Below are 72089 nucleotides of genomic sequence, written 5' to 3'. Positions count from 1 at the left end.
AACTTGGTAGATGGCTATGACACTTGCATTCTCCTATTCCATATCAGGGAACACTACAGCTCCATCTGGTGACCACCAGTTCTGTCAAAGTCAACTAACCCATCCTTCAGTTAAGAATCTTCTCTAATTGTTATTATGGTCAGCCAGGACATTAGAACCAAGATATGTACCTATAAAACCCCTGTGTGCCATTTTCAGCTACCAAGCAATGGTCAGTGGAAGTAGGAATATCCCCTTCATGATGCCTCATGAAGGAAGCCCAACCTCCATTCAAGGAGGATTTCACACTCATTTCAAACCTAAAGATGAGCAAATACTCCTGATTTTGTTCCTGGAATATAAGAAGCACAACAAGAAACTATGACCCTCTTTTTGAGAAGCAGTGTGACCCTGAGGAAACAGGGGTTCACCATCGTTGACTCTCCCTTAGCTAGGTTCAGTAGGAATAAAACTGTAGCCCTTACAATGCCAGACAACATTTTTTATCCTCACTTCTATCTCCTCTCCAATTGAGTGCTCCTTACTGGTATTGAGAGCAAGTCTCAAGACCCTGCTTTAAAATTCTCTTAAACTGTGCGATATATGATCATCTGATTATCTTTTCATTCATTCCTGTCTCATCCTTCCAAGATGTCCTATTCTCCTGCTGTACATATGCAACTTTCAGACCCCCAAAGAAAAACAAATATTAGCAACTGAACCCTGAGTGCTTGGATCTTGTCACCAGTGATTTGTGATGCCTTACACGGACACTCAGTACCTAATTCCTCAAGGTCAATGGCACTTTACCCCAATTGGTCATTCTCAAGATACACAATCAGTGCTATAATGTTTCTTACTCATCAAGATAGAAGGTTGTCTACTTATCTAGCTATATGTGGATTCACAGAAACAGCTAGTTGGTGGATTTGTTCTTTCTGGAGCATATTTCTGTGACGACTCTTTTTAACATCTGTTATAATCTAGCAAATGCCTTTATCTATTTTACCTTCAGCTTGTCAGGGACTAAGATGGAATTTAGGCTTTTACTTCTGGTCTTTTTGTTTCGACATTTTCCCAGTGACAGATCAGCAAAGTCAAATTGTAATCAAGGAATACAGGTCATTTTTCTGGAGCTTTATCAAATAGCTCCTGACTCTTAGGTAGAGCATAGTCATTCCAAATCATGTGACTTCTGTTTCCACTAAGACCCAGAGATGTCTTCCTTCTTTCACTGCATACCCTTGAATGTTACATCTTTGCAGGGCAAGGAGATTGAAGACAATACGTAGCTTTGGTTGTCTTTGAACTCTCTATGCAGACCAGGCTGACCTAGAAATCAGAGAGATCCATCTGTCTCTGCCTCTTGAGTGCTGAGATTAAAGGCATGCGCTACCATATCCAGTTTGGAACACTACATTTTTGTGACAGAGAGAAGCACATCGATGGTGAAGTTGCATTTTGTCCTTAAATGCTAAGATATAAGCATGTAGCAGGAGCCATCCAAAGAAGAGCCAGATAACCACTGTCACACAAAAGACATTCTTTTAGATTCACCTTGCAGGGGTCTTCCCTAGCACTCGCTACTCTGGCACCATTTCCCTTCTGTCAGCATACCAGGCATCTGTCTCTTCAGGCCCTCTGTACCCATCGATCACTCTGCATTCAGTACTGCCCCACATACAACCACTGCTACCTATTCCTCCCTGCAAGTACTTATTTACTTAGTTATTCATAGGACTCTCCTAGAGGCCCCAACCAACATCAGTCTATCACTGTCCTCCAGACACCCCTCTCTGGAGCCTCTGGCCCTTTGGCTCTCTTCATACTAATCACACCATGAAGGATGTTCTTCATTACCATATACTGTCCATGGGGTGCTGTTCATTTTTACATAACTTCCCCGGCAGCAAGGATTTTTGTCATTTTATTCAATGTCATGTTTCAAGCTCAAAGCATAAGCAGAGTATTGGGTGACTCATAAAGCAAATTAAACAAAGCAATTTATATCGTGGCAGTGTCCTTGAGTGAAATCTCTGTGTGTGCCTCTCTCTGTGTTTAAATCATTTGAAAAGTGCATCCTCAGTGAAGTTCTTTTGAAGTCTTTTTCATCAGTGTGCACAAAGAGACTGCTGTGCTTTTATGATTCCTCTACTTCTTATTTGATATTAGTTGGGTACTTATCATCACTAATGCTTTTTAGTATTAAGTGACAAGTTTTATGCATTTCTTCTCCAAGCAGAATATCAAGAATGACTTTCAATAGAAAATACTTTCACTAAGCTTGGCCTGTCCTACAAAGAAGAGGACAATGAGTGGGAGTGAGGATGGATTTTCACCTTCTCTGGGACTGTGAGTTTATGCCATAATCCAACAGCTCTTTTCTTTTCCAAATCTTAGTGACTGGCGTATCAAGAGGATAGAATATGCAATCTTACAGCCTTTGTGATAAACAAACTGCAATATAAAATGTCTATGTTAATAGACTGGAGAGATAGGTCAGGGGTTAAGAGCAGTGACTGCCCTTCCAGAGGACCCATGCGGGTTGTTTTCCAGCACTCATATGGAAGCTCAAACATTTCTGTAGCTCTAGCTTCAGAGAATGTGATGCCCCCTTCTGACCTCATTGAACACTGCATATGGTGTTAGACATGCTTGTATGTAAAACATCCAAAATGTATAATAAATAAAATATCAAAAAATAAAGACTCTTTGAGAAGAATTTTAGCTGGAAGAAATGAGAAAGATTTTCAGAATTTTCATTTCTTCCTTTTGTTATTTCATAGCATGTTGTAGGCAGTTTTATATATCAATGGAATCATTTTTAATAACTCCCTCTACTATGCCTCTGCTGTTAGATAACTTGATTGATTTTTATATTTGGTGATAAATATATGGGGAGTAGGTGATTCTACACAAGTTTATATGGTATTTAAAAAAGTACAAAGCCGTCATTCCTCAGCCAAAGTGACTGGTCTTTTGATGGTCCTCGTTGTGCTGGTAAATTCCCTCCAGAAATGCTGCACCAGGTGGGACAAAACACAGCAGTGGGCTCCTTAATCAATGCTGCACAGTCTTTCAAACTTTGGGCAATTTTGGTAAATATATAGCAATTTTCATTTTGTTGTTTCAATTTAGTCTTCAGATACTTAGTAAAGCTGTTTTCTCTCTAGCATTAAAAGACATTTTGTGAGATTTACAATATATTTCACTTTTAGTATTGCTTTTAATATATGAAACTCAAAACCTTCTTAGTCACATCTTCTCATCTTTGTTTTCTTAGCAATTTGTCTTTTAAATTTGCTTCTAGGATGTGGACACGTGTTTAATGTTTGACTAGATGGAAATTGTTTCTTTTGAAATTCACTTTCATTTGTGAGGAAGCTAAAATATGTATGCATACATGCACATACACACACAGGCATACCTGTCTCCTGTGTGTGTGTGTGTGTGTATGAGTGTGTTTATTGCAGTTAAGCAAATTTCCAAAGCATCTTACATGATTCATCTTTACCTCATTGCACATTTCATGTTATCTGCATCATGTACTAAAAGCTAATACTTAGACAACTTCCATCATTAAAATGTTTCTTAAATATTTCATTAATTGTTTTCCTGCAGAATCACATCACACTTTGAGTCCATTCCTTCATGGTAATCATATTACTAAGTGGAATTGTTCTGTGTGGTGCTTTTCTATATGGCAATCCCTGCACATTCTTTGGGACATATGACACTCAGTGGATATGTTCATTTAATAAATTAGGAATTACAAATCCTGGAACCTCAAACTGAACTCTATTCCCTTATAAACCTGAAGGTTGATTATCCGTGTTAAAAAAAATACAGTTCAGTTTTCTTAGATAGGAGCAACTGCTGCTTGCCTTCTGTTTAAAATGGTTCTACTTTTCAACACTGATGCATGTAATAAACATTCACTAAATTTAGCCAGTACAGGAAACCTCACACTGGTATTTTTACCCATAAAGGGAGATTTTTTTCAAACCTTCAAATTATGGGTAATAAGAGAAAGATATTTTGAAGAATCTATGGCACAAGCATGGAAGTCAGAGGACAACTTTTAGAAATCAATCAAAGTAGAACCTGGGAATCAAACTCAGGTCATCAGGTCTGAAGACACCCTTACCTGCTGAGATGTCTCACTTCTCTGTTCCTGTTTAGCATTTTAGAATTATTTTATCTTCTCTTTTTAAATGTCTATCTTATGTATGAAATTTATTCTTATTAGCAATGATCACTGGTTTTATTCATTGCTTCAGAAATAATTGTGAAATTACTGGATAAGCAATATCTTTTCATTTTTAATAGTCATATCAATGGATGTTGGGTACATCTTACTATGGATCTAATTTATATTTCTTTGATGGTTGACCACATTGACCATTTTTCATGCAATATTATCATGTGGACATTTGGTTTTCAGACATGTCTAATAATGCCCTTGACCATATTTAAATTTATTTATTTTTGCTATTGAATTGTAGGAATTCTTAGTGTATTTTGGTTGTTAACCCCATAACCAAAATCATGTAAAATATTTCCCAGTACAGGTGTTCAATCTGCACACTTGGTGGCTTGCTGTTACTTTAATGAGGTCAATTTGTCTGATTTCACTTTTGCTGCTAAGTAACTGTACCTAATATTAGCGCACTCATTTTAAAACATGTCTATAAGAACAAAAATAAATAAATCCTAAAATTCATATGGGGGCCTCCAAAGACCCCAAATGTAAGGAAAAGACTAAAGTTACAGCTGTCAATTTTGTTAATTTGAAAATATATTAAAAATCAACAGCAATAAAATCAGTGTGGCTTAAAAGCAGATATACAGACAAACATAATAGAGACTTCAGAAACAGGTATGCTCAATAATTGAAATAATTTTACTAATTCTTGGAGAAATTCATGCAATATATTTGATCATATTCTCCTCCCTTAACTCCTCTCATTTCTATACCATGTCTATCTCCTACTTTCTGTCCTTTTTCTGTTTTTGGAATAACCCATTGAGTCCAGTTTGTGGGATCATCTACTGGAGAGTTGTTGACCTACCAAAGGCAACTGACTTAAGGAAAACTGTCTTCTCTCCCAGAAGCCATAAGCTGTACACAGATGCTCTTCAGTTAAGGGTGAGAGCTTGTGAGTCCCGTACACCCCACTCCGTAGTAGAAGGTTGACTGGCTTGAACTTGTGCAGACAACCACAGTTGCTGTGAGTTCATGAGTGAAGAGGTTCTATCACATCCAGGAGACACTTTTGCACCACAATCCTCCTGACCACTGGTTCTTATGATCTTTCTGCCCTCTCTTCTGTAATGGTCTCTAATGCTCCAGGAGGAGGGAAATAGAGATATATCTTTTGTCATTGTCTATTCCATAGACACTTATTTTTTCTTAAAAATAATAGTAATTGATATATCAAACGTACTAAATGGATATAATGTATAATGGACAAATCACACCAATGAATATTTCCATTTCCACATTTATCCCCTCTGTATAGATCAGTATTCTTATCTTTTAGGTAATACATATTCTTTCAACATAATAAAAATATGTATTTACCTTGCCTCAAGTATAGATTTTAGATCAATTAATTTACCAAATGATTACTGAATATGTGGTTTTCACTAGGCATGTCAAGGTTCAGATGGCACATGAAACTGAGAAACATAGTAAGAAGAACACACTAGTGAAAATCCTTAAAACTCAGGACAGGCCAAATAAAAAGTAGAAGGAAATTACCTAATGATGAGTTCTGAATCACCACACTTGGTCTGCAGAGGACATCACCGTTAAAGGCAGAAAAGGGTAAAATGAAAAGAAATGCAGTTGAAATCTTTTCAGTAAAGAAGGAGAAAAGACACATCAGTGTGTACAGAGGGGAAGGGAGGTAGAGGAGTACCAGAAAAAAATCACACACAAACGCATGATCTCATGTGAGTACAAACACACACACATGCACACACACATGCACTCACATACACATACACACACACACCTGTGTAACACAACTGTCTTTCTCCTCAGTCCATTTAGGCGGCTGCATTGCACTATTTTGACAGAAGAGGATGCTCTTGGCAAAGGAATCCAACAAAGTTCCCCAGGTATCCTTGGGCATTAAAGGAATTTTTTTATGAATTTGAAGTGACTATGAGAATGGAGGAAATAGGAATCAAAACTATTTTATTCATTTATCTATTTGTTATTATACAGGATCACATAAAACAATTTCACACAAGTGTATAATATATTTTGAACACATTTGTCTTCTACCCAACTCAAAACATTGATGATAATTCTTACACAAACACGCATGCAGGGATGTGCACACAACCCCTCCCAAAAAAACTGCTAAAACCTAAGAAACAAAAAATAAATGTAGCATAATACTACAAACTTCCTTAAGTATCCCCCCAAAGTAAAAAACACACAGAACAAAATTTCACAAGGATCAAAGTGTATAAAGAAACATGACTCTTTCTACCCCCTTTCCCACCTACTACAGAGATTCTTTTTCATCCAAATAATAGATTTTGTGGCTTCAGCTTTCTTTCTAAAAATGTATTTCAGTCCTTTTCAGCATCGGCCTTTCTCACATAAATTTTTATTAAATACATGTTCATCATCAAACAAAAATTTCTGATTATATAAACATTAAATAATTTCCTATCTCAATAAGCTCTTAATTCATGAGCTTTAGTTACGTTCATCATGTCACATGGCATACCTAAGTCCATCTAAACAGCATCATTTTCCGGTTTGCTCTTTCTGTCTGTGTGATCACAGTGTCCGTGGCATCAGTACACCCCACCCTATAATCCACAAAGTTAACATTTTCTAAGTTATTTCAGTTCTGATTGTCTGACAACTATAGACCAATAAAAGCTGCAAAAATGAAACAGATAGACAAGTCTGAAAATGTTCATAATCAAACGGCCAAGATTGTATATGACCTAGCTGAGCACAGTAGTACATGCTATGATCCCGGATCTCAGGAATTGGAGGCTGGAGGATTGTGTGCTTGTGACCCTCCTGTAGTACATAGTGAAGAGATGTCACAAGCAATAACATCGCTCCCATACAACTTGATAAACAAAAGTGGAAACTGAGAATGTGGCACTGAGAGGTGAGGAAATGCTTCTAGTGTAGGGTTTCAAACAGAAGAGCAACACAGTTCCACAAGCTCCTTGTCCTTGTCATTTACTTTGACAATAACAGCACATTACTGCAGCATTGTCATCTTTCCTTTATAAAATCACAATTCTCAGTTTATGAAACACCTTGTCCTCATCACAATTAGCCTCCTCCAAAAGATGGCATGTATTTAGATAGGTCACAGTTTCTTCCATGAGAATATTATTTTTCAGGCTGCAAGTGTAACTGCTATTTAAGTCTTTCATTGATGATCAAATCTGACAAACTAAATATTCAATATTCTATTAAGTCTCTTGAATATATTACAACTCATACTGATGTTAATGACTATTCTCTGTTCAGAGGTACGTTCAGGTAGATGGAGTTTCCACCAAGTCCCACAACCATTTAGTCCCAAATAAACACACAGAGGCATATATTAATTATAATTGTTTGGCCGATAGCCAGGCTTCTTATTAGGCTACCTGTCTCTTAATTATTAATTCATTTTCTATTAATCTATTTATATCCATTTTGTCTTGGCTTACCAGTGATACCATGGCAGCTACATAACATCTCCCTGGCAGATTCTCTCCGCCTTCCTCTTCCCAGTATTCTCCCAATCTGGTAACCCTGCCTGTACTTCCTGCCTGGCTCCTGGACAATCAGAGTTTTATTAAATCAATAAAAAGGAGTTCTTGATTAGTAATATAAATCTGAAGTCAGATATTGAATAAAATGCTGAGAGATCAGAGCGAAGGCACAAGCCATGACACAGCTTACCTCCTTAGTTTCTCAGCAGACAAGAGAGCAAGTTCCTGTTTCTTCCAGCTTATCCTGCTTCCACCCAGTTACCTCATTCCTGTCTATCTGTACAGCTCTCCAGAGCTCTATTGATAGCTAGTGGCAAACTCCATTCTCTGACCTTCAGATAAGCTTTATTTATACAAGCAAGATATCACCACAGGTTCACATCCTTGAAACCATCACTACAGTCAAGCTAACATATATTCATTGTCTCTGAAAATGTCTTCTTGTATTTCCACAAGCCAGTAAAAAATCATCCTGACCCTGGCTTGTCCCAGAATCCAGCGCTAGGAAATTCCCACTTCCATAAATCAGTGTTAATAACCAAACAATACATGCAGTCGCACTGTATCTTTCTACTAGCTTACTGCATATGCTCTAAAACCCCTAGAAAAGTCTGTCCTCTCCACCCAGCCTGCTGCTGTCTCTGTTCCTGCTCAAAGACAGTCACAATTCTGCATTTCTCCCCAATAAATCCCCTGTGTGAGGTTTGTTGTGTGGTGTCACTTGGTGGTATTGCTTGGTTCCTGATTACTAAGATTGCTTGCACTGGAAAGCAATAGACTCTCCTGGTGCCTCTCCTCCCTCTCGGGGTCAGAACCACATTAGAACCCTGTCCTTCATCTCCAGGCCACTTAGGACAACTCACTGATTGCTCAGCACCCCATCTGCCAGTGAGGATTTGGTAAATTTCTCCCTTGGTCAGTGTAAGTGCTTCTCTGAGTACAAGAATGTGACCACTGAGTGTCCATCACTCCTCTGGTAGACTTAGAGACAAAGCTATACCAGCCGCTGTCTTTAAGGCTACAGCTAGCTCTTTTTACCAACCCCATCACTGACTCTTTCCTGTAGATAAGACCTCATTCCTGAGCTCAATTTTTGCCTTGTGGCTTCAATTGAAAGCCCTGGTAGCAGGCACCAATTATTCTTGTGCTATTAGCCCTAACCCCAAATAAGTGTGGCATTTAAGCATAAGAGTATTTGCAGGCCATTCCTATTCAACCTATACCATCTACTTGTTGATAAGGGACCTCCTGGTCAAAGTGAGACCTTCTATTTCCTTCACTTCTCCCATCCACTTGACCCTAGGCTTGCTATATATTCCCCTACTTTTTCTCTGCCAAACAACACAATTCAAGAAATATGTCCAAGAAGCCAACTGTCTCTATCCTTTCTATAGTTTTGTGAATTTCCAGCTTTTTCCATTTACTTCCTGTTTACTCAGGTAATATTTTATCCTTTTCAGGTTTCTGATGAGGTTGAAGACTAGATAGTTATAGTTTTATAGTTTTCTTTTTATCAAATTCAAAAGAAAGAAACTCACAAAATGTTATAAAGCTTAAGAAATGTAAAAGCTTAAATTGTTTATCTAAGAAAATGTTTTAAGGTCTAAAGAGATATTTTTAGATTGGTAATACAAGATATGAAAAAAGTATTTTAGGTACAAAACATTGGACTCAGCATAATATTATAGATAATAGACTACCTTTCCCAAAGTTGCAAAATACAAATTGACTGGAAATTGTGAATGTAATTTTGACTTGATAACTGTTCTTACTGTATATAGTTTTACCATGTTTGAGTTGAAACCATTTGTTTTTATTTTGACAAAAGGGGGAATATTGCAAGATATTATCTCACCTGCTATGGCATCTTCTGATTGGTTTAATAAAGAGCTGAATGACCAGTAGCTAGGCAAGAGAGGATAGGGCAGATAGGAATTCTGGGAAGAATATGAGATGTGGGGGATTCACTAGTGAGATGCGGAGGAAGTCAGATAGACAGTTCTGAGAAAAGATAACAAGCCACTTGGCAGAGCATAGGTTAATATAAATGGGTTAATTTCAGTTTTAAGAGTTAGTTGGAAACAAGTCTAAGTTAAGGCCAGGCTTTCATAATTAACAAAAAGCCTCTGTGTCATTATTCTGGAGCTGGTTGCCCAAAGAAAGACCTGATACAATATTTTTATTCTACTTGCAATATTTATTTATGGGCATTTTCTTTCATATGTCAGGCACCACATACATGCAGTTCCCACATAGGGTAGAAGAGGGCATGGGATCCTCTTGAATGCAGTCGCATTTCTTTCTTAAGCAGTGGGTTTTTGTTTGTTTGTTTGCTTGCTTGCTTGTTTGTTTTGTAACTCATGAAATTTAGTGAAGGGACTCTAGGCAGCTTGTGGATGGCAAACATGGCTCTGGCAAGCCTTGTTATTCCCCCATTCCATCTGCCATGCTGAAAACCACTAGATTGCATTTCTAAAGCATCTGTGAAAGTCTATTCTCTCCTTTAGCCAATTCCTGCTGAGGCTGACTACCAATGTCTGGCAATCAAAGTACTGAAGTCTAGCAATGGAAACCCCCGTTTGGCTCACCTAATAAACATGTCAAGTAAAACTGAACACTTCATCCTAACACTGGGTTTCCCCTTTTTCTTTATAAACTGTCATTTGTATGTCTGTCTTCTCTCTATCTGGAAGCCGTCTTGGTGCTTAGCTGATATTGCTCCCTTCATTTAGTATGTTGCATTTTTTGCTGTTGAAATTATATTTTAATTCCTGTCGATTTTCTCTAGTGGTAGGTTACACCACAGTTCTAAAGTTACAAGACACCAAGGAATTACAATACGTGGAGCAGAGGACACGGGATGAGAATTCAGTACAAATTTAGACACCCAAGTGAGCAGGGTGTAAGACTGTTTAAAGTGACCTCACCCAGATGTGTGGTGAGTCAAGCTGTTACAAGGTAGCTTTCTAAAATATTAATACTGAAGCAACTGGAAGTGGGAAACAAATATATCAAACAAGACACTGAGTTCAAAGATGCACTATTTTCCATTTCAATGTTTTCCATATGCTCCAGAAAAGCAGCATCATCAACTACATAGTTTATTTTTTCACTCTTAAGAGTCTGTGCAGAATTAAGTGAGGAAGTATGGGCCTATGCTCACTTGGGAAACAGAGCTGAAAAACAAAGAATTCATTGAAAAGTGTAAAAACCAAACATAGTATTAGTAGAACCAAATGTCAACAGAAAAGTAACACATGCTTTTGATATTTCTTCTCACATCTGGCAACACAACAAGAGCTCATTGTCGACAGGGATGTGGTGGAATCTGTGGCTTCCAAAGGATGTGAAACTCTGCTTGTGATGTCAGCATGGTCAGAGGTGCCATTTCTGTTTGGCTAAAATATGCCCTGAGTTATGTGGCATATTTGAGACAATGTCCCAAACCGACTTAATGATTTATTGCCAAAGTTTTCCAATTATTGTTTTAGTTATGTGTATCCTTCTCTCTGTGTGTACACATGAATGCAAGTGCCCTCTTCAGAGACCAGTGGAAGTTTTTAGATCTCATGATCCTTCTGTTACAGGTAATTACGAGCAGCCTGCCATGCTGGGAACTCAAGTCAGGTCCTCTGGAAGAGTAACGATTGCTCTTAACCACTAACCCATTTCAATTTATCCTTTATTCCAAATATTGTATTGCAATGGAAATTGATATTTTCTTAACTATTTGTTGAAATATATGATGTCTATATTCATATTGTTGGTCTTCTATTATGTATAAAATTCATGTTGTCATACACTTGAGTTTTGAAAATGTTAAAATGCTTCAAATTTAAAAAAATGTGTCTCTGTTTTCTTGGTTGAAAATTTTCAAGTAATTAGTGAATTTAAATTTCAACTAGTTATAGGATAAAATAATTATCCTTCATAAACTTGAAGTATGTATCTTATATACAAAGGCACAGGTTTAGTTTGTTTGTTTGTTTGTTTTGAGACATTGAGACAGAGTTTCTCTATAGCTCAGGAGCATGTCCTGAAATTCACTCTGAAGCCCTTAAGGTTAGCCTTAAACTCACAGGGATCTGCCTGTACCTGCCTCTGGAGCTCTGGGATAAAATACATGCACCACCATCGCCCAACCCAAAGATAAGATTTAAGGGAGCTTAATGCAAAATACAATTTGCAGTCTGTTTCTTTAAATGTTGTGCTTTTGCTTCTAATTTTTTAGGAAAAAATACAGAAAATTCTTTTATCTTGATTTACAGGAGGGCCTTTCGCATGTCAGACATGCAATAAAAGGAAAGGGAGCATACAAAACTGATGTCCTAAAGTGAATGGCTGCCAAGGTCTTATCAATTACCGGGACTCCTGTGAAATACAACAACCAGAGAATGGTGGCAATTTGAAGCCTGCCTGGTCTACACAGCAAGTTCCAGGCTTCCCAAAACTACATGGTGATACACTGTCTCAAACAAACAAACAAACCCAAGTAGTATTGTTAAAAGTCAAAGAATTTTAAATATAACAGGAGATAAATGATTCTTCTCATGTTAGTAAAATCCTCTAACACTGCCAGTACGTTTCTCTGCAGAAATTTTATGTGCCAGAGAAAAACTACATGATACTTTTTCCTTTTTTATTTTTGCGTTTGATTTTGTTTCATTTTGAGACAATGTATCTCTACACAGAGCTGGCTGTTCTGGAACTCAGTATATAGACCAGGCCTGAACTCACAAAGATCCCTCGTAACTGCCTCCAGAGAGCATGCACCACCATACACAAATAGAGATAAGCTTTGACTTTTAACAAGCATCATACTATTTTATTTTATTTTTTATTTAAATATTTTACTTTTTATATTAGAGTTCTAAGGGATTGGTAATTGAGCAAATGCTCTTTGACTACCCTACACTCCAAGGCCGCTGGTTACCTTTAGAGGTACTGAGTTTGTGTAGGGAATACTTGGGGTCCTCTGAGAAGTTAATTGCTGTGACACCATGTATGAGCTAAAGACTAAAGGCAAACACCTTTGGAATGTATATATCTACAAATACCTATTAGGATAATTATTGAAACATTAGCCTAGATGAGGAGACCAAGAATATAGAAAATAATGCATGAAGTACAGAAAAAGGGGGTGACGAACAGTGTTGAAATGCTACCACAGCCCCAATAAAAAAGAGTAGAAAAAACTGGGTAAAAGATCATGTGGGAGGGATAAAGAGTTGAGGACCTAGAGTGACAGGGGAGGAGCTGGACTGCAATGAGTTGAGTGTGAGAGAGAATCCAGACAGTAGAGCACTGGAAGGTGATGACAGCTTCAGACTGTGACAACAGAGTGTTGAGAACAGTCCAGTCAGGCAGGAACAGAGATTAGGATCATTTTTAGTTTAGTGTAACCTAAAGTCTTGATTCAGTATTTTTGGTTGCCAGCTTAGCCACAGAGCAACCTCTCTGGCCCTTACCTGGGTATTTTTAGAACAGAGATTAGAATAATTTCTAAGTCTAGCACAAGTATTGATCTTAACCAAGATCTCCTAAAATGCCCAGCTTGACTCTTCCAGCGGGCAAGTAGAGCTGCTTTTTTGTGTTCCGTATATCTGTCATTTGGAATGCTAATTCACATCTTAATATAGTTCATTGTGAGTGGTAACTTAGTGAGAAATAGTTTTTGTGAAATCACGAAATGGAATTACTCTGTAAATAGAGTTATGATTCCTTCTTTCTTATGGTTGGCTTACTTCTTTTGCCTTCAGTCTTTCTTTTTCATCATTTTTCCAACTGTCAGTCTTCTTAATTACCAAATTAAATTACTGATATACTATCATTTTCTTGGTTTTTATACTGGTTCTATCAGTAGGGAACACACATGTTTTAGCTTTCTATACTTTCTAGAAATCCCTTTCTAGAAAAGTGGATAGTGTAATTACTACATGATCATCCATACAAAACTTACATAACTATAGTTTACCCACATGGCAGTTCACAACTGTCTGTAACTTCAGTTCCAGAGAATCTGACAAAATCACTCAGACACACATACAGGCAAATAAATGCACACAAAGTAAAAAGAATAAATCATCAAATTAAATGTACTTAGTATTTAATAGTGGTTATTCTGTAGATGAGCACGAATTTCACATATATGTGCTTCCTAGATAAGTCTTGTGGTCTTCGTTCACATCACTGGATTGCTTTTGGAAACATTTCAATCATTCTTTTTGCGGAATCAAAACCTGGGCAGACAGTCTTCCTGTAAGGAACCAAAGTCTCATCTTGTGAAGACAGACTCCAAGGCAGAGCTGGTAGGTCACACACTCCTGCTTCCTGCTTCCTTTGTAACTGTTTGCAGTGGAAGCACTGGTCATGAAGACCACGGTCTAGCAAACTGAATGTTCTGGAAGGCTTTGTGACAACGGCTTATGGAGATTTCATTGAGAAAACAGGAAGGATTCTGCAGCATGGCAACATTTAATGCCACGAGCAAACCAAAGGACTAAATGAGCTCCCACTGGCAAGTTCTACTCAGCAGGCCTTTGAGAGACACACAGCTCCTATGTAGTAAAGAAGGAGCAGATTGCCCAGCTTGGTAACTCATTCCTGTAACCGCAGTATTTGAGCTGCTGACACAGGAGGACCACTGTGAGTTTGAGGCCATTTGGTTTATACAGTGAGTTTCCATCTTGGACGATGGGATGAAATTCTGTCTCAAAATTTAAAAATATGTATGAATTTTAAAAGTTAAAAATTGTAAGGATCAAAGAGAGAAGAAAAATTAGGATAATACACTCGATAATGAGTTGTGATTTTCCATACTCAACTTATTGTTTGAAATTCGTGGGTGTACTGTTCTTAAAATGAATGAAACAGATGGGCCCTGACTGTGGGAAAATGGCACCAAAATACAGCGAACCTGAGAAGTACAATGTTTGGGTAAAGCCAATGAAGCCCATGAGTCCAGGTTGTGGGAAGATGGTAACATAGTGGCAAATCCAGTAGGCTCAGAGTGTGGATAAAGTGTCCACTGCTGAGATGGGTGAGGTTTTGGAGGGTGGAGAGGTGGGCACACACAGTTGGAAAAGATTTTCCACATTTTTAAGTTAACTTCCCTTTGCAACCTTTACACATTTAATTTACTTGCCTCTGTCTAGAAATTTGTGCATATTTTTGGGGTCTTGAATCCAAAATCCTCAATTATTTGGTCCATAATTTGATTTGCACAAACAGGATAAGCCCAGTACTTTCTGTGAAGTTCACCACTTTGTAATCAAGAGTCACACTTCATAGAAACATAATTTGTTTTTGTAAGCATTTCCTATTTTATTCCTTTTGTTTGTATTTGTTTTGGCTAGTACTGAAATGACAATTTGTAAATACCACACCTTGATTTCATCAACATTTTGTCCTATTTTACAGAGATGACATGGATCAGAAAAGAGCTGTAGTTGTCATTATCTAAGGGGAAATAATATTTACACTGAATCTCTCTCTCCATATATATATATACATATATATATATTTGTTACTGTATCTCTAGTAACTTATATGTTGTTGAAGGTAATATATAACAACACCTGACCCAAAAAAAAAAAAGCCGGGCGTTGGTGGTGCATGCCTTTAATCCCAGCACTCAGGAGGCAGAGACAGGGCAATCACTGTGAGTTCAAGACCAGCCTGGTCTACCGAGTGAGTTCCAGGACAGGCTCCAAAAACAATACAGAGAAACCCTGTCTCAAAAACCAAAAAAAAAAAAAAAACACACCTATTTACTATAACTTGCTATTAATAAATTGAACAAAATAAAATATTTTTAAATCACACTGATTATTTGCTGAATTTGTGATCATAAATTATTTCTGAACATTTTGCATTGAATGCAGATTTCATCTAAAATTTTACTTTTATAAATTGTATTGGAAGTGGGGCATGAGGTGCACAAATCTTATACTTTGAAGACTGATGCAGAAGGATTGTGAATTTGAGTTCAGTCTGGGCAACACTAAATCCTGTTTAATGAATAATTAAGTGTGGAGATGCTGAGCTGGTGGAGTGGGTAAAGGTGTTTACCACTGACCCTGATGACCTGAGTTCAACTCCTCAGACCTACAAGGTAGAAAGAATACTGACTCCCCTAAATTGTCCTCTGGCCTCCCAGGGCATATTCACCCCCTCCACACACATAAATAAATAAATAAATAAATAAATAAATAAATAAATAAATAAATGCAAAAATAAATGAATGGGATTATGAGTGTGAAAATTTACTATTTACAATATATTGTGGGAAAATCACTGTCTGTAACAATTCATATTATGATTAGTTATATTATCATGTAAGCACTAAGCAGCTGAGTACATCCAAAGATTATGCAGGGAAGAAAATCTTCTGTACTATTAGTTAGATTTTAAGAAACAAAGTCACGGGCTGGAAAGATGGCTTACCACTTAAGTACCATTTCTATTCTTACAGAGGATCTAGGTTCAGTTCTCTAGACACATATGGCAGGCCACAGATCTTCATAGCAGCAGTTACATGGGATTCTACAACCTCTTCTGATCTCTGGAAACCCTAGGCACATATGCTGTACACATAATCTCATGTATCATATACATATAAAAAGTATAAATCTGGATGGAAGGAAGGAAGGAAGGAAAGAAAGAAGGAAGGAAGGAAGGGAGGAAGAGAGGGAGGGAGGGATGGAGGGAAGCAGGGAGAGAAGAAAGGAATGAAGGAAGGAAAGGAGGAAGGAAAAACTGTCACACTATGTGTTAGGACAGATCTGAGATACAATGTTGAAACTGTTTTTATGACTTAGTGTCCCTAGTACCCAAGACTCTAAGTGAATACAGTGTTGAGAGCTCTGACATGAGATTAGCAGCTTCTCAGATGGTCCTGGAAATTCATTTGCTTTCTTTGCTCCACAGTTATTGTTAACATGTTGCCATCTATTCTTTTATTACTATAACAAAACATCCAAAGATAAGCAGCATTTAAGGAAATGAAGCTTCTTTCATTCACCACTCTGATGACTGAAAACTGCCACCATCACATCTGGTAAGGGTCACCAAGCCTGCATGGCAACACAGGTGACAAAGCAAAGGAAGAAGAGGCAGACAGTTTTGTGTTTCCATCTTTAAATAAAGTATGATACACTTGGTATTTGAGCTAAGATGATCTTGAGGTTTAGTTTTGGTTTTGGTTTTGGTTTTTAATATGCCTTTTCTTTGGTGCAGCATAGCTATCCAGTTCCTCACACATTAGCCAGTTCTTTGACGATGAGCTGTATTCCTAAGCTTTGCTTATGTTTCTAGGATGATGGGAATATCTCATTGAGGATACAGTGAACACTACAAACACAGGGGGAAAGACAACTGTACCATTCTTCCATGGCAGGAAGGCATGGATCCAAACATCAGTGAAACTGGGTTTTATCGGAGTATAAGAAGAACCCCCTTCTCTGACACTAGAGTCAAGTCAGGGAGTCACACAAAGGGAGAGAGCTCAGAGATTTCCAGAGTGACAGTCTGCTGACTCTTCATTGTAATGTTCTCTTTTGATTGCAATGACACTGAACAATAAAGAATTTGACAAGAATGGAAAATGTGTAGCAGGGCAGTGACCTTTACTCCCAGCACTCAGGAGATAGAAACAGGTGGATCTCTGTATGTGTCAGGCCAACTTGGTCTATAGAGTGAGTTCCAGAACAGCCAGAGCTACTAAAAGAAACTTGTCTTGAAAAATAAAAAAAGGAGAATATGCAATAAAATATACCAGGTATGTGAAAGAGTAGTGGGTGGCACTATAAAGTAAAATGGGACTCTTGTCAGTATCAAGACAACTTCATTCTGGTGGTCTTGAGCTTTTTCTCTTTTGAGTTCTTTGAGAGTTTCATAAACATATTTTTTATTAATTTTTACTTTTTAAAATTTAAATTAGAAACAAGATTGTTTTACATGCCAATCCCATTTCCCTCTCCCTCCTCTTCTACCCTGCCCCCCCAATCTCCACTATCCCATCCCCTTTTTGCTCCCTAGGGGGTGAGGCCTTCCATGGGGGATCTTCAAAGTCTGTCATGTCATCTGGAAAGAGGCCTAGGCCCTCCCCCATGTGTCTAGGCTGAAAGAGCATCCCTTTTGGCATAATGGGCTCCCAAAGTCCATTCGTATACTATGGAAAAATACTGACCCACTGCCAAAGGCCCCATAGATTGCCCAGGCCTCCTAACTGACAACCACGATCAGGGGGTCTGGGTCAGTCCTATGCTGGTTTCCCAGCTGTCAGTTTGGGATCCATGAGCTTCTGTGAGTTGCCCCAGCCTGGTCTTGACCCTTTGACTTATCACTCCTCCCTCTACAACTGGATTCCAGGAGTTCAGCTCAGAGTTTAGCTCTGGGTTTCTGTTTCTGGTTCCATCAACTACTGGATGAAGGCTCTTGGATGGCATATAAGGTAATCATGAATCTCATTATCAGGGAAGGGCAGTTAAGGAAGTCTCTCCACTTTTGCTTAGATTGTTAGTTAGGGTTATCCTTGTAGATCTCTAGTGCCAGATTTCTCTTTAAACCTATAATGGCTCCCTCTATTATGGTATCTCTTTTCTTGCTCTCCTCTATTCTTCCCCTGACTCAATCTTTCTGTTCCCTGGTGTCCCCTTCTCTTTTTCTTAACTCCCTCTCCCCTCACTCATGCTCCCAATTTGCTCAAGAGAGCGTGTCCCTTTCTGCTTCTCCAGGGGACCATGTATGACTCTCTTAGGGTCCTCCTTGTTTCCTAGCTTCTCTGGCAACCTAGATGCCCCTCAACTGAAGAATGGTTAAAGAAAATGTGGTACATTTACACAATGGAGTACTACTCAGCAGATAAAACAATGGAATCTTGAAATTCATAAGCAAATGAATGGAACTAGAAGAAACCATCCTGAGTAAGGTAACCTTATCACAAAAAGACAAACATGGTATATACTCATTCATATATGGATTTTAGACCAGCCTACAATCCACACATTCATACAACATGTTTTGATCACTTTACTCCTTTTCCCAATTCTTCCCAGATCCACCCCCAACTTCTACTTGTACAACTTTCTGTCTTTTGCTTTTATGCCCTTCAAGATGAGTATGCGCTTCCCGAATATTCCTGAATGTGTGATTTTACACTGGAGTGTGGTTAACTTCTCAGGGACTACACTGTCAGAGACAACTATCTCACCTAAAAAGAAGGCGGATTTCTCAGAGTTAGGAAAGGAAAGACACTGAATGTTCAATCAAGCAACAGGCTCTGATATGCAAGTAGGCGGAGTGCAATCATCACTGAACAAAAAGTGAATACTTAGTGGAGATTATAATGATGAGAGAAGGAAAACAGCTTGAAGAGACTTATCTACAGTATAGAAGGAGTACATATTATATTATGTAACTGAGACCAGATATATCCAAGGAACTAAATCTGGGGAATATTTGTTATTATATTTTATACTCAGAAACTTATGAACAATTAGTATCATGACAAAACTTTAAAATACACATATATTAATCTTATAAATTTTTATGCAAATATCATATGTATTCTGGAAGAAAAACTTTCAAAAGTCAATATGAAACCAAAGGATTAAGAAATTAGTGGCAATAAAATAGTCCTTAAATATTTGTTTTCCTTCTGTTACATTTCAGGTGGCTCTTCTGACATGAGACAGAGAATTTTTACTTTTCTTTAACAAGAATGCTTGGGTTTAGAGAAAGAGAAAGTCACAATCCAACTCCAAAGGCAGCTTTACTCTTTAATTGGAATGGGACCAGAAAAGAATTCATTTACATTATGTCTGTACATAAAAGAAGAAAAATTATTTTGGGAAGATTTATGAAGTTTTATCCTATTGGAGATATAATATATCAATAGACCAATTTGTTCTTTTCTTTTTTGATTGTTTGTTTTTTTTTTTTTTGAGACAGGGTTTCTCTGTATTGTCTTGGAGGCTGTCCCGGAACTCGCTTTGTAGACCAGGCTGTCCTCAAACTCCCAAGTGCTGGGATTAAAGGTGTGTGCCACCAACGCCCGGCTGTTCATTTCTTGAAACATTTTATTCTGGATTACTTGTCCCTTTTCTTCAGATGTCTCAATTGTCCAGTGTCTCTGGATTTCTTGGATTTCCCTTTATTCTCCTGAAAAGACAAAAATAAAACCCTTCCTCAACCTTAAATTTTTGATGAGGTTCTCCTTTGGCAATTACATCTGAACAAATGAAAAGCATTTGCTTGTTTTATAGATTAGTTTACATTAAATGTCCATGCTGCTTGATGAACTATCATCTCTTCTAATTAAAAGATGTGTTGTTCAAATTGAATCTTTACCACTTTGGATGGTATCCATAGTTTTTCTTCTCCTGTGGAAACAAAAACAAAACTTCTTATCCAATGTAACATATCTCCTAGTCTCCATTCAGAGGTCAAGGTACCTTTAAATCATTCTGGCTTACTTAATTCCAGAGTTTTTTAAATTATTTTTTCCAGCTTTTCTTTCTGTGTAGTATTTTTATGTTTTTTATTTCATAAACAATCTTATTTTACATTATCAATCCTTCCATTCCCTGGCCCTCCCATATTCCCATGCTTCCCACCAGCTCCCCAATCTACTCCTCCCCAAGGATAGTCTGTCACATCATTTGGAGGAGGGACTATGACCTCTTTCATGTACCTGGGCTGCAATAGTATCCCTTCATAGGGAATGGGCTCCCAAAATCCATTTGTGCACTAAGGATAAATATTGGCTCCACTGTTAGAGGTCCCATAGACTGCTCAGGTCTCCCAGTTGGCATCCACATTCAGAGTGCATGGTTTGGTCCAATGCTGGTTCCCCAGCTTTACGACTATATTCTCCATGATCTCACTAGGTCAGGTCAACTGTTTCTGCAAAGGTTTTCACTCCTTTGCTCTTCCCTCCTCTCTTTCCCAAACTGGATTTCAGGAGTATGGCTCAGTGTTTAGCTGTGGGTGCCTGTTTCTGCTTCGATCATCTACTAAGATGAAGGCTCTAGGAATGATAACCAAAGTAGTCATCAATTTCATTATAGATGAGGCAGCCTCTCCACCACTGCTTAAATTCTTAGTTGCAGTCATCCCTGTGGATCTCCAAACATTTCTCCATTGCCAGACCTCTCTACAAACCTATACTGGCTCCTATCAAGGTATCTCCTTCCTTCCCCTCCATCTATTCCTCTCCTGTCTCATTCCTCCTGATCCCTTCTGTTCTCCACCCCCTCTATCCTCCTCTCCTCTTCCCACTTTCCTCCTCTCTCCTTCCATGCTCCCAATTCCCTCAGGGGTTCTTGTCCCCCTCCCTTTCTTCGGGGGACCATGTGTTCTTCTCTTGGAGACCTCCTTGTTCCCTAGTTTCTCTGGTGGTGTGGCTTGTAGACTGGTAGTCCTTTGCTCTATGTCTAATATTCATATATGAGTGAGTACATACCTTGCTTGTTTTTCTGTGATTGGATTACTTCATTCAATATGTTTTCTTCCAGTTCCAGCCATTTGCTTGCAAATTTCAAGATTTCATTGTTTCTTTCCACTGAATAATAGTCCATTGTATAAATGTACCACATTTTCTCCATCCATTCTTTGATTGAGGGACATCTAGGTTGCTTCCAGCTTTAGAAGAGAAAGGGGGAAGTACCCTTGAATGAATTGGTACAGGAGACAGCTTCCTGAACATCACACCAGTAGCACAGACCTTGAGATTGACAATTAATAAATGGGACCTCCTGAAACTGAGAAGCTTTTGTAAGGCAAAGGACACAGTCAATAAGACAAAACAGCAGCCCATAGAATGGGAAAAGATCTTCAGCAACCCCACATATAACACAGGGCTGATTTCCAAAACATACAATGAACTCAAAAAGCTAGCCACTGAAACACCAAACAATCCAATTAAAAAGTGGTGTACAGACCAAATAAAGAATTCACAATAGAAGCCTCTAAATAGCCTAAAAGACATTTAAAAAGTGTTCGACATCCTTAGCCATCAGGGAAATGCAACTCAATGCAACTTTGAGATTCCATCTTTCACTGGCCAGAATAGGTAAAATCTAAAACACCAAAGAAAGTCTATGTGGAGAGGATGTGAAGAAAGAGGAACATTCCTCCATTGCTGGTGGAAGTGTAAACTTGTGCGACCACTTTGGAAATCAGTATGGCAGTTTCTCAGGAAAATAGGAATCAGTCTACCTCAAGATCCAGCAATTCCACTCTTGGGCATATACCCAAAGAATGCACATTCATGCAGCAAGGACATGTGTTCAACTATGTTCATAGCAGTGTTGCTTCCATGGTTTTTTCTATTATCAAATATCTCTCCACAGCTGTTGTTCCTTTCTCATTAATGTTAAGAAAAATTCCAAGTTAATGAAGCATTATGCAATATATTTTATGGTTCTTTATCATCCCTTTCTGTTTATGTGGTCTGTCTGTTAGATCGATTTGGTCTTTCAATAACTGCCTGCCCTGTTGGGTTGGGTGGTGCCTGTAATACGTTTTATATTATAATGTGTGTTATACCTGCAATATGCTTTATATTGTGATAAGCACAAAACTGTTTCTTATTCTTAGAAACATTCTGGAGCATTGTTCAGGTATACCCATGATGGACATAACTTATAGCAAATGTATAATTATGGAATCAGCCTTTTCTTAACTCACAGCAGTTGCCATTAAAACCGGAATAGGTAGCGATGGTGTACATGTTTTAATTTTCTAAATTCTAAAAAATTGGACACATTCATCTGACAGATTTCATTTCTTTGAGTACCCTATGGGTTGCTTCCTGCAAGTAATAGAGTTGTGTGGTATAAAGAACAAGCAGGACATTTCCTTATAATTTCCTTGGCTTGTTGCCATGTGATAGAAATATCTTTTTTCAAACCTTTACTATTGACATGTTGTTTTTTATGAAATTCCAAGGCCCTTGGCACATTTCCTATCTATAATGTTAGACAGCCTGGCAGATCCTCAAGATTTCCAATGTGCGTTTTATATATAGGATGATTCCTATTCCTGATTGTGTCTGAAAAAATAATGAAGTCAATTCTGGATCATCTGGAATAAATTCAGAGGTTTCAATGTGTAAACCAATTCTTTCTACACATTGTGAATCAGTAACTATGTTGAGAGGTTCTTTATTATCCACTAGCACCATGAGAAAAACCTATAATTCTGACTTTTGGATAGAATTATAAGAACTTATATTCACTGTACTTAAATTTTCTGATTTGTAACCTGATTTTCCTGATTTATTTGCATCAATATATACTGTAGGGTATCCAGTTACTGGTGTTTCCCATACAATGTGAGAAAAACTCCAGTTAATTCTCTTTATAAGTTGAATTATCTTGCTTTTGAGATAATTGTCTTTAACTTCTTCCCCCACCCAAATAGTTATAAGCTCTTTTCCAGGGTTCACTGTCTATCCATAATTTGTCAATTTCATCATTAGTAAAAGGTATTGTAATTTCTGCTGGATCTATTCCTGCTAATTGATGAAGTCTCAATATTCCTTTTAGAATCAAGTCAGAGATCTTTTCCACATAAGTTTTAAAATTTCTACTTGATTTATTCATAAAAACATCAATTTTAAGATATTACTTCCCTCTATAGGGGAATGCTTATAGAGTACTATGTCTAGAGTGCACTTAAGATTTGGATACACATGACCACATGTGCGATCTGTAATTTGTCTTCCATCAATGGCAATTCTCTCTTAGCTTCAGCTGTTAATTCCCCGGAGCTATTTAAGTCCTTGCCACCATCTAAAGTTTTGTTTAAATTAATCAGTTGATCAGGATATGATATGCCTCCTAGCAATCTTTGAAAATCATTCAGTCTGCAACTGATCTCTACTAATTTGTAACATTTGGGTTCTAATATTTTATAAACCTATTTTATAGTCTAGATAATTAATAGAATCTCCTCTTTGTATTTTTTTCAGGATCAATTTGTAATCCTCAACCAGGCAAAATTTTCTTTACTTCTTCAAACATTCTTTCTAAATCATCTACATTTGAATCAGATAATAAAATGTCATCCTTGTGTATTTCCAATGCCTGCCATACAAAATATTAGCACAGGGTGGGTATATTTAACATTCTCTGTGGAAGAACATTCCATTGATATCTCTGAGCAGGCTGAGAATTATCATTAGTAGGTACTGTGATGGCAAATTTTTCTCTGTCTTTTTCTTGTAACGATATAGTAAAGAAACAACTTTTAAATTAGTAACTATGAAAGGCAATAGAAAATTCAAAGGAATTTCACACTATAAAGAGCCCATTGGCTGAGTTACCTTATTAATAGACCTTAAATCTTGTTACCATTCTCCATTTTCCTGATGTATTTTTAATAACAAATACAGGAGAATTCCAAGGCCTGGTTGATTCCCGTGTATGCTAAGAATTTAGACGTTCCTGTATCAGTTCTTTGAAAGTCTACATTTTCTCTGTTGCTAAAGACCAATGTCCAAACCATTCAGGTTCTTTTGTTAACCATTTTAAAGGTAGGGCTATTAGTGCCTTTGAAAGACTAGCAGTTGTTGTGTTCTGTTCTTGTACTACCTGAATGGTCAGTGACTGCTATTTATACCTTCTTATAAATATTCAAGAACCATATACTAATTCATGTTCTGTTCCTAAGATCGGGGGAATGTTTATGTGAGTATTCCATTGCTGTAATACATCATGTCCCCACAAATTCATTACAATGTTAGCAATACACGGCTTTAATATTGTTCTCTGTTCTTCTGGCCCTGTATATCTGAGCCATCTCACACCTGAAATATAATTCCAATTACCTCCTAGAGAATAATTTAGATGGCAAGATTCTTGTGATATAATTGTTACATCTGTGTCTACCAAACCTTCAATAATAACATCATTTATTCATACTTTTAATTTTGGTCTCTGCTCATTTATAGAAGTTTGCCAACATACTAGCTTTGTTATTATTTCTGACTTTTTTGTTCTCTCTTTTATATCTCTTCTATAATCCAGAGAAGAATGATTTCTTACAATAAGTATTAGGCTCTTTGATTGATCTGGGAATTGGTTTTCCATGCCCCTCAAGGCATTTCCCAAGGGCAAAGTATTACCTTGATAATCTCTTGCTTACTTATATTCTTTTGTTCAATGTCTGCCTTTGCCACACCTTCTGCATAAAACAGAAGGGAGGGCCATTATGTTTGGATTGTATTTATAAAAAGAATTGTTTCTAGAAATGCTTTGTTTACAATCCCTTTTCAATTGACCTTGTGTGACACTATTAAAACATTTGACATTTTTATTTTTTTAAACTTCTTGAAATCATCTCTGCTATCCATTTATCATAACCATGGTCATGAACATTAATATCAATTGAAGTTCTACTCCTCCAAAGGTGATGATCTTGCTTAAAAGCCTAATTATCCTTTTGCATTGGATATTAGCATTTTCAAAAACAGTATTTTAAATTATTATTTTTCTAGCTTCTGAATCTGATACCATCCTATTTACTGGTGATGACAGTCCTTGTACAAAACCAATGAATGCTTCCTTTCGACACTGTATAACTTTTGTAAATGTTATATTTTCTTTCCTTCTTCTCCAATTATTTCCCAAACATTCAAAGCTGCTGCATGGCATCAACCCAAGAGGTGGTCATCATATTAACATTGCCTTTCTAAAGTAATATACTCTTTTCTCTAATTATTTGATCTTGGGAGATATCCACATCTCTTGTTTAGTGCTTTGTTCAATATTCTTAGCCTCTTCTCTGAACCAGGAAACCCACTGTAGTTGTGGACCAGGCTCTATAGCAACTTTAATCAAATCTTTTCAATCTACAGAGATAACCGTATTACAAACTGATCACATGTTTAGCATCTGCTTCACAAATGATGACTGGATGTCATATAAGACTAGAGCTTCCTTGAATTTCCCTAAATCTAATATTGTCACAGGCTTCCAAGTAGCTCTTATATAATCTCCTTCATTGGATACTTTCTAGAATGTTACTGGATATATTAATGGTGGTTCACTTAAGTCTTAAAGTGTTCCTTTTTAATCTTAAAATGCAATGCTGAATTTGGTGATTGAGTATCCTTGTAATTCCTCAGTCTAGATTTGAATATCTCTATACTCTGCTTTAATAAGGTTTTCTTCTCCATCCATCAGCTCCTGGATGAAGGTTTTGGGATGGCATTTAAGGTAGTCATCAATTTCATTATAGGGGAAGGGCATTTAAGATAGCCTCTCCACTATTACTTAGATGGGTTCATCCTTGTATATCTGTGGACATTTCCCTATAGCCAGATTTCTCTTTAAACCTATAATGCCTCTCTCTATTAAGGTATATCTTTTCTTGCTCTACTCTATTCTTCCCCCAACTCAATCTTCCTGCACCTTCATGTCTTCCTCCCCCCTCTTCTTCTTAGCTTCTCTTTCTCCTGACTATATCTCCCTTACCCCTGTGCTCCCAATTTGCTCAGGAGACCTTGTCCCTTTTCCTTTCTCTGGGGGAACATGTACGTCTTTCTTAGGGTCCTCCTTGTATCTAGCCTCTTGGAAGGTGTGGATTGTAGGCTGGGAATCCTTTGCTCTATGTCTAATATCCATTTATGAGTGAGTAAATACCATGTTTGTCTTTTTGTGGCTGGCTTTCCTCATTCAGGATGGTTTCTTCTAGTTCTATCAATTTGCCTGTTAATTTCAAGATTCCATTGGTTCCCCCTCCCCCCCAGCTGAGGAATACTCCATTGTGTAAATATACATTTTCTTTATTCATTCTTCACTTGAGGGGCATCGAGGTTGAACATAGTTGAACAGATGTCCTTACTATATGAATGTGCATCTTTTGGGTATATGCCTAAGAGTGGAATTGCTGGATCTTGTGGTAGACTGATTCCCAATTTCCTGAGGAAGCACCAAACTGATTTCCAAAGTGGCTCTGCAAGTTTGCACTTCCACCAGTAGAGGAGGAGTGTTCCCCTTTCTCCACATCCTCTACTTGGTGTTTTGTATTTTAGCCACCCACAGTTAAGCACTGAGCCAAATTCCTGGAATCCACTTGTAGAGAAGGACAAGTGATGAGCAAAGGGGTCAAGACCAGTCTGAGGAAACACACAGAAACAGTGGACCTCAATAAGTAGGAATTCATGGACACCAAGACTGACAGCTTGGAAACCAGCATAGGATGGAACCAGGCCCTGAACGTGGATGTCAGTTAGGAGGCCTGGGAATTCTATGGGGCTTCTGGTAGTGGAACAGCATTCCTAGTGTATGAATGGATATTGGGAGCCCATTCTCCATAAAGGGATAATCTCTCAGCCAAGACACTTGGGGGAGGGCATAGGCCCTGCTCCAAATGATGTGACAGACTTTGATGATCCCCCGTGCAAGGCCTTACCATTTCTATGAAGCAGAAGAGGGATGGGATGGGGGTTGGTGGGGGGCATGGAAGTGTGGGAAGGAAAGGGAACTGGAATTAATACATAAAATAAGATTGTTTCTAATTTAAGTAGATAAAAAATATTTTTATGGCCTGACACAGCACTCATATCAACCAAATTTTCAGAGATAAATCAAGAATTATCAAAATAACATCAAAGATTATCAAAATGATAATTAACAATATATGTCAATCCCAGTTAAGTTGCTTATCCCTTCATTTAATTGTCCCATTTTTAGCCATCCATTATCTAATCATATTCAGACCTAATTTTCTCTATTCTAGTCATGTTTTCCACTTTTTTTAGTGTGGAGGGAAACAACTCTTTTTTGACTAATCCCTTCTTTTAAGAATTTGCAATTGACTTACCAAGTCTGCTGAAAATGTCAGTCAGCTATGAGGCATAGCATGTCTGAATTAGAGAACTTTTGGTTGTGAGCTGTGCCAGCTCAAGAAGAGGGGCTCTATGAAAAGCCACAAAGCCTTCCAAGTTTGCGTGTCACCTGAAGACTGTTTAGAAATGCTACAACCAAACAATCTTACCCTTGCTGGAAGATTTTAGGAAAAAACGAAAGAAAACCTAACTGGTACGACAGAGACTCGGGGAGGAGGAATTGAGGAGGGAGTCCTGCCTGCAGCTCAGGCTTGGGCCTGGACAGTGGCCTCAAAGAGGCTTTTTAGTGACTGTGTACTTTAATGTTGGACACCAGTTGTAGCACAATAAATAAAATACCCAGAGACAGATATTGAGTTTCAGAAAAGCAAAGCAGCTAAGCCAGTAGATCTTACCTCTGCCCAGCTGAAATGGCAATCCACTCTCCACAAATCCTCAGATGCAAAAGGCTCTCAGATCATTTCTGCTACTCCTTATATTTCTTTTTCTGTCTATCCAGTCATATCCTTCTGTCTCCACCTCCCTAGTGCTGGAATTAAAGGTATTAAGATCACCTTTGTGTAAGCTGCTTCTGTTAGGACTGGATCACTTTCATGTAGTCGGCATGGCCGTGGACTAACAGAGATCTGTCTACCTCTTAGTCCTGAGTCCTGGGATTAAAGTTGTAAACCACCACTGCCTGGCTCTGTGGCTCCAGGGATTAAAGATGTGTATCACCTCTGCTTGATTTCCATAGCTTGAGGCTGGATTTGCTTTCTTAATCCTCAGGCAAGCTATAATAAATCATAAATAATATATCACTGTAATTTTCTTTACTCAAATTCTTCATTTAATTTTAAGTTATAAAATTATATTATATCATAGCAGTGCATAGTGTAATATACATTTGCAATAAAACATGCGAACACTATGCAATTTGGCACTGAAAAGTACACATTTCAATTTATACAAAATGCTAAAAAAGTAGCTTTTACTATAATAACTCTATGTATTATTTATTCTGTGGAACTCTCCTTCTGTGTAATCCTGGCTAATTCTTTTTCTTTAATGCCTCACCCTTGATATATTCCTACTCAAGAACCTTTACATGTAACACTCCCTTACACATTTTAAAAGGAATGATCCAAGATATATGAAATATTTTTCAAAGTAAACTCAGTGGAGTGCAAAAATCACACACTCTCTTCTGTATCTGGTGGGGGCAGTGTGTAATAAATTATCAGTGAAAAAGCACTTCCTTTTTTCTTTCTCAGAGACTAATTTACAAATACACAACTTAAAATTGTCATGGACACGGGTACAACATCATCTTTTGTGCAATTTTATTCATCTGGTGAAGTTCTGCGGCACTGTTTAATTCTCAGGATTCTCTGATATGGCAATCAGACTAAGGTGAGTCACTCTAGGTGAGTATATTGCTTTTATTTTGTCTTTCAAGCTGTCTGCATGTGCTGCTTTTGAATGATAGCTTATATCTCAACAAAACAATTTAAATTTTTGGAGACAAAATAGCTTCTGTGAAATATAGTATGTCTCTATTTTAAACAATAGTGTAAAGTGAATCTAGCTCTCCTTTCTGTATGATTTTTCTTTTGTATTGGATTTTTATTTTGCTGACTGCCTAGCTTCTCTCAAATCGAATTAATAAATAAGTCTTTGTTTTCTCACTATCGTAAAGTGCTTGATAATTGGATGGTTATATCATTTTGCTTTTTATGCTTAGTGACAAATTTGTTTTCAACAGGTGAATAATAGTTATTTTTATCTGTGCATGTGTGTGTACCTGTGTAAGAGTGATACTCTATATCCTTTTGTTTTATTTGTATATTCATATCTGTTGTGCAACTTTTTACTAGTTTTACAGGGAAAATGACAAGTAATCAATTGTATTTATGTGAGTAATGGTGAAAGATTTTTATGTGTTTCTTTGTAATGAAGTTGGCATTATATTTAAAGTATGTATTTATAGCCCTATCTGCAATTTTTCTTGCTTTTGCATGTCTAAAATCATTTAATTTTTTGCTGGAACTAGTTTATTTTTTTATAATTCTCACTATATTTGTCTATTGATTTACATATGTGGTTCTCAGACATTCAATCATCTAATCTGAATGATAATTTTCTTTTTTCCCCCTTATTGAAAATAAGATTTTTTTCTCACAAAACCTGCTTAAATTAAATTTTCCTTCCTTCCATTCCTCCCATTTCCTAACCACCCCCTGTCTTCTGGATGCACTCCCTTTCTGTTCTCATCAGAAAACAAATAGGCTTCTTCACACTGTTACTGCAGACTTAGGTATTGAAGTGTTTTGTAAATTTGTCTAGTGTGTCTGCACTCCACAGCTCTGCCTTTAAATTGATTGTAAAATAAGACACTCCTCATATTTTACCAGGCCTTTAAAATGAATGCATATGTGTACCAACACTTTTGGATATATACATTGAACCAATTTTTAGATAGCTTTTGAAAAAAAAATAAAACTTCATCTTAAAAATATTTACTTCAGTTTCCTCCCTTTATAAAACTATTCCTAGAAAAAATCATAGGTATCAAAAAAGTTTTTCACCCTTTTAAAATATTCAAAACTCAATCTTAGTAGATTTAAACATGTGCTTTAGTTTCCAATGAGATAGAAACTTTTCAAAATTACCTCACAACCCTGCAAATACAGCGTATTTTAACTCCAGTATTTTTCCAACTTGTCAACATGAAAGGGATTCGGATTTGCCACAGAACACATCCAGCTCCCAAATTCTCAACATAAAGAAGATTTTATTACCCCACAGGGGACAAATGGCGTGGGTGGAGTTCGGGATCAGGCAAAGAAAACAGCTGTTGTTTCTGCAGGAATGGTTTTTAGGAGAGCAGGGGAAGTCTGGGTTAGGATGAGTTGGTAAATCCTCATTGAACATTAGTCAATGCAACGAAAATACTAATTTTGATTGCTGAACCTTGATATTTTGAGAGCTGGACCTTGGTGCTCAGCCTCAGAAATGAATTAGGCCTAAGGGAGTTACGCTGGTGGATAGCTCTAGGGAATAATCTAATTATTTAGTAAGGAAGAGGGAAGGGGAGGGCATGACCTGAGAGCACCATGTTTGGAATGCATGGGACCTATTAAAGAGCCCTTCATTTCCAACTTATGGTTTTATTGTTTGGGTTGCCAAGTGTCAAGTAAGTGGGTGTCATTCTTGTGGCCACTTCCTATTGATCAGGGGCAGACACTAAGGAAAAGGGGGCTATAGTCTAAATGGACTGAAGGTGGGGATGACAAGGGAGGAGGGTGGAACAGAGAGGCTCAGGAGGACAGAACAAAATACATTAAGTTTCATTTTGAGAAACTGGAATTGGGGGGATGGTTGATGCTCTCTCTGGCTGGATTTTGCTGACATTGGGGTGTCCTAGTTAGGGAGGCGAGGAAACTGGGATATTGGCCAAGTCATGGAAGAACAAGCTGTGTAATTCACTATCCAGGCTCTAGGGAACCAGCTAGGCCTGGGGAAGTGTAGGCAGCATTGAAGCAATTTGTGAGGTTTGAATCTGGGGCTAGCTATATTGGAGCTGCCTAGGATGCGAATCCCAGGAGGGATATGTGGGCTGTTTAGTTGCTGGAGCAGTTTGTAGTTGATTTAAAATCTGCTAGGACAGATAGACAGACAAACGGTATTGGCTTTTCTTGGTTATCAACTTGACTATATTTGGCATGAACTAAAATTCAGAAATGGAAGGCATACTTGTTAGAGATATTCTGCTTGGTGTTAAGTGGGTGAATCCACTTCTAGTCTGGACCTCAGCATTCAGAAGACACAACTCTGATCTGGATCTTGAAGTGGGAAGATACAGCTAACTGCTGGAAGCCGATATAAGGGCATGGAAGAAGGAAGGTTTGGTTTTTTGCCTGCTTGCCCTCACCTTGCTACTACATACATTCCTTCACTGGCATTAAAGCCTATGTCTTCCAGATGCTATGCTAGCACACACAGAAGACCAGCTCATGAGACCCCCAGCGTAGATTCTTCTTTCTTTTCACTGCTCACCATTATTGGACTGCAGCTGGTAAGTCATTCCATTAAATTTACACACACACACACACGCACACACACACACACACACACACGAGAGAGAGAGAGAGAGAGAGAGGGAGGGAGAGAGAGAGAGAGAGAGAGAGAGAGACTCATTTCCTAATTTCTGTGACTCAAGAGAATCCTGACTTATATAAGCAATTTAGAGAAAATATTCATTTTGGGTATACATTTCAAATGTCTAGGCCCATAGCTTTAGCAGTTGGAGAAGATGGAGGAGGGGAGTCCCCAGACCAGGAAATGGGGAAAGATGTCATGTTCAGGAATAGCCAGGCTGAGAAACGATTGTTTTACAGGAGTATGCATCTGGAGTCTATTTGCCCTGTGACACATGGATCCAAGTAGATTTCTTGAAGCCTAAAAGGATTTTTTTAATTTCATAAAATGAGATAATGTCTAACCAATGTTTGTAATCAGCACTGAAATCTATTTGTAGAGAAATCAGTAGACTTATGTCTTTGGCTTAAAAGTGTTAACAGTACATTTTCTAGAGGGTTAGATACATAGATTGGACACAGATGTTTGCAGCATGATGAGAAGCATTTTTAAGTCTGTTTTTAGAAGTCAATCAAAGAAAATTTAAAAAATTGAACTTGCAATTGTAATAATAGAGGCAATAATTTTTTCACTGTCCTTTTTTATTTTAGAAGCACTCTTATTTACATATCAATCCCCCATCAATTCTCTTGCCCTCCCACCCTCCCATGCTCCCCACCAACCCCCAACACATCCCCCACCAGTTCCCCAAAGATAGTGAGGCCCTCAACTGGGTATCATCAAGGTTTATCATATCACTTTGGGGAGGGCCCACACCCTTCTTCCCATATCTTGACTACAATAGTATCTCTCCATAGGGAATTGGCTCGCAAAGTCCATTTGTATTCTAGGAACAAACACTGGCTGCACTGTTAGAGGTCCCATAGACTGCACTGGCCTCTAGCTGGCAGCCACATTCAGAGGTATTTGTTTGGTCCAATTCTGTTTCCCCAGCTTTACGACTAGGGTATCCATGCTCTCACTGGATCAGGTTAACTGTTTTAGCAGGTTTCTCCAGCACTGTCTTGGCTCCTTTGCTCATCCTCCTCTCTCTCCACAACTGGATTCCAGGAGTATGGCTCAGTGTTTAGCTGTGGGTGCATTTTTCTGCTTAGATCAGCTACTAGATGAAGGCTCTAGGAATGGCAACCAAGGTAGTCATCAATCTCATTAAAGGGGAAGAGCGTCAAAGGCAGCTTCTCCACCACTGCCTAGATTCTTAGGTGGGGTCATCACTGTGAATACCCTAACATTTCCCCTGTGTCAGACCTCTCTCCAAACCTATACTGGCTCCCTCTCTCAAGGCATCTCCTTTCTTGCCTTCCCCTATTCCTTCCCTGTCTCAGGCCTGTTCTCCTCCCCCCTCCCCTTCCCCCTCTCTCTTCTTCTCACCTCCTTCCTCTTCCCCCATGCTCCCAGTTTGCTCAGGGATTCTTGTTCCCCTTCCCTTCTTCTGGGGATCATGCGTTCTTCTCTTGGGGTCTTCTTGTTTCCTAGTTTCTCTGGTGGTGTGGATTGTAGTCTGATAGTCTTTTCTCTACTTCTAATATACATATATGAGTGAGTACATACCTTGTTTGTCTCTCTATGATTGGGTTTCTGCACTAAGGATGTTTTCTTCCAGTTCCATCCATTTGCCTTCCAATTTCAAGGTTTCATTGTTTTTTTCTTTTTGTCCACTGAATAATACTCCATTGGATGAATGTACCATGTTTTCTCCATGTATTTTTTGGTTGAGGGGCATCTGGGTTACTTCCAGGTTCTGTCTATTGCAAACAATGCTCCTATGAACATAGTTGAACATGTATACTTGTTGTTTGAATGTGGAATTGCAGGATCTTGAGGTAAACTGATTCCTGTTTTCCTGAGAAACTGACATACTGATTTCCAAAGTGGAATACAACTTTGCACTCCCAACAGGAATGAGGAAGTGTTCCTCATTTTCAACATACTCTCCAGCATAGAGTGTTTTTGATTTGGGCTGGTATAAAATGGTTTCCCAGAATTGCTTTGAATTGCAATTCCTTGATGGCTAAGGATGTTGAGTACTTCCTGAAATGTCTTTCAGTCATTTTAGATTCCTCTATTGAGAATTCTCTATTAAATTCTGTACTCCAGTTTTTAATTGGATTGTTTGGTGTTTTGGTGGCTAGCATCTTGGGTTCATTGTATATTTTGAAAATCAGTCCTCTGTCAGATGTGGGGTTGGAGAAAATCTTTTCCCATTCTGTGGGCTTCTGTTTTATCTTGCTGACTGTGTCATTTGCCTTATAGAAGCTAATCACTTTCATGAGGTTCCTTTTATTAATTGTGGATCTCAATGTCTGTGCTACTTGCATTATGTTCAGGAAGCAGTTTCCTCTAACAATTTATTCAAGCATACCTCCCACTTTTTCTTCTAAGAGGTTCAGTGTGGCTGGATTATGTTGAGGTCTTTGATCCATTTGGATTTAAGTTTTGTGCATGGTAATAGATATGGATCTATATACAGTCTTCTATATGCCTGTATCCACTTATTCCAGCACCATTTGTTGAAGATGTTTTCTCTTTTCCATTGCATAAATTTAGCTTCTTTGTCTAAAATCAGGTGTTCATAGGTGTGCATTTATATTGTTGTTTTCAACTCGATTCCATTGATCTACCTGTCTACTTTTACACCAATACCAAGATATTTTAAGGACTATGGCTTTATAATACAGTTTTAAGTCAGGGATGGTCATGCCTCCAGAAGTTTATTGTACTTTATTGTACAAGGTTGTTTTGGCTATCCTGAGTTTTTTCGTTTTTTTCTTATAAAGTTGATTATTGTTTTTTCAAGGTCTGTGAAGAATTGTGTTTGGATTTTGATGGGGATTGCATTGAATCTCTAGATTGCTTTTGGCAAGATTGCCGTTTTTACTATGTTGATCCTACCTATGCAAGAGCATGGGAGATCGGTCCATTTTCTGGCATCTTCTTCAATTTCTTTCTTTAGAGACTCAAAGTTCTTGCTATACAGGTCTTTCATTTGTTTGGTAAGCATTACCCCAAGATATTTTCTGTTGTTTGTGACTATTGTAAAGGAAGATGTATCTCTGATTTCTTTCTCAGCCCATTTATTGTCTGTATATATTAGGGATACTGATTTTTATGAGTTAATTTTGTATAATGCCACTTTGCTGAAAGTGTTTATCAGTTGTAGGAGTTCCCTTGTAGATTTTTTCAGGTCACTTATGCAAACTATCATATCATTTACAAATAATGAAAGTTTGACTTGTTTCTTTCCAAATTGTATCTCCATTGATCTCCTTTTGTTGTCTTATTGCACTAGCTAGAACTTCAATTACAATATTGAAGTGATATGGAGAGTGGACAGCCTTGTCATGTTTCTTATTTTAGAGGAATGGCATTGAGTTTCTCTTCATTTAGTTTGATATTGGCTGTCAGTTTGCTGTATATTGCTTTTATTATGTTTAGGTGTATTACTGTTATTCCCTGATCTCTGCAAGACCTTTATCAGGAAGGGGTGTTGGATTTTGTCAAAGGCTTTTTCAGCATCTAGTGAGATGATCCTATGGTTTTTCTATTTCAGTTTGTTTATATGGTGGATTACATTGATGGATTTTCATATGTTGAACCCTTTCTGCATTCCTGGGATGAAGTCTACTTGATCATGGTGGATGATTTTTCTGATGTGCTCTTGGATTCAATTTGCCAGTGTTTTGTTGAGTATTTTTGCATCAATGCTCATGAGGGATATTGGTCTGTAGTTCTCTTTCTTAGCTGTGTCTTTTTGTGGCTTGGTTACCAAGATAATTGTAGCCTTGTAAAAAGAGTTTGGCTTCTATTGTGTGGAATAATTTGAGGAGTACTGGTGTTATCTCTTTGAATTTCTGGTACAATTCTTTATTGAAACCATCTGGCCCTGGACTTTTGTTTTTTGGTTGGGAGACTTTTGATGACTACTTTTATTTCATTAGGGGTTATGGGTCTATTTAAATTGCTTCTCTGTTCTTGATTTAATTTTGGTAAGTGATACATATCCAGAAAATTGTCCATTTCCTTTAGACTTTTTAATTTTGTGGAGTACAGCTTTTCAAAGTACAACCTGAAGATTCTGTGGATTTCTTCGGTGTCCATTGTTATATCACACTTTCCATTTCTGCTTTTGTTAATTAGCATTCTCTCTCTCTCTCTCTCTCTCTCTCTCTCTCTCTCATCTCTCTCTCTCTCTCTGCCTTTTGGTTAGTTCGGATAAAGGTTTGTCTATCTTGTTGATTTTCTTGAAGAACCAATTCTTTCTTTCATTGATTCTTTGTATTGTTTTCCCTAGTTTCTATTTTATTGATTTCAGCCCTCAATTTGATTATTTCCTGGCGTCTACTCCTCCGAGATGAATTTGCTTCTTTTTGTTCTAGAGATTTCAATTGTGCTGTTAACTCTCTAGTGTAACTATTCTACAGTTTTTTCATGTGGGCACTTATTTCCATGAACTTTCCTATTAGCACTGCTTTCAAAGTGTCCCATAAGTTTGGGTATGTTTAATTCTAAGAAATATTTAACTTGTTTGTTATTTATTCCTTAACCAAGAAATGGTGCATTTGTGCATTATTCAGTTTCCATGAGTTTTTAGGTTTTCTGCAATTTGTGTTTTTGTTGAATTCTTACTTTAAACCATGGTGATCCAATAGGATACAGGTTTTTATTACAATGTTGTTGTATCTGCTGAAGTTTTCTGTGTTGCCTAGTATTTGGTCAGTTTTAGGGAAGGTTCCATGTGGCGCTGAGAAGAATATTCTTTTGTGTTTGGATGGAATGTTCTGTAGATACCTGTTAATACCAATTGGGACATAACTTCTGTTAGTTCCTTTGTTTCTTTGTTAATTTTCTGTCTGGTTGTCCTGTCTAGTGGTGAGAATGGAGTGTTGAAGTCTCTCACTAAAAGTGTGTGAGGTTATATGTGTGATTTGAGCTTTTGTAATGTTTCTTTCATATTGGGGCATAGATGTTCAGAATTGAGACTTCATCTTGAACTTCAATCAAGAATCTCCTGCCAAACAGAGACTATTTACTCCACTTAAGATTTTCACTACACTAACATTTTCTTCCTACAGGTTCCATGAGATTGTCGTCGTTCCATTTAAGCAGGAAGTACTTTTGAGAATATTATGCCCCCGTTCCCTACTGCTGATATTGCAGGATAGTTAACACCTGTTAATGTTAGTTTTCAATTATTTTAGGATTGGGATTGGAAGGAAGTGTTCAGACTTGGGCAACCATTTCAAATAAGCTTAGTTTTAGATGGAACAGATATACTTAATGTAGGATATAAGCACATTATAATTTGCTATCATCTATGTATGTATGTTGTATATGTTTGAACTTTGTATCAAATCTAAATCTTTTATTTAGACTAAAAGGGGAATTGTAGGGGAAACCTCACATACCCAAGATACTGTCCACACCCCTTTGGGAGTGGACATGAGTATGTGAGACAGGTGAGATATAAAAGGAGAAGATAAAGCCAGTCTCTCTCTCTTGGATGCTGGTCACATTTCTGAGAGCTCATCTTCACAGCTTCTCATGTAAGTGATTGCTCCTGTTAATAAATATCCTTATTTCTTCATTGCATTGTTTCATCTTCAATATGACATGTACTTAACTTTAGTAAAGATGGGTGCCAACTATGATAAATATATATAACAAGAGTTCAATTTATATGTATATATATAGTAAGTAGATCTATTTTTTGAATAAGAGTTGAATCACATATATTAAATTAAGATTCAACTTTTTGTTACAGGTTTTAAGGTAATTTTTTGTTACAGATTTTATAGGTTTTAAACCATGCCCAATGAACTTACCAATCCTGAGGTAGTGTTTACAGTATAATCTTAAGAGAAATTTTTAGAGCAAAATGTAGAGAAGTTTTGGAGATAAAGAAGTTGAGAAAATATAAAGATTAAGTGTAGATATAAGAGGTATTGTGATCAGTTGTTTGTGCAGTAGCATATGAGAGAATTCAATAATGCTGAGGCCATACTGCTTGTAGTAACAAAATCTGTGTCTGTGGAAGAAGAGAGTAAGAATTGAAAAACAAAATTCTGCTGGAGGGAATTTCTATAAGCTCCAAGAGGAAGCTGAGAGAAAGTGTCTGTGTCCGAAGCACAGAGAAGCTTCAAGGGGAGGAGATGCCTAGGATTTTGTAAAGAAGAGACTGAGCAGGCATCTCTGAGGAGGAAGTGTAACACAAGCAATTAATGAACCAGAGACAGATATTGGGGTTCAAACTTCAAACTGAAGACTAGGAAAGAAAAGTAGCAGGCCACTAGCTCTTACTGCCTCCTCAGACTGAATGGGCTGATCCTGTTTCCTCCCTTCAGCACAGCTGGGGAATCCAGAGACTGAATGCCTTCTTATCCTCTGTGTGACTCGAGAATGAATCCTCTCCTCAGTGTGGCTGGAGAATGAATCCTCAACACTGACCTTGCTCCTGTCTTATATACCTCCCTAATCCTGGGATTAGAGGCATGTGATTCTAGGTGCCAATATCATCTTTGTGTCATCTGTTTCTCTTTAGGATTAGATCACTCTTATGTAGATAGATCTGGGTGGTCCTGGTCTCACAGAGATCTGTCTATCTCTTAATCCTGAGTCCTAGGATTAAAGGTGTGTGCCTGGCTTCTCTGGATTGTGTCTGACTTTGCTTTTTGAATCCTCAGGCAAGCTTTAATAAGTCATAAATAACATATCACCACAAGGAAGAAAGAACTTTAGTAGGAATCTGAGACATGAAGCTGTAGGACTTCAGGAGCTGAGAGACAAGAAAATCGGGTCACACAGGCCTGGACAGGATTCAGGAAGCTGCAGAATTTCAGCCAGCTGCTAGTGAGAGGAGAGGAAAAGGATTGGAATATATTATAACAGGGAACTGAGAGAAGATAAGGTCACAAAGTATCATAGGAGACAAAAATGTAAAGAAGTGCCTGGAAAAACGAAGGGATCATAAGTGAGAGGCAGGATCAGAGCTAGAGAGATGGCAGACAAGGTTGTAATTCCTAGAGGGAAAACATGAAGAAAGACAGAATAGGGAACTCCAAGTCAGAAGAAGCAAGGAAGGAAAGGGATTCCAGGCTGCTGCAGGGAGGATTTCAGCTCCTGATGGGAAATGAGAGAAAGCTAGAGAGAGACAAGAGGGCAAGGGAAAAGGGTGTAGAAGGTAAGATGCATAACAGGTTATGGGAGCCAGAGACAGGTGTGCAGAGTGTAGAGCTGTCCACATGGAGGACATAGCAGGCTAGAGGAGATACATGGAAGGAGCAGCTACAGCATTTGGAATTAAATATTGGGGGTAGCAGAAGCCAAAAGAAACAAATGGTCTGTATGTACTTTAGGAGAGTCAATTCAGCAGCTTGGTTCAGAGAGGCCATGTTCTTGAAGATAAAAGGGAGACAGTATGGTCAGAGTCAGAGGTATCTGGGAGACCCCAGAGTAAACATAAACCTAAGCCATGTGAGAAGACAGACTGGGGTTCAGAGAGGAAGCCACCAAGAGGGTGACTTGAGCCAAGAAGAGAGAGGCAGAGGTAAGGGAGAAGGGACTCAGGGGAGGTGTCTAATGAAGAGTGAGAGGAAAAGAGTAGGCAGGTTCAAAGATGAAAAGTTTGGTTTGAGTTCAGGTAGAGAGACCATGGTTGTGGTGGCAGCAGGATCCAGAGGTAAGCTCAAGCTGCAGACTGCTGAAGTGACACAGCCTGCACAGCTGTTGTAGGATCATAGAGCTGCATCGCCATGGCAGCAGTGGCAGTGACAAGGCTTTGATGACCAACAGGACAGGAGACTAGTGTAAGCAGAAGACTTGGAGTAGAGATAAACAAGGCACAGACATAGGGATTCTCTGAAGAGGGGAAGGGAGAAGAGTAAAAGGATCTCCCTCCACAATTCCATGCACCCACAAATGTAAAGGCTGCCACTTTGTTTGACTATGTGGGCGTGTATAAGGGCCATTCTTGAGTGCTAAAATGGACCAGCAATTTCTAGTGTGAGTTGGGTCTTCAGGAGACATCCCAGAGGAGAATCAGTCAGGATGAAGGGAGTAGAGTATGTCATTGCTAATGACAGTCAATGAGCCAAAGTTGAGAGCCATCTTTAAGGGTCTCAAGTTGCCAATAAGGAGATCTCTGGGATGGAGGGTTTGTTACCCAAGATACATCACCAAAAGAGGGAAGCAGTGGTCCAAGGACTGTCAACAGGATTTTCAGATGGTTAGGAATACAGAACGGCCACCAAAAGTAAAAGTAAAATCTCCAATCAAGCCAAACTGAATAAAATGTGTCTGACAGCTATCTGAGGGAGTCCACCACTGCCTCTGAAGGCCAGGGTGGAGTGCATACCCTCCATCCCCACAAGTACAGGGATATTAGACACTCAATGGTCATCACCTGATATCCTGAGAAATGTTTAGGATGCCAGTAAGGGACAACTCACAAATTAACTGCTGTTGAATGAAGGAAGCAAGTGCCAGATGTCCCAGAATGTTGAAGAACTGGATCAGGGGTCCTGTAGACCCATGTAAATCATTATCTGAGTTACAGAAACCAAATGAGGAAGCCACAGAGTCAGCACAGAGCACACTCAGACTCCAAGTTATTATCAGAATGGAGATTTTATTTCCACAAATGTAATGAGTGGAGGTGGAGTTGCCTCTTGATGGAGCAAAGACAGCAACAAGTGTCCCTGAAGGAGTCTGTATAAGGACAGAAGGGGGAAGTCTGGGTTAGGATGGGTTGGTAAATTCTAATTAGAAGTCAGTCAACATATCCAAAATGTCAAATTGACCCTGGTATTTTGAGAGCTGGACCATGGTGCTCAACCTCAGGAAAGAGTTAGGCGTAAGGAAGTTGCCAAATAGGGAAATATACTTTGGTGGCTAGCTTTAGGAATGTAATCCAATGGTTTAGCAAAGGAGAAGGAAAGAGGAGGGCAAACGCTGCTGGTGTAATATTTGCATTGCTTAGGTCTGTTAGAGAGCCCTTCATCAAGAACAGCTATTTCACCCAGCACTCTAGTGTCTCAGGTACTGTAACTTACTCATCTCCTTACTCGGGATCATTTTTCATGATGATCACTATATTGTCATTCAGCTTCCCTCTATATTTGTTAGATAAAATACAATGGTGACAAAACCTGGCACTACATAACTTAAACTCCCATTTAACATTTAAAGAGGCTAAAATATTCAAACTCAGAGTCAAGAGTTGGCCACAGCTATTAATATATTGATAAGCAACTTCAAGGAATTTTCATCACTTAATACTCATAAGTAGCTATTTTTCTTTTAATTTGCATGAGTTCATTTCTAATTTGTGATTTTGTGTTTATATTGGGCTTTGTGAATACTTGTTTATTTCCCTTACTTATTTATGCTTCATAGGTCCAATTTTATTAATTTGATGACCCATATATATGGGCCTCTGTGCATGGTGTGTGTGTGTGTGTGTGTGTGTGTGTGTGTGTGTGTGTGTTAAAGAATTGTGAACTTCTTAGATAGAAAGTGATCTTGGATAAAGATACTGGCATTCTTCAGGCCAAACGTAGAAGTTATCAAGTTTCTGAGAAAAATCTACTTTCTCCCTCATTATATTAGACTCTACAAAATAATACTTCATTTCACAAATACATTTTATAGGCACCTGATTTTTAAGTTGTCATTACTTTACGTTTCTATTTTTCACTAATATAGTGGTATTTTAACCAGTTTTAGTATTATGGAATTTAACTATTGTGTATGGAATGTTAAGAAGGACTCTGGAATAAAATCCCAAATTGAAGCCTTTAAAAATGGACTCATGCCTTTAATCCCAGCACTTGGGAGGCAGAGGCAGAGGCAGCCTGGTCTACAGAGCGAGTTCCAGGACAATGCAGAGAAACCCTGTCTCGAAAAACCAAAAAAATGGTGGGGGGGCGCTCAGAGAGGGAAATCTATTAGCTTTGTAAGGGATTGTAGAACCATTCTTCTGAATCATTGAAAGTATTATGTTCAGAGAGGGATTTGTACTTTTATTTCCTCCATTCACACACTAATTTCATAAGCAAATATTCCCACATAAGAGCTAAAACCCAGAATTGCCTCTGCAAAGCGGGCTACATATGTTTCTTTGTTGCAGAGATTCTCAGTGACAAGTGCGGGAAGCTGCCAAGGTTAAGGTGGAGCATAAAGAAATGCCTCACGGTAAACACCATGAAAATACAGGAAACAAGGAGGACATTACTTATGCAGAGGTGAAGATGACGAAATCTCCACAGATACAAAGAATACCTAAAGCCAAGCAGAGCCCTGTAATGCTAAGCGAAGAACAGTTAAACTATGCAGAACTGACATTCCAAAGAACACCTCAGCTCCTGCCCCCAAAACGGGTTGTCAGAGGAAAAAGAGAAGGTACAGTGATGTGTCCATTCTGCAACTGACAGGTTTCAGCAATAGGCTTTATATTGCAGCCTTCAATACCTGCAATGACCACTTTTAACTGACAATGTGACGCTACATAGAATCAATTGGGAAAAGTCTAACTAAGGGACTGTCCATATCAGATTGACCTGTGAGCTTGTCTGTAGTGAACTGTCTTGATGCCCTAACTGATGTGGGAAAACTGCATGCAACCAGGAGGTACCATTGCCAGGTCAGAACACTGGACTGTGTAATAGCAGAAGAGGCTAGGCAAGCACGAGGCATGCGTGGGTTCACGTCTCTATGCTCTTGACTGTGCATGTGGTCAGCTGCTTCAAGCTCCTGCACTGATGAAACTTCTGTGAACTATAAATTGGAATCATAAGATGAACAGGACCTTTTGACATCTAATGTAGCATATTTCATCACAGTAACATAATGAAAAGGAAACAACCATGCTAAATTAATCACAATGTATTAATTATACATCTTTGTAATCCCTCCAGCTAGTATAGGATACTACAGTAGAATAAAGTTTTCTTTAAATTTGTTCCTTTCAAGCATCATTGAAGCAGGTTACAACAGTTTAAAACCACAAGTGAAGGCTATTTTTAAAAATTCCAATCATCCTGAGTCAGCTAACCCAGGCCCAGAATGACAAACATGGTGTGTTCTCACTTAAATTATAAAGTAAAGGCTAACAATACTACAATCCACAGATCCATAGAGACTTAGTAATAAGGATGGCTCAAGGGGGCTTTTCAGATCTCCCTAGGAAGATGAAATAGAAGAAATTTCATGGATGGACTGAGGGCAGGTGGGGATGGGAACATGAGGGACCAGACCGCAGCGGGGGGGGTATAGGGCAAGAAACAGAATTAGAGTGAGGATTAAAAGAAACAACTATAAAACGGGGCATTTTTTGTCAGGCAGAAACCTGGCACAAGAGAAACTCCTAGGAATCTACAAGGATGCATGACCCCAGCTAAGACTCCCAGCAATAGCAGATATGTAGCCTGAGTTGGTCATCTCTTGTAACCAGATTGGTGACTACCCCAATTATCATCAGAGAGACTTCACCCAGCAACTGATGGAAACAGAGATTGAGACACACAGACAAACGTTAAACAGAGCTTGGAGCCTCCTGCTGAAGAGAGGGAGAAAGGATTGTAGGGGTCAAGCACATCACAAGAAAAGCAAAAGAATCATCTAACCTGGCCTCATAGGAGCTCACAGAATCTGGACAAACTACCAGGGTGCGTGCATGAGACTGAGAAGGCCCTCTGCACACATAGGACAATAGTGCAGCTTGGTCTTCTTGTGGGACTCCTCACAATGAAAGCAGGGTTGTCTCTCTTTTTCTAGGTTTTGGGACCCTATTCCTCATACTGTGTCACCTTACCCTGCCCTTAATACAAGGGGAGGTGCTTAGTCGTATTGCAAGTTCAGATACCGTTTTTGTTGATCCATATGAAGCCTGCCCGCTTCTGAACAGAAAAGTAGGGAGCCTGAATGGGGGAGGCAGAGCAGGAGCATGGAGCAGGGACTGGGAGGAAAACAGGGAGGGGAAACTGTGGTCAGGATGTAAAATAAATGAATAGATTTAAAATTTTTTAAATTCATTTTATTTTTCTCCTCCCCCATTTTTATGATACAGGGCTCTATTCTGTATCCGAGATAGGCTCGAACAGAAAGAAGTCCTTCTGCTTTAGGTTCCTAAAATGGTAGAAATACAGGTGTGACTTCGTCTTGACTTAAGGCCAGAGAGTGCAAGCCCACCCTTCCTCCTTCAAGGTTAAATAACAGGATATTTAGTCTAAGGTGTGGTCACTGGATGTCTTGTCTAAATAACAGAATACTTAGTTCAGGGTGTGGTTACTTGATGTTTCAGGTACTGAAGAGTTAATTCCATCTGTTTGTTCTCTGTATCATTGATAAGGAAGTCTTTTGCCTTTTCCCCCTTTTGTCTTTAGTATATAAGAACTTTGAACAATAAACTTGGGCAGATCATGGTAAAAAAAAAAAAGAAATACAGGTGTGAGCAAGCATGATTGGCTTCATCCCCTGCTATTGTGAAAATAGCTACTGATGTCACCTTCAATCAGTTCAGTCTAATTCAGTCCTAATGAGTCTGCTCTGGAGAAAGCCACCAGATTGAAAGAAATATCATACTTCAGTGTCACAGGAATAACAGATTGTAGGGAAATATTTTTATGATCTTTTGAGGGTAAATTTATAATGTTATATTTAACCAGGTAACAGAAATGTAATTATGAAGTTAAATGTAATTTTAAAAACAATCTATTTCTGTCTTTTGTTTCTTTATAGATGTGTGAGGGTGGAGAGAAAAATGATGATGAATGGATAGATAGAAAGAAAGAAAGAAAGAAAGAAAGAAAGAAAGAAAGAAAGAAAGATAGATAGATAGATAGATAGATAGATAGATGAAGATTGAGGGGGAGGAGTCTGTTCTCTCCTACCACCATGTTTTGAAATTAGAAGCAGGCTCCTTTTAGTTTCTGGAACCTACACCAAACTGGTCAGCTTGTGAGCTTCCAGTTGCCTATTCTCCTGTCTCCATCTGCTGGGCTAACAGATACAGATGCAAATGCACACTGCAGGCCTTTTCCCACGGGCTCCAAGGATGGAGCTCATGTTACCAGGCTTTCACTGAAAGTGCTTTTGTTCCTTTCAGTGATTAATCATCATTAACTGTTCCCACATTTAGAAAGACATTCATCACAGATGATTTACCCAGTAAAAGCCAGATGGTACATGGTATTTGAATATTTCTTGGTAGTTAAGGAGAAGATGTCCTCAAAGAAACTGGAGTTAGGAGACTAATGATCCCAAAGATGGGAGAATGACCACCAACCCAAATCATCATGACCATGTTCATTAAAACAATCTTTTTTATTTATTTACATGGACGGCCATACCCTGAGGTAGGGTTCAAGAGATCAGCATTGAATGTGAGGAAAACAGGTGATTGTTGTTTTTTTTTATAGGAGTAGGGGTTCCCAACTGGAGAATTTGGCAGGCAAAATAGGTGGGATAACAGAAACAGAACATAAGCATACATGTTAGCCCCTTGCTTTCAAGATGGACATAACAAGGTAGTCATGAGAATAGGTAGATGTAAGAAGATAGTCACAAGTGATCATATAACCTGTTGAAACAAAGGTAGGGTTGTAAGATGGTTATAAACAACTTTTTGAAACCAAGATATGACTTCCAATCATGAAAAAGTGAGTACTGGCCGATTTGTAGTTAAGGTTACAGGTGGGGCAGAGCCCAATCTTTGAGAAACAGATTTATTCATAAACAGGAACGGACGTAGTTTGTCTTTACTATAAGATGACTTTTAATCCTAAAATGGAGGCAGGCTGGTTGTTCACTATCTTCCTGAAAGTTAGAAACTCAGTCATTGTCATTGTTTCTCTTTCTTTTCAGGATCCAAAACAACAGTGTGGAGAATGGTAACAGGCATCCTTGTTGCCTTGTGTGTGGTGCTGATAACAACCATTGGGATCTTACTTCCAAAATGTAAGCAACTATGGGATTAATTCATTGCTGCAGCAGTTATGCTCTCAGCAATATTGTGAAAGCTTGACTGCCTATGGAGGCTATATTTCATAGCATCCAAGTGAATACATCCTAAACACTACTGACTACTGCCTCAAATTTTATCCTAGTATTATCTAGACAAGAAGAACAATGCAGAAAATGCTTACTTCATGACCATCTGTGTCCTAAGGAGGATAGTAAGTATTAACTCTAAGGATGTTGATAAGTATTAATACTATAGGGTTCACTTCCAGGTCTTTTCTTTAGTGGGACAAATGATCTTATTTCCACAAATGTTGATCAGTCATGATAGGCAGATGCAGTGTTGTTCATTGGGTCCCTTATGAGGGAAGACCTCACATGGCTTAAAACTAAGAAAGGAGAATCTGAAAAGCAAAATCCACAAAGACTAGAAGTATGTATGGGTTTTTAAAAATTATTATTAAGAGAAAAATGAAATTTAAATATGTTGAATACTAAATAAGAACTGCTCATTTTTCTATCACTTGAAGATAAAAATCAATGAAATAGAAAGAAATCCTAGGAAATACATACCAATTCGTGTTTCTTCCTAGTACACAGAATGAGGGTCCTTTAGAGAAAACAGTCCTGGTACACATTCTCATGAATTCTCCAATTATACTTATTAACAAGGGGAAAGAAAAACATTTCCTCAAGTGACTGTGTACAGGCCTTTCTAAGAATTTCTTCATAATAAATATTAACTGTTAGCATTCAAAACAGCTGTCAGTTGTCAACTTGACTACATCTGCAATTAACTAAAACCCAAAGAACTAGGCATATGTCTGGTCTGAGGTATTTCTCTTAATTAAATCACTTGAAATGAGAAGACACAACTTTAATCCAGATATTTTGAGATGGGAAGATCCACCTTTAATCTGGAGCACAACTTTTGGTGCCAGTATATATCAAGGACATGAAAGAAGGAAGTTTTTGCTCTTTGCCTGCTTGCCCTCACTCTTGCTGGCAAGTGCATCCCTCCACTGGCATTAGAGGCTACTCCTTCAGTATTTCTGTGTATACTGTAGATCAGCTGAGAAATCCAGCCTTATAGACTATTTTACTGGATCCTTAGTATTTCTGTTAGAAGGCAGTCAGTTTTGAGAAAAAACAATGGACCAGAGCCTGAAAGCCATTCTAATAAATTATACATATAAACATAGTTATCCTATCTGTTCTGTTCCTCTAGAGAATTCTAAGACAGAAGTAGTACAAGGTAGTGGTATATTACTGTGATAGACCTGACCATGCTGCTTCTTAGGAGGATGTAAAATTTGGGAATTTGGATTAGGAAAGCAGCTGAATGCCTTAAGGAGGGCTTAATGGGCCATGCTAATAGGAACATGGACAGTGGTGCTGAGTGAACAGTGGGGGTCAAGTACAAGAAGTCTCGGAGGGGCAGACTATTAGTAAGTGGCCTAGGAACCATTCCATGGTATTTGTGGGAAAAAACGTAGCTGCTTTCTGCCCTTGTGCTAAAATCTGCTGGGGACTAAATTGAAGAGTTTTAAATTAATGGCATTGGCAAAGCTTAATATTGACAGTGTCTTGCAGTTATTAGTAATCCGTCTTATGCAAATCTATAATGAAAAAAATAGCAAACCAGTAGGCAGCACCCATCCATTGCCTCTGCATCAGCTCCTGATTCCAGGTCCTTGCCCAGTTTGAGTTTCTGTCCTGACTTCCTTTGATGAGGAAAAGCGATATGAAATTATAAACCAAATAAATCCTTAGTTTCCATGTTGTTGTGGTCTGAATATTTCATCACAACAATAGTAATCCTGATTAAGACAAGGTATTGTTTCATCATGCCATGGGACATGACTTAACAATAAATGTAGTACTTCTATAATGTGGATATGCTGAAAAACATAGTGAATGGAACAAATGATGTGATGAAGGTCAGCCATGGAAAACATGTATCTACTGTTTAGGAAGGCAACAGAAACAGGCAGTGTTATACAGCTGAGCCATGTTTGCCCAAGGTGTTGAGGAGGCCTTAGGCAGCTTATACTGGGAAGAATGTGAGAGAACCTGGAACGGAGAGACAGTTCCAACTCCAACTTGGAAACAGTTACAAGAGTTTATTAAACTCTTCAAACTAACTGTTAAAAATAGCATACAATGAAATAATTTAAAATAATGAACTGTCTTTCTTTTCCTTATCACTTGTTCTTGCTCCCAAGAAGTTTCAAATGTTCCTACATATAAGTTTTCTTCAACATCTTTATGTTTCCATATCCTGTGTTCTCCCTGCCATTTGTTAAGCTATTTATTTTAGATAGTTGAGGTTTTTTCTTGCCATAATCAACATGGACACAACGGACATGACTTACCATTCTCCTCTTGGACCATGGTGACATAATGGCCATTCTCCTGAAACTCTTTTGTCTTCAGCTCAAACCAGGAGGCACTGCACTTAACCACTGTAGACTTCTACTGTCCTTTTACTGAGTTATTTACCTTGCATGAATATTTTCCTCTTCTGTAGTCTCGTGATTGATCTTCTCTACGGGATACAGTAGCCTACATTCCCAAACAATGTATCAAAAGTTATTGTGTTCTTGATGTCTATTGTTGTAGGCTACATGGGCAAATATTTTGTTGTGAGCAATATCCTCAGCCCATGCCCATCAACTACCACAGGTTACTTTCTAGAAAATGCACCATCTAAAAGGTAGTAGGTTATTTTTTGTTTGATGGAATGCAGACCTGTATGTTGCTGTTCTGGAACATAGTTCTAGTGTATCTTGGCCACTTAAGGTTCTAACCATAAGAATTCTCTACTTAGATCTGTGTACCATTTTTTAGTTGGATTATTTTGGTTTGTTGATATCAAGTTTCTTGAGTTATTTATATATTTTGGAAAATGTCAGATGTAGGGTTGGTGAAGATCTTTTCTCATTATTTTGGCTGCCATTTAGTCCTATTTATGGTATCTTTTGCCTTACAGAAACTTTTCCATCTCATGAGGTTACATTTATTAACAGTCTTGGTTCAAATGTTATCGGTCTTCTACTCAGGAATTTGTTTCCTGTGCCAAGGTGTTTGAGATACTTTCCCACTTTCTCTTCTATCAGGTTCAGTGTATCTGGATGTACATTGAGGTGTTTTGTCAACATGGACTTGAGTTTTCCGTAGGGTGATAGATATGTGTCAATTTGCTTTCTTCTGCATGTCAACACCCAGTTACACTGGCACAATTTGTTGAAGATGCTTTCTTTTTTAAAGTGTATATTTCTGGCTTCTTTATCAAAAAATTAAGGCCATATATGTGGAATTTTGTCTGGATCATTGATTGGTTTGATTAATCAACGTGTCTGTTTTTATGTCAATGCCATATTTTTTTTTCTTATCGTTGCTATGTAGTAGAGATTGAAATCAGGGTTGGTGATACCTCCAGATTTTTTTTTGTACAGGATTGTTTTAGCCATTCTGGGTTTTTTGGTTTTTTTTAATATATAAAGCTTAGTATTGTTATTTCAAGTCTATAAAGACTTGTGTTGGAATTTGATGGGAATTTCATTGATTCTGTAGAGTGCTTTTGTTAAGAAGGCCACTTTTACTATGCTAACCCTACAGATCATTGAGCATGGGAGATCTTTCCATCTTCTGATAACATCTTTAGTTTCCTTCTTCAAAGACTTGAAGCTTTTATCCTAAAAGTTTTTCACTTGCTTTGTTAGAGTTCCACCAAGATATTTTAGATAATTTGTGGCTATTTTGAAGAGTATTATTTCTGATTTCTTTCTCAACCCTTTTATCCTTTGTATATAGGAGGGCTACTAATTTTTTTAAAGTTTATTTTGTGCCCAAACACTTCCCCCAAAGGTGTTTAACAGCTGTAGGAAACACCTGGTAAATTTTGGGGGTAGTTTATGTTTATGTATACTATCATATAATCTGTAAATAGCAATACTTTGATTTCTCCCTTTCCAATTTGTTTCCCTTTGATCTCCTTTAGTTATGTTATGTCTCTAGTTGGAACTTCAAGTTTCCTGTACTCTGTTGAATAGATAGCGAGAGTAGGCGGCCATTTCTTATTCGTGATTTTCGCGGAATTTCTTTGAGTTTCTGTCCATTTAGTATTATGTTGTGTACTGGCTTGCTGTAAATTGTCTTTGCTATGTATGTTACTTGTATCCCTGACAATTCAAAGACTTTTATCTAAGGTATTTTGGGCATCTAATAAGATGATCACATGCTATTAATCTTTAAGTTTGTTTTATGGTACATTGCATTGACATATATTTATATGTTGAACCATCCTTGCATCTCTGGGATGAAGCCTACTTGATCCTGGTGGTTGATTTTTGATGTGTTCTTGGATTCAGTTTGCAAGTATTTTATTGAGTAGTTTTGCATCAATATTTATGAGAGAAACTGGATGTAATTCTCTTTTCTTGTTGAGTGGTTGTGTGGTTTGGGCATAAGGGTCACTGTGGTCTCATAAAATAAATTTGACAGTGTTCCTTCCATTTCTACTTTGTGGAATGAGGAGTATAGGTACTAGTCCTTCTTTGAAAAGCCTGGTAGAATTCTGCACTAAAACCATCTGGCCCTGGACTTTTTTATTTGGTTGGTAAACATTTAATGACTATTTCTATTTCCTTGTGTGCTATATATCTATTTAGTTGTTTGTCTGATCTTAATTTAACTTTGCTAAGTAGTATCTATTGAGAAAAATGTTCATTTTGTTTTAGATTTTGAAATTTTGTAGAGTACAGGTTTTTGAAGTATGGCCTAATGATTCCTTGGATATCCTTGTTATCTGTTGATATGCCCCTGTTTACAATTTGGTTGTCTCTCTCTCTCTCTCTCTCTCTCTCTCTCTCTCTCTCTCTCTCTCTCTCTCTCTCTCTCTCTCTCTCTGTTTGGATTTGGAGTTGTCTTTTGTCTTCATTTTCTCAAATAACCAATTCTTTCCTTAGTTTCAATGATTTTGTAAGCTTTGTATGTTTCTGTTGTTGAAATCCAGTTTTAATACATGGTGTTCTGATAAAAATACAAGGGGTTATTTTAATTTTCTTGTATCAATTGATACTTGCTTGTAACGTAGTATATGGTCAGTATGAGAGACTATTCCTTGAGGTGCTGAGAAGTTTTTGTATTTGGGTGAAATGTTCTGTAGATAACTGTTTGGTCCATTTAATTCGTAATATCTATGACCTCCATTATTTCTCTGGTTAGTTTTTGTCTGGCTGACCAGTCCATTGGTGATAGTGGGGTTTTGAAGTCTCCCACAATTAATATGTGAGGTTTTATGTGTGATTTAAGCTGTAGTACTGTTTCTTTTACAAAATTAGTTGCCTGTCTTTTAGGCCATAGATGTTAAGAATTGCAATGCCATCTTAGTGGATTTTTTAACTGAAGACTATGAAATATCCTTCTTGATCTCCTGTTAATTTTCATTTGGAGTCTATTTTGAAAATCTATAGGAGCTGCTTCTTAGGTTCATTTGATTAGAAAATATTTTTCTTGCCCTATATTCTGAGGTAATGTCTGTCTTTGGTGCTGATGCATGTTTGTTGTATGCAGTAGAAGGATGGGTCATTTTTTCGTATTCATTCTGTTAGCCTGTGTCTTTTGAGAGGGAGTTGAGTCCATTGATCTTGAGAGATATTAATGGCCATTGCTTGTTAATTTCTGTTATTTTACTGCTAATGGTGGTGGTGGTATTACATATGTGTGTGTATTCCTTCTTTAGGTTTTACTCGTGTGAGTTTTTTCCTGTATTTTTGTGAGTGTAGTTTACCTTCTTGAGTTGGAGTTTTCCTTCTAATACCTCCTATAGGCCTAGATTTGTAGATAGATAATGCTTAAACTTGACTTTGTCATGGAATATCTTGTTTTATCCATGTATGATGATTGAAGGCTTTGCTGACTATAGTAGTCAGGGCTGGCATTCATGTTCTTTTAGAGTCTGCAATATATCTATTCAGGTCCTTCTGGCTTTTAAAGTTTCCATTGAGAAATTGGGTGCAATTTTAACAGGTCTATGTATATATGTTACTTGGCTGTTTTCCTTTGAAGTTTTTAATATTCTTTCTTTGTTCTGTATCTTTAGTGTTTTGATTATTACATGGTGCAGGAAAGTTTTTTCTGGTCCAATCTTTTGATGTTCTGTAAGGTTAGTGTGCCTTTATAGACATCCTTCTTTAGGTTAAGAAAATTATCTTCTATGATTTTATTAAATGTATTCTCTGGGCCCTTGAGCTGGATTTCTTCTTGTATTCCTATTTTTCTTACATTTTGTCTTTTCATAGTGTCCCAGACTTCCTAGATGTTTTATGTTAGGGATGTTAGGGATTTTTTTTTAGATTAATCGTTTTCTTTGACAGATGAAACTATTTCTTTTACTTTATCTTTACTGCCTGAGATTATTTCTTCCATTTCTTATATTCTATTAGTGATACTTGCATCTACAGTTCTCATTCACTTACCCAGATTTTCCATTTCCAGAATTCCCTCTACTTGTGTGGTGTTTTGTTTTGTTTTCTTTTGTTTTGTTTTTCGGGTCTTGAACACTTTTCTTTACCTGAGTTGTTTTTTTTTTACTTTCCTAATAGTCTTTAAAGAATTTATTAATTTTCTCAATTTTTTTTATCCTCTCCTGAATTTTTAAAGGGTTTTTTTCATTTCCAATTTGAAGGACAGCTCTCATCTTCATATATCTTGTGTGAATGTCATTTTCAGCTGCATCAGGATGTTCAAGTCTTGCTGTTATAGGAGAGCTGAGCTCTTGTGGTACCATATTGCCTTTTCTGTTGTTGATTGTGTTCTTACACTGACATTTAGGCATCTGGGTTTGGAATGGTTATAAGTCTAGTTGTTAATTCCTGAGTTTGTCTTTGATGGATGGATGTTTTCTTTCTTGGTTTCTCTTTACCTCTGGTCTTCTGGCTAGGAGTTCTGGTGACTAGCAAGTCGTTTAGCTTCAGTTGGGTGTCTCCCCTGGATTTTTGCAGCCTGCAAGATGTCTGAAGTTTGGGGCACCAATGTAGCCTCTGAGGTTCCAAGTACCAATGTGGTCTCTGAAGTTCTGGGTTCATGCCTGGTATCAGGGATTCCAGTATGGTGTTACCTTCCATACAGTATAAGTTTTCTGCTGAGGTTGTGGTGTGGGATACAGAGCTAAGAAGAGAGGTACACTTAGGGGTTGTTTGGCTAGCTTTAGGGAGTGTTCTGCCTATAGGCAGTGTTTTGCCTTGAGTCCTTTGAACTTGCCTGACCTCAGGTAAAACAGAAGTCTTCTGCGGAAATTGTGTCCAGAATATGCAGCCTCGTGAGGTGGGGGTGCAATCTGGCCAGAGCTATTGCACAGGATGTAAGGAGTGTTAGTGGGTGATGGGTGATGCCCGTTGTCTTATGTGGGAGCTTTCACATGTTTTTTATACTTTCCTTGACATATATTACCTGTAAAATATTTTTGAGTGGGAACAATGCTATTTCAATAAATTCACAAAATAAAAAACATAATTTATATTTCATAATACATGCTACTATGGAAATAACCATGACATGAGAAACACAGAAGTAATTGTCCTCAATTTTCTGAGGAGATATGCAACTACCTGGACCTTGGATGACTATAAATATTAAGAAATAAAAAATGAAGAGTACTTATCTTAAATACTGAGAATGCCAGTTTAAGCATACCTATGTATTTTAATTTTGTATATTCATAAAAACAACTGCAGATTGAGAGTCATTTCATTAACTGCTTTTCAAATTCATATAATTATGTCACTTAATATTTACATATTTATACATCATTATGACAAATATAATATTAAAACTTGTTTTCCTTGTAGGAATCAGTTTATATTGATTTTTATGTAAAAAATTTTAAAACAAAATTCGTCATTGTTATCAGATAAGGACTGTGGAAATATGACTCATCATTTTTAGACAGTTTTTAGGACTGGAGTGTCGCTCATAGACAGGGCTGGCTGAGCATTCCTGGAACTTTGGTCAACCTGCAGCACCAGAAAAGATATTAATAAAACTTTACTCTCTGTGTAGTATTCTTGAGTCTCACAAAAGCCAGGTAGTTGTATTAATAATGTCTATTCTAATGCCAATCACCCATTTAACACATATTCATTTCCTAGATGACACCTGTGATCTTTGCTCACAAAACTGGACTGCTTTTGGAAACAATTTCTATCAGGTTTTTCGGGAAATCAAAACCTGGGCAGACAGTCAGTCTTCCTGTAAGGAACTGAAATCTCATCTTGTGGAGATAGACTCCAAAGCAGAGCTGGTAGGTCACACACTCGTGCATTCCTGTTTTCTTTGTAACTGTTTTCAGTGAAAGCACTGGTCATGAAGACCACGGTCTAGCAAACTGAATGTTGTGGGAGGCTTCTGACAACTGCTTATGGCGATTTGATATTATCCTCACTGAGAAAACTGGAAGGATTCTGCAGCATTGAAATGTTTAATGCTGCAAGAAAACCAAAGGAGTAAATGAGCTCACACTGGCATGTTCTACTCAGCAGGCCTGTGCAAGCTAAAGCTGCTATTTAGTAAAGAAGGAGCAGATCATTCCTATAAGGGCAGCAATTGAGCGGCTGACACAGGAGGACCACCATGAGTTTCAGGCCATTTGGTTTATACAGTGAATTTCCAGGCCACCTTGGACTATGGAATGAAATTCTATCCTGAACTTTAAAAATATATATAAATTCTAAAAATTTTAAGACGCATATAGGAAAGAAAAAGTACTAGGATTTTACACTTAGTTATGGATTGTGATTTTTCTGTACTCAACAGGAAAACTTGCTAGTGTTTGGAATTGATGGGTGGATTCTGCTCAAAACCAATGAAACTGATGGGTCCTGGTTGTGGGAAAATGGCACTAAAATAGAGCAAATTCTGTAAGTATAATGTTTGGATAACGAGGGCTTTGCTGAGGGTGGTGGGATTGTTACATGCTTGTGTCCTGTCTGTATGTGACACAGAAGGGGCATTCAGAGAAAAGGAAAGATCTCTGATATAGAAGGAGCACTCTGTGGGGAGTAATAGAGAAAACATGTTCACACCAAGTAAACTCACCTTTGGAACATTAGTGTTTTTATTCTACTGGACTCCATGGAGACATTTGTACATCACTTTAGGGAGTTTGTAACTCTAATGCCTTTCACCACTTCCTCATTACTACTTTCTTTGACACTGTAGGATTGGCTTGTGCTTGATATCTTCAGTTAAGCTTACTGTTTTCCATTCCCATGGCTTTTTTTTCTCTTTGGCCTATACTTGTTTTAGCTAATTCTAACTTTGAGATTAAAAAATGCTATCTGCAGGGACCACCTCTCGATTTCTGATTTTGTAATTGTTTTTACACAGAATTAATGATTCAGAGAAGAAGAATCATAGTTGTCCTTATTTCAGTGGAAATCGATTTTATCCTACTGATTGTTCATCTAAGAAATCATACACCTGTGAGTTTAATATACCATGACACCTATTTCACTAGCACATTTTTATTAAACTATAAATGATAAAATATGTCTGAAACTTATTGGTAATCTACAAATTTTACACCTGAGCTTAGCTAAAAGGCTAATAAGTGATGACTTTTAAATTTTGAACATTTTTTACTGAACTGAGAAAATGTTGATTACTTTTTTTACATTATATATATTGTATTGAGAGTGAGTATAATTTATCTTGAGGATGATCACCACTCTGGCACAATTTTTATAGTTATGACTAAATTAGGTATGAAATACCATATATATTCAGTACCTTTGCAAACTCCAAGAGACTCAAAGTGATAAAAGGTTCCCATATCAGTTGAGTGGACTTTTTAAAAGTTATTTGTGTATTATTCCGGTATAAGTAGCAGGAGGTACCACAGTGCACTTGACAAGGTCAGAGGACAAAGTGGTGGAACTGGTTCTTCCCTTCAACTTTTATCAAACCAAGGTCCCTAGACTTTCATGGCAAGTGCTGCTACTCAGTGAACTATGTTGCTGTTTATTTGTTGTTGTTGTTGTTGCTTTATTTATGGTGTATTCTTACACTATCTTGTTTAGCCTAGTCCTTATTCCCAGGGATCAAACTTTTCTAATGTCTCAGTGTATTTATAGGTAGATCAGAGTTGTAGCCTACCTCATCCAATATAAGATCCCTAAGTAGCATACACCTTTTGAGATTGTTCAAGATATGTATTGATGATTGTGGGAACAAGAGACCTTGGCTGGAGCCCCACTTCCTCACAGGTTGCCTATCATTAGAGAACTTCATCCTTGAATCATCTGTAACCAGACTTCATGGCTACCGGGATTGCCATGGGCTACGCTCAGCAATACTTGGTGATGGATCTGTTACCTATGGAACAAGGCATGTTTGAACTCGGCATAAGGCCAGAATGCCTACCACTACTGCCACCACTCCCAGGACCCCCATTGACATAGGGCCTCCTCATCGATGTACCCATCCCCCGATCTGGGCCATAGCATTTTACCAGCCTTCCTCTGGTGCAAGGGTAACCAGCATATGATTTACAGTTACAATTTGATAAAGTTTACAAAGATATCATTCCAAGATCCATTCAGGAAAGCATTTAGAAGGCGCATTTGCACAGGTACATTAGATACACTCATTGAAGTTACACATGTAGCATGATAAAAATGTGAACAACAGGCTTGTTGCACTATCTACAGAGCATCAATTTGTTCCTATAGTGATGAACTTTGTTGATTTAACCTCAGAAGCCCCAGCAGAATATGCGAATTGAGTGCATTCTGGGTAGACAGAGCTTTGCTAACTACCAGCAAGGCTGTTAATGGTCTCTGCTTTGGTGGAAGATTGGGCAACAGCAATTCTGGCCACGGCTGCCACAATGGCTGATATGGCAATGGATATGACAACAGCGGCCTTGATGCCAAAGTCTCATAGGGTGATACAGGATGGTCTCCTCTTCTGAGTGTTGATCTCCCATCACCATGGGAATCAGGGAAGAAACCAGGATGATCAGAGCATGAGAATCTCCAGATGGCCAGCAATTACTCAGAACACAGGAGCTGGGAAATCAATTGAGATACTCCCTCCCTTCTCTCGTCCCATTCCAAGAAACAGAAAGGAAAGGAGGGAGCAAGCAGGCCATGCTAACAATAGAGAATTTTCCCGCCCCCATCTCAGTCTTGAGTGATGTTTCGAAGACAGAGGACCCATTCACCCGTTTTTGCCTTGTCGCTAAGAGACTCCTCCTCATCCTTACTAACAATGGTGCCTCTAGCTTCAGACAGGGTCTTTTCAGATGATTCATCCTCACTCCCTGCCTCTGAAAACAGGGAGGCTTGAGTCTCAGTGTCATGTAACTCTGAAAAAAACCTCTTTTGTGGCCTGACTACCTGGCAGAGGTGAACTTTATTTGTCAAAAGTGCACCCCTCACTAATCTCCATAAGGAGAATGTGGATGGGGCCAAGGATTCAGGTCCCTCTTTGTGTAAAAGTTTCTGAAGATCACGGTGAAACCCCTCCCAATCTGGGACATTTAAGCCTCCCCCAGTAATGAACCATGGACCTGCTCATTCAATATTTTAGAAAGCCTTCCAGGGTTTTAGCCTTGACTGTAGTCCCCTGTTCTTCAAGTGACTTTTTCACTTGATACTGTAATTCAAGCTTCCCGGGACTATTCTCCATCTTTTCTTTTCTTATTTTCCCCAATCTGTCCCTAGCAGGCAAATCCACTTACCTTGATTTCAGGTCTCAGTGGGACCTCCAATTGCCACTTCCCCATCAGCCTAGGAGAAGGCAGCTATAACAGATGTCTGCGACCACAGAAAAAAACATATTTATTAAAAACAATCCCGTGTCCATAAAGAAAAAGATGTTTACCGGAGCAATAAGTTCCTGATGTTTTCAGAAGGGCTCACCCATGGGAACACCCTGACCCTGACTTTTCCGATGACTAGCCGCCTCTTCCTGACCCCCCACCCCTGCCTCTGGTGTCAGGCTTTATAACAGCCGGAATAAGAATAAAGCGAGCTTCTTTCACCACCAACTGGTCTCTGTGTTATCAATCCCGACACACTCTGCAGATTCTCGACCCCAGGCTGCACTGGTGCAGCAGATGATTCTGCTTACGATAGCAAGAACATATTTAAAGGAAAACCAATAACTAACAAATGCAACTCAGTTTGAAAAGTTAAGAAGCTCATAGTCTGGATCTAGAGGGTTGCCCCAGAGGTTAATAGTGCTTACTGCTCCTGCAGGGACCACAAGTTCAATTCTCTGCAGCCACATCCGTCTCACAGCTGTCTGTAAATCTAGATCCCCTGGATCAGATGCCATCTTCACATTTCCTGAGCTCCTGCATGCACATAATACATATATAAACTCACATATGCATATACAGATATATTGAAGTCACCAATGCAATACAATATGGTCCTGACTCAATTTTGAGTTTGCTGAGACTGGGCTTGTATGTCTACACACCAACAACATCTACCATAGAAATGCAATGGAGGTGTCCATGGTCTGGATGTATTAACCAAAATAATTAATGTTTATACAAATGTAACATAAGTTAAAATAACTGAAGAAAGCATGATGCAAGTATAACTGTCATCCTGTGTCTAACACAATTACTAAGCTCTTCCATAAGTGAACATCTCAAGGATACTCTGATTCTCATCTAACATTGATGTAAATTATAGTCTTTGGGATTTTGCCTTTAAATAAGCTGTATCCCTGAGCTTCAACTTCAAGAAATGGGGGTTTATATGCTTATTCTTTGTTGTAACCTTAAAGGACTCATATTTTACTTGACTTAATATCTTTCTTGTATGAGTTATTAAAATATAAAATAATGAATCAATTGATAATATAAGAAACTCAGATTCTGGCTGTGGTTGTAAGATGATAAATTCTCTAGAGTGCATCTAACATTGCTCTTTCCATCATTTAAAATGTGACCTGGTGATGATGAGAGAAGAGATGAGAGAGCCTGGCAGAAAACAGAAACCACAAAGGGAAAACAAGAGAAAGTTCTTGGGCTAAAAGTTCTATTACTGAAAATATAAAGTTCAAATTTTTCAAATCTATGAAGAAACAATGGCTAACAGTTTTCCACATGGAATTCTAAAAACTGTTGTTTGCATTAAAATACAATAAGCTGTGAAAACATGAAGAAGAAATTTAGAAAGAAAAGCTACAGCTATAAGCACCATTGTCCTACTACTGGCACTTAGAGATGATGATGCTGGGGCTGGAGAAATGGCTTATTGTCTGGAAGCACTGATTGCCCTTCCTGAGGACAAGGTTCAATTCCCCAAACACAGCTTGCAACTGTATATGAGTGCAGTTCAAGAGGATCCAATACTCTCTCTAGTTTCAGGGGCCCCAGGAACAAACGTGATACCGATGAAGCCGAACTCCTATACACATGAAATAATGATGATGACAAAGATGATTATTCTAATAACTGTATATGGAATGATGATGATGACGACAAAGATGATGATGGTAGTGACTGTACATAGAATAATTATGATGATGATGATGATGATGATGATGATGACGACAATGGTGATAATAATGACTGTATATGGAGTAATGATGAAGATGGCTGTATATGGAATAAAACCAGAGAAATTTGCCATAATCAATAGACAATGATATAAATACTTTTCTATCAGAAACAAATAAATTAAAAGCCTATTCAGACCTCTGGTTTGTTGCACAAGACACTGGATGCTTTGAAGCAAGGGAACATGGCAGATGTACATGAGAGCCCACAGTTGGAAAGGAGGACTGTTGTGAAACTGTCTGCTGGACATTGCATGTGAAGGAACACTAGCCCACTCAAGCTTGTGGCTCATCCAGAACTTCCCCTTCTCCTCCAGTCCCTCTGCCTTGCTAAAAATCATTGGAATATATTCTGAAAGTTAGCCAACTAGGGTCTAGTCCCTTAATTGGCCACTTCCTCTTCTTGAGGTTGACAACCAAAGTCCAGGAATCAAAAGCCCCCCCCATTTGCTTCACCTAAATAACATGACAAATTAAAATAAAAACCTCATCCTAACACGAGATTTCACACTTGACCTTCATAAACTGCCATTTGCATATGTGCCATGTCCATCTCCCCTCTATCCAGAGGCAGCCTTTGTATCTCCAGATCAAATACTGTTCTCCCTTTTTCTTGTCCAATTCCCCTTCTCCCTCTTCACCTATTTCCTTTAGCACCACATCCTTGTCTATACTGACCCAGACCTTCCCCTCTCTTCCTCTTAAAAATTACACCTGCAAGGTCATTTGCTGCTGTTTTCTGCCTGATTCAGAACTTACCCACTTAATAAAGGATCTCTCTGTGACAACAGGTGTTTGGGTATGGTTTGTACTTAACTCAGTCTGAGAGGAAATCCCACTGTCCACTGTGTGGGGGTGGGGTAGTCTTCAGGAGTGCCATGACCTGGATAGGTCAGTAACACCTCCCCAACCCTTTTTCACATGCTTCAGTCCTCCTGGCACCTCATTCCCTCATCCAACAAGGGCTAATTGATAAGTCACCAACCCTGGCTATCTTAAACAGTCCCCAGTTTATGAGGTGACAGAAACTGTATGTCTGGCTATCTTAAACAGTCCCCAGTTTATGAGGTGACAGAAATTGTATGTCTGGTGTCACTATTGTGTCCTGGTGGAATAGGGAGATTATAATCCACCATTACCTTCACTGGTTGTATTGGACTTCCAAGGACTGGCTGCCAGTAATACGCATTCCATCCTGTGTAGTTTGGTAGGGGGTTTTCTCTTTCATTCTTTCTTCTTCAGGAATCCAGTGCCCTTTCCACTCTGAAAATTCTTGTCCACAGGTCCCAGGATTCTCTTACTATCCCACTGGGTTCCCCCTCTTGGTGACCAGAGCCTACCTAATGATGCCCTCCCTTCCAGATACTGATTCTTGGCTCTGAAGATACACTGGGACAACAGATATGTTCACCTTTGGCCCACTCCCACCAAGGTGATAGGTTCCACCACTCCATTCCAACTGACTTGCCTTTGGGATGTCTACTCCAGAATCTCAAATGCCTGCAACATGCAGACATAAAATCTCCTAACCTCATTAACTATAGTGCACAGGCTTGCCCTCTATATGCACCAGATAACCAATCTAAATGACTACTGCCCTCCCTGATGGTTCTCTGGATCCTAGCACTATTCAGGATCTTCACAGAACTTGAGAGCACACAGAATAACATAAAGACATCCTTTTGGGCTCTGCCCTTTCTACACTCTGTGCGACGCTTACATTCTCTAAATTCTACTATACTGTCTTGTTATCCTCTGTGCTGTTCATGTTCTGTTTAATCTTCTGTATGCTGAGCCACAGGAATACTGACAGCCAGACACTCTGGGCCCACCACCTGTTGTTCTGTCCCAACTGCCCCTCCTCCTCCATTCACCTGAATTCACCAAGGCCAGGCAGATCAGCCTCTGTGTCCTTGACTAAAAATTCCCCCTCCCCTACTTCCTCTACTCCACTCCATGGTGCTGCACAGCCTGGCCCAAACCCACAGCTTCTCAGGCCATGCCACCCAGGCCACAATTCAGTGGCTGTTACCATCCCCTCTGCCCACAGGTGTCAGAGTCCCCACCTCCTTCCTTCCAGGCTGCTTGAACTCATCAGTACAGATGCACAGAGCATATGAGACTTCCAAACACTCCTTAACAACCTGTCACTCTTTCCCCTCCTTGAAGCCCCACAGTGTCCCCAGCCCCTTAAAGTTCTACTGCAACAGCCTCCCTACCACTTCTCCAGGCCTCCTCCACTATTTGTAATCATCATCCTTCTTCATTAAACCTTTCCTTACTCCCCATTCCCAAAAGCCCCCTCCTTTCTGTCCATGGCTTCTCAAGCTCCCTTCCTTATGTGAAATTCTTCACTGTGGATAAACCAGTAAGCTACTGTGCAATTTACAGCCTGCGAAATCACCTCTTTGCCAATGCAACTTTCCCCCCCTTAATTTTCTTCTGTCCTGACACTGCTTGCCTACAGAATAAACAATTAAAGATAATTAACATGTAAGTTGTTATCAGTTACCACATAAATAATCATATTATGTATTTTTTTATTTTTAAATTTAAATTTCAATTAGAAATAAGGTTGCTTCACATGTCAATTCCAGGTCCCTCTCCATTTCCCTCCCCTCCTCCCGTGCCCTCCCACCAACCCCCCCCAATATCCCCTCATTTCCCAAGGGAGGGTGAGGCCCTCCATGGGGGTATCCATAGCCTGTCATTTCATCAAGGGCAGGGCCTAGACCCTCCCCCCAAGAGTCCATGGTGAGAGTGCATCTCTCAGTGTTGGATGGGAGCCCAAAGTTCATTTGTATACCCAGGATAAATACTGATCTACTACACAATGCTCAATAGATTACCTAGGCCTCCTCACTGACACCCACATTCAGAGGGTCTTGATCAGTCCCATGCTGAATTCCCAGGCATCAGTTTAGGATTCAAGAGCCAAGCCTTGTCAGGTCAGCTGTTTCTGGGGGTTAAACCAGCCCAGTCTTAACACCTTTGGTCATCAATCCTCCCTCTCTGTCACTGGATTTCTTGAGTTCAGCTCAGTGCTTAGCCATGGGAGACTGCCTGTGCTTCCATCAGGCACTGATTGAAGGTTCTGTTTCCCAGACTCTCTGGCCATGAGATTGTAGGCTGGTACTCCCCAGATCAATGTCTAAAATCCATATATGAGAGAGTATATATGCCATGCTTCTCTTTTTGAGACTGGGTTACCTCACTCAGGATGGTTTCTTCTACTACCATCCATTTGCCTGCAAATTTCAGGATTTCATTGTTTTTTTTTTCTGCTGAATAGTACTCCATTGTGTAAATGTACCACATTTTCTCTATCCACTCTTCTGTTGAGGGGCAGCTAGGTTGCTTCCAAGTTCTGGCTATTACAAGTAATGCTGCTATGAACATATGGAACAGACATCCTTGTTGTATGAATGGGCATATTTTGGATATATGCCTAAGAGTGAAGTTGCTGGGTCTTGTGGTAGGTTTATTCCCATTTTTCTGAGGAATCTCCATACTGATTTCCAAAGTGGCTGTACAAGTTAACACTCCCACCAGCGGTGAAGGAGTGTTCCCCTTTCACCACATCCCCTCCAGCATAAATTGTCTTTGGTGTTTTTGATTTTATCCATTCCGGCAGGAGTGAGATGGTATCTCAGAGTTGTTTTGATTTGCATTTCCCATATGGCTAAGGATGTTGAGCACCTTCTCAAGTGCCTCTCAGCCATTTTAGACTCCTATTGAAAATTCTCGATTTAGTTCTGCAGCCCAATTTTTAATCAGATCCTTTGGTGTTTTGGAGACTTGCTTCTTGAGTTCTATGTAAATTTTGGAGATGAGCCCTCTGTCACATGTGGGGTTAGTGAATATTTTTCCCATTCTGTGGGCTGCCTTTTTGTCTTGCTGTGTCCTTTGCGTTACAGAAGCTTCTCAGTTTCAGGAGGTCCCATTTATTAATTGTTGATCTCACGGTCTGTGCTACTGGTGTTGCGTTCAGGAAGCTGTCTCCTGTACCAATTCGTTCAAGGGTACCACCAACTTTCTCTTCTAAGAGGTTCAGTGTGGATGGATTTATGTTGAGGTCTTTGATCCATTTGGACTTAAGTTTTGTGCATAGCCATAGACATGGATCGATGCACATTCTTCTACATGCCAGCATCCAGTTATGCCAGCACCATTTGTTAAAGATGCTTTCTTTTTTCTATTGTTTATTTTTAGATTCTTTGTCAAATATTAGATGTTCATACATGTATGGGTTAATATAAGGATTTTCAATTTCATTCCATTGGTCTACCTGTCTATTTTTGTGCCAACACCAAGCTGTTTTAAGAATTATAGCTCTGTAATAGAGCTTGAAGTCAGGGATGGTGATGCCTCCAGACATTGCCTTGTTGAACAGGGTTGTTTGGGCTATCCTGGGTCTTTTGTTTTGACATACAAAATTGACTATTGTTCTTTTAAGGTCTGTGAAGAATTGTGCTGGTATTTTAATGGGGATTGCATTGAATCTGTAGATTGCTTTTGGCAGGATTGCCATTTTTACTACATTGATCCTACCTATCCAAGAGCATAGGAGATCTTTCCATTTTCTGAGGGCTTCTTTAATTTCTTTCTTTAAAGACTCAAAGTTCATGCAATACAGGTCTTTCACTTGTTTGGTTGGCATTACCCGAAGGTATTTTATGTTGTTTGTGGCAATTGTAAAGGGTGATGTTTCTCTGATTTCTTTCTCAGCCCTTTAATCGTCTGTATATAGTAGGGCTACTGATTTTCTTGAGTTGATCTTGTAGCCTGCCACTTTGCAGAAGGTGTTAATCAGCTGTAAGAGTTCCCTGATATAGTTCTTTGGGTCATTTATGTGAACTATCATATCATCTGCAAATAGTGAAAGTTTGATCCCTGCCTTTCCAATTTGTATCTGCTTGATCTCCTTTTGTTGTCATATGGCTCTGGCTAGAACTTCAAGTACAGTGTTGAAAGGGTATGGAGATAGTGGACAGGCTTGACTTGTTCCTGATTTTAGCGGAATTGCATTGAGTTTCTGTCCATTTAGTTTGATGTTGGCTGTCGGGTTTACTGTATATAGCTTTATTATGTTTATGTATGTTCCTGTTATCCCAGATCTCTCCAAGACCTTTATCATGAAGGGGTGTTGGATTTTGTCAAAGCTTTTTCATCATCTAGTGAGATGATCATGTGATTTTTGTTTTTCAGCTTGTTTATATGGTGGATTACATTGATGGATTTTTGTATGTTGAACCATGCCTGCATCCCTGGGATGAAACCTACTTGATCATGGTGAATGATTGTTTTGATGTGTTCTTGGATCCGATTTGCCAGTATTTTATTGTATTTTATTGAGTATTCTCGCATCAATGTTCATGAGGGATATTGGTCTGAAGTTCTCTTTCTTAGTTGTGTCTTTGTGTGGTTTGGGGATCAAGGTTATTGAAGCCTCATAGAAAGAGTTTGGCAAAGATCCTTCTGCTTCTATTTCGTGGAATACTTTGAGAAGAATTGGTATAAGCTGTTCTTTGAATTTCTGGTAGAATTCTGCACTGAGGCCATCTGGACCTGTGCTTTTTTTGGTTGGGAGACTTTTGATGACTGCTTCTATTTCCATAGGGGTTATAGGTCTATTTAAATTGCTTATCTGTTCTTGATTTAATTTTGGCAAGTGATAGCTATCCAGGAAGTTGTCCGTTTCCTTTAAATTTTCGAATTTTGTGGAGTACAGGTTTTCAAAGTATGACATGATGATTCTCTGAATTTCCTAAGAGTCCATTGTTATGTCCCCCTTTTCATTTCTGATTTTGTTAATTTGCATGTTCACACTCTGCTGTTTGGTAAGTTTGGACAAAGGTTTGCCCATCTTGTTGATTTTCTCAAAGAACAAACTCTGCATTGCATTGATTCTTTGTATTGTTTTCCTAGTTTCTACTTTATTGATTTCAGCCCTCAGTTTGATGATTTTCTGGCATCTACTCCTCCTGGGAGAGTTTGCTTCTTTGTGTTCTAGAATTTTCAGCTGTGCTGTTAATTCTCTAGTATAACTATTCTCCAGTTTCTTCATGTGGGCACTTAGTGCTATGAACTTCCCCTGTATCACTGCATTCAAAGTGTCCCATAGGTTTGGTTGGGTATATTGTGTCTTCATTCTCATTGAATTCTATGAAGTCTTTCATTTTTTTATTTCTTCTTTGATATCTCCTCCTTTCCCTGATCATGGAACTCCTCTTCTAAACTGCCAAGACCATGAACCTAACACTTTTTTCAAATGTACATACAAGAGACTTTTTTCCTCAACTTTCCTCCATCCCTAGTCTATCTATCCCAACAGATTTCAAATCAACTACAGACTACTCAAGCAGCTTCACTACCAGCATCAACTGTTTCCTAGGAATCTACAACCTGGTCCAGCTTCACAGACAATGCTTCCCTAACCTCAAGTGATCCTGCAGAACATAGACATTAAGTGACATAGCCTGCTATTCCCTGCCTTGACCAACAACCCAACTTCCTTGGGTCTGATAACAACAATGCCCCAGTATCAGCAGAATACAGCCAGGGAGAACAAATTCCACTTTCCCAAGACCCAGGCACTCCATAATAAAACAAAAAGGTAGAAATGAAGGGACAGTAGCCCACTCAATTATATGAGACTGGCAGCCCTTGTCCTTCTCACTCATTCTGTCTACCTTGCTAAAAACCATTAGATTACATTCTTAAGCCCAGCCACCAAGGTCTATTCCCTTATTTGACCAATTTCTCTTCCTGAGGCTGACCACCAAAGTCTAGCATTTAAAAGCCCCCTTTGGCACACCAAACCAGCATGCTGAATTAAAATTAAACACCTTATCTTAACACAGGATTTTCTACTTCACCTTTATAAACTATTTGTCTATCTGCCACGTCTGAACCTCACCCTCTATCCAGAGGCAGTCCTTTGTATGCTCAGGTCATAAACCTTGCCCCCTCTCCATTACCCCTCCCCCTTCTCTCTTTCCCTATCTGCTTTATCATTGTACCTCAGCCCATTCTAACTCAGATCTCCCCTTCATCTCCTCTTAAAAATTATACCTGCATGGTCATTAGTTACTGCTTTCTGACTCACTAACTTTTCTTCACAAGTTAATAAAGAATACCTCTGGAAAAACAGGTGTTTGGGTGTAGTTTGTGCCTAATCTACAGTCCAGGAGGAAGGGCCCCACTATGTGGGGACGGATCTCTTTCAGCAAGTGCTTGAACTCATGAACTCATAAACTCTACAGCTGTGGTTAACAAAGGTCCCTCCAGCTTTGATGTGTTTTTAATGTATGTGCAACACACAGAGTATGATTTTGGCTGCTAACACGAGCATAAATTGGAATATTTACTGGAATATGGGCAACATATTTGTGGCAACATCACTAAAGAAAATAATACCTCTTAATCCATCACCCATTCACTTCCCACAGTCCTGAAGTTAGAGGCGGGGCCTCATGATGACAATACCAGAAGGCTCTCACCAGACCCACCATATTTTGGATTCTGAGAATTAAATATTTTTTATTTGTCTTTACCAATAATCCTGACTATGGTGCTCTATTAAGTTATGCAGTCTAACATGCTGGACTAGGAAAACAAGCAATAACTTAAGCTTTATATACATCTAATATAAACAAGAATGAGAGTGAAAGCTCAAGGATGCTCAGTCTTAACTCCTGCCTCACTTTCACAGGTGCCACAGTGAAACCTGGAAAATAAACCCCAAGATTCTTCCAGAACGGAAGTTTTGCCATCTTGAGATTCTACCACCTCATTTCCCCCTCTTGCCTGCCTTTATCCTCTTCTCCTTATTTTCTTCCTACTTTTCTCCATTCATTTTCTGTTATTCTCTACCTTCTGTCTTTTTTCTTCCCACTCTAGTACCTTGCCTGCTGTTGGATAACAGCTTTTTCTCTGAGACTGAAACATTCTGTCCTGCAGGGAATCTCATTAAGACAGGAAGGAAACAATTCAATCAGCTTCAGGAAGTCCCCTAAACTAAACAGATTGACTAACATGTGCGCACTGCTCCCGCTAGAGAATATTAACAGTAAGGATTGCTGAAAATCATTCTGAGACCATTTGAACCACCTGCAAATGACACTCACCAACCTGTTAAAGAGTGTGCTTTAGATTTCCACAGGTTAATTGTCCCCATGCTGTGCTAAGCTTTGGTGATACAGCTTGGAGTCATTTCTGCCCCTACAAGTAGCCTCAATAGAACCCACTCATTCACCCAGTAGAACTTTGGTGTTGTCCATACTTTTTCCTGCCATCGGTTCCCTATTTGGAATAAGTAGCTGTTTGTTCATCTCATTCCAGGAATGGTGTCATGCAACACCTGCACATGCTAGGGTTGCAGAACATGTCCAGGTATATTTTGATACTCTTTATGGGAAATTCAAACACAAAGTAGACAAAATATACACAAAAAATAAAAACCAATATATAACACATTCATCTCTAGAAAACATTAAACATGTCATAACTTACACATTCACACACACACACACACACACACACACACACACACACAAAGACATTACACTAAAGACCAGCTTTTACATGACTGGACTGAATTATGTCCCAGGTGTTATCACTGTACAGCTGTCTGTATGGATCTTGCCTTGATCCATTGTTAGTGACCTCAAAAGCTTTCTTTTGAATTTAGGTGGAAATCCTCACAGCCTCACACCTGTCACATTCTACATGCCTGAAAAATATCATCCTGTGTGTGAAGTCAGAGGCTCCTGTTAGCTCAAGCAGTGCCAGGCACTGTTCTGAGTGTCCACATGTCCAGATATAGGGAAATAGATCCTGGGTTAACAACTTCTACATACTCTTTGAGAGCTGTACATCCATCTTGAAGCTGGTTTCCTGAGTATCTTTGTGTACCAGGTTACATCTGCCATCTTAAAGACAAAGAGGCAATCTTAATAAAGATACCACCCTTCATTATAGAGGAGCAAATAGTCTTTTCTCTTTCTAACAGTAGATTCATTTTTTTATTTTATGTGTTTGTTTGGCTGTGGGGGGGGTGTGGGTGTGGGGGAGGTGCATGTGCACACACATGCATGCACAGGCAAACCTGCCCAGCATGGACTCAAATGCATATTGCAGGAGTAGCTGGTATTTATTGAAGCTGGAAAATGGTGTCTGATTCCTTGGAATTGGAGTTACTAACGGTTGTGGATTACTAAGTAGTTGCTGGGAATTCAATCCAGGTTCTCTGTAAAAGCAGCATATGCTCTTACCTCTGATTTTATCTCACCAGCCCAACAGTACACACAGATTTCCTTATAAAGAATGCAAGTATGGAATCTTCAGCATGGTTCTCTTCCCTCCAAATCCTAAACCTACTGCACCTGATCATTACAGGACAACCTGCTTATGTTTTTTTTAAAAAGGAAAAGAAGAAACTGGGTGTAGTGAAACATTTAATGTGTTAAAAGGAAAAAATTCCACAGACCAAACATTCTGTAGTCAACTAAATCATCATTCAAATGTGAAAGAGATAGAAAGTCTTTCTCAGAAAACCATAAAAGGAAAAATACTTGCAGTTAGCTCCATCTTATAAAATGTATGAAATGGCATGCTTCAGAAGGAAAGTGTTAGAGATGTTGATGACTTTTACATATGGAGGCTCTTTAGGTTCCTTATGCAACCTACCAGATGATATGTGGTCAAATAAGTGGATGAAATACAGTTCTTACTGCTGATTATTGTCATTTATCGAAATATCTCTCCTCCTGTCTGGGAGAGTTTCCCAAGAAAATTTTTACAGCTCTGTTCTGCTAGGAAAAAGTTTCCCCCAAGGAAAATTAAGGTTAGTGTGTAATGATTTCTCTAGATCCAAGATAAATGACTAATGGGTTTTTATTGGGAAATACTTACACAGAAAAATACAAAGAACTGCAGGAGAGTTTCTCTGCCCTTTCTACTGGATTGGATGACTCACCAGAAAGACTGAGCAAAATAAAACCACACTCCAAGCTTTCCTCTTTCTGTTTCCTCTTTGCCTGAGGTGTGTGGCCTTTGTTACAGGTTCACTGACTAGACACTGCTACAATTCTCCTTTAGTCCAAAGAAGAAGGTTTTAAGACTGATGCAAAAACTATATACAATGATAACAAATGTCAACTATATTCCAAGAAAAGGAAAGGTAAATGTATGTAAATTAAACCCTACTATCTTCAAGAGCAACACTGAGCAATATATATATATATATATAATGTATATATGTATATATATACATATACATATATATATATATATATATATATATATATATATATATCACAAATTCAGTATGGCCGACATCAGGGTAAAAGCATGACAGAGATTACTCTGATAGTAGTCCTAATCTGGAATGTGTAAATCTTGTCTATCTAAGAAAAGAGAGGATATGGGTATGACTGTCCAGTCTTCAACCTCATCAAAGACCTGAAAAGGAAAATAACAATACTAGAATAGGCAGGAAGTAGAAGTGTGCAACTTCCAAAAGGTGCAAGCAAAAACAGAACCAACTGGTTACCTGAACAGTCCCCCAGGGTCTCACAGCAATATCGGGGCAACCAACTTTGGCTAAGGAATGAAGTATCAGATGAACTCTCTCAGATGCAGGGAAATTGAAAAACTGTCCTGCCCTGACTTGGCAAGGTTCAGCAGTCTGTTTTATCTCCTACAAGCTCATTTAGGACATCATGTGAATCTACCTATATCCCATCCTAACCATACCCTTCACATCCATACCCTTAAACTTATCTAAAAAAGATATTTTAGTCCGACCATCACCTTCCATACCCACCCCTACACAATTTAAAACCAACCCTAAGCAGGAGATAATTATCCCTTTATCAGTGATTAGAGAAAAAAGCCCATAATACCCTTAGTGTCAACTGTAAGGAAAGGGGGCACTGTTTTCTTAAAATTACTCCCTTCTGTAATGGTGCAACAGTGACTCTAGGGGTTGCTGTAACGGAAAAAATAAAGCAATGGAAAGTATTGAGAGGATTATCTGTAACATTTGTAACTGAGTGGTAGAAGATGCTTGACTGAAGTTCTTATATGAAGCTTTGGCCAGAGTGTTGTAAGAACTGCACCATCTCAGCTAGCTACTCTAAAATTGCCTAGAGCAGAATTATCACAAACAGGTCTTAGAGTGGTGTTTACTAATTAAAAAAAAATGAGCTGAATCAAGTGGAAACAATGAAGTGGTGTCCCATCTTCTTTCCAGACATTTCAATGATTGCTGTTAGGAAATTTTGTTGTTCACTGTGGAAGACTTAAACAGTAATATCAACACAGAAAGTTTTATAGGTATGCATACTGGGAAATGTAGCAATAAGGATGAAAATAAGTATAATGGAAATTAGGATTTTAGAGAGATAAAAGTTTTGAAAAATAATAACCCCTAAGTTTTGCTTTCTTCTGTCTTACTCCATTTGGCTTTTTTATATGAGACAGGAGCTCTGAATTGTATTGTAATAACATGCTTGAATTTAGGGAAGGAAAGCTAAATCCACCTCCAAGGCCAACATTGGTTTTATATGAATTGGAACTATCAGAGTACTAGGAAGTAAGGAGATATAGATTTTTGTATAGAATTTTTTTAAGAATTGCTATTGATACCATAAATCAGATGCTTCTTTGTTTGATTTTTTCTGGATAGATATCCTTTCTCCTTTAGGCATCTAGATGTCTGACATCTTTTGGCTTCTTGAAGATGGGTATTTTCTGTTTTCCTGTAAAAACAAGAACAGAATACTCACCCTATCTTTGTGAGTTCTTCATAACATTTGTGGGAAATACCTTGGTGTATGTCCTATCATTTCTCTTCATCAAGATTGTTTCTCCTGTTCAAATAGGATCTTGATCAACTTTGATGGCACCCAAAGCTTTTCTTCTCCTGTAGAAACAAAGGTGAAACCCCTACCCCAACGTAACACATATCCTGGTTTCCATACTGAGGTCAACACATGCTTGAGGTACATTGGATGATTTAGCTCAGAAGTTTTTTCTATTGTCCAATGTCTTTCTGCAACTGTTTTTCTTTTTTCATTAACATTAAGAAAGTTTGTATTTATAATACCCAGTGAGGTAAAACTTCCTTTCCTTCCTCAAACATTTTTTCTAACTTCTCTCCCTTAGAATAAGTCAATAATCTATCCTACATATGATGGTAAATTATAGATTGTGGAAACTGTTTATGAATTATTTTCAAAGGTTTTTGCACAAAATATTGGAACTGGATGAGACTATTTAACATTCCCTGTGACGAGACCTTCCACTGATATCACTTGACTGGCTGAGAATTATTGCGAGTAGGCACTGTGAAGGCAAATTTTTCCTTATCTCTTTCTTGTTAAGAAAGTGAAGAAACAATCTTTTAAATAAATGACTATAGTAGGCCATTCTTTAGGTATCGGAGAAGGCAAGGGCATTCCAGGCTGTAGAGATCCCATTGGCTGAATTACTTTAGTGATGGCTCTCAGGTCTGTAAGCATTCTCTGCTTTCCAGATTTCTTTTTAATAGCAAACACAGGAGAATTCTAAGGCTGGTAGATTCTTCAATATGTCCACTATTTAGCTGTTCCTGAGCCAGATTTTCTAGAGCCTCTAGCTTCTCAGTGGTCATAGACTATTTCCCCAACCTGAAAGTTTCATCAGCTAGCCAATTTAAGGTTAGGGCTTTTGGTTCTTCTGTTACTTTGGCACTTGTATTCTGCTTTTGTACAGCCTGGATAGTTGGTGTCTGTGTTATATAGTGTCTTACAATGTTTTTTCCCACAAACATGACTTTGTT

The 72089-nt window shown here is 38.5% G+C and overlaps 1 protein-coding gene across 7 annotated transcripts; it reads left to right on the top strand.

Annotated features, from left to right (window-relative positions):
• Window positions 1-28869: 28869 nt before the first annotated feature.
• Window positions 28870-60048, top strand: LOC101827116 (killer cell lectin-like receptor subfamily I member 1). Of its 7 annotated transcripts, none has more exons than XM_021223634.2 (7): window positions 28870-28978; window positions 41850-42121; window positions 45584-45676; window positions 45826-45894; window positions 53833-53984; window positions 54497-54600; window positions 55070-57734. In XM_021223634.2, exons 2-7 carry the CDS (start codon window positions 41905-41907, stop codon window positions 55182-55184), a joined length of 750 nt encoding a protein of 249 aa, XP_021079293.2. In that variant the 5' UTR covers window positions 28870-28978; window positions 41850-41904; the 3' UTR covers window positions 55185-57734. The 7 variants fall into 7 exon arrangements, with proteins under 7 accessions (XP_021079293.2, XP_021079294.2, XP_040599668.1 ...); XM_021223635.2 differs by lacking the exons at window positions 28870-28978; window positions 55070-57734 and adding exons at window positions 30679-31643; window positions 58671-60048; XM_040743734.1 differs by lacking the exons at window positions 28870-28978; window positions 55070-57734 and adding exons at window positions 30679-31643; window positions 58666-60048.
• The last annotated feature ends 12041 nt before the right edge of the window (window positions 60049-72089 follow it).

Source organism: Mesocricetus auratus, unplaced genomic scaffold (genome assembly GCF_017639785.1).
Source record: "Mesocricetus auratus isolate SY011 unplaced genomic scaffold, BCM_Maur_2.0 Super-Scaffold_100001, whole genome shotgun sequence".
Taxonomy (NCBI): Eukaryota; Metazoa; Chordata; class Mammalia; order Rodentia; family Cricetidae; genus Mesocricetus; species Mesocricetus auratus.
The sequence above is the reverse complement of the archived record's forward strand: the minus strand, read 5'-3'. Positions and strand labels throughout refer to the sequence as shown.

Coding starts and splice junctions, on each gene's coding strand:
- LOC101827116 (XM_021223634.2), top strand. CDS start 41,905: ATGCCTCACGGTAAACACCATGAAAATACAGGAAACAAGGAGGACATT. Junction 42,122..45,583: donor TGTCAGAGGAAAAAGAGAAG/GTACAGTGATGT, acceptor CTTTCTTTTCAG/GATCCAAAACAACAGTGTGG. Junction 54,601..55,069: donor ACTAAAATAGAGCAAATTCT/GTAAGTATAATG, acceptor GTTTTTACACAG/AATTAATGATTCAGAGAAGA.